The sequence below is a fragment of the Cupressus sempervirens genome, chromosome 5 (assembly GCF_028749045.1).
Source record: "Cupressus sempervirens isolate cs-2001-9-10 chromosome 5, ASM2874904v1, whole genome shotgun sequence".
Taxonomy (NCBI): Eukaryota; Viridiplantae; Streptophyta; class Pinopsida; order Cupressales; family Cupressaceae; genus Cupressus; species Cupressus sempervirens.
The window spans coordinates 584,461,220-584,533,308 of record NC_143122.1 but is presented as its reverse complement, the minus strand read 5'-3'; the positions used below and the strand labels follow the sequence as shown (position 1 = coordinate 584,533,308).

The 72,089-nt window shown below is 33.8% G+C and overlaps 2 protein-coding genes and 3 pseudogenes across 4 annotated transcripts; 4 read left to right on the top strand and 1 right to left on the bottom strand.

Annotated features, from left to right (window-relative positions):
• The first annotated feature begins 5,918 nt into the window (after positions 1 to 5,918).
• On the top strand, positions 5,919 to 7,117 carry LOC149557282 (tuliposide A-converting enzyme 1, chloroplastic-like). Its single transcript, XM_089831978.1, has one exon. It carries the CDS (start codon positions 6,070 to 6,072, stop codon positions 7,021 to 7,023), a length of 954 nt encoding a protein of 317 aa, XP_089688104.1. The 5' UTR covers positions 5,919 to 6,069; the 3' UTR covers positions 7,024 to 7,117.
• Positions 7,118 to 15,047: 7,930 nt separating this feature from the next.
• Positions 15,048 to 69,335, top strand: LOC149557279 (tuliposide A-converting enzyme 1, chloroplastic pseudogene; annotated as a pseudogene). The gene is made up of 3 exons (XR_016364864.1): positions 15,048 to 16,507; positions 16,619 to 16,775; positions 69,227 to 69,335. The product of XR_016364864.1 is annotated as a tuliposide A-converting enzyme 1, chloroplastic pseudogene (transcript).
• Positions 48,622 to 50,398, bottom strand: LOC149557281 (ruBisCO large subunit-binding protein subunit beta, chloroplastic pseudogene; annotated as a pseudogene).
• LOC149557280 (aspartyl protease family protein 2-like) lies at positions 52,350 to 53,398 on the top strand. Its single transcript, XM_089830183.1, has 2 exons — positions 52,350 to 52,426; positions 52,519 to 53,398. Exons 1-2 carry the CDS (start codon positions 52,350 to 52,352, stop codon positions 53,396 to 53,398), a joined length of 957 nt encoding a protein of 318 aa, XP_089686309.1.
• On the top strand, positions 67,933 to 69,335 carry LOC149557278 (tuliposide A-converting enzyme 1, chloroplastic pseudogene; annotated as a pseudogene). Its single transcript, XR_016364863.1, has one exon. The product of XR_016364863.1 is annotated as a tuliposide A-converting enzyme 1, chloroplastic pseudogene (transcript).
• Positions 69,336 to 72,089: the final 2,754 nt, after the last annotated feature.

Genomic DNA, 72,089 nt, shown 5'->3' with positions numbered 1-72,089 from the left:
AAAAAATCACCATGGGTTTTGGCTAAAACCCTTTGGGCTGAAACCGTTTATGTAGAATCCTATGTGGCAGCCACACAAACAAAAAATAGAGTATTTTAAAAATTCTCACTTCTAAGGCTAATTTCTATATAAAAAATGAAGTTTCTTCAAAAACTAAAAATATCCTTTTGTAGATCTCAGAGTCAAGATTATACTTATATAAATTTTATAGTGTTTTGAGTGGTATAATATGTAATACTTTTAAAATATTACAAGTATGTGTTTTGAGATTCAAGAAGATGTGACTTCAAAAAAGGAAAAACTTAGTAAATCATGTTCAAAAAATTAAAACTTTACATGTACCTCTGGAGGAGAGAATCATCTTCAATAATATGTAACTTGTTTTCAAAAATATGTAGATTTGATAGGAAATGTTCGGCAGGAATTTTTATTATCAATTTCTCATAAGTTTGACTTTGAATGCTTACTATTAAAAAATATCCATCGAAAATAAAAAAATATTTTTGTGTCCACTAGATATACATGTCAACTATAAACTAATGCAAAATTAGAGAAAAAGATAATCATTTGCATAAATTTCTTTGGCAGGAACGAAATTCTATATCTTCGACATTTTTTTTTAAATTAAAAAATGGACTTTAAATTTTTTTAAATGCAAGAACATTTCCCTATTTTTTTAAAAAAATTATATAAATAAACTTCATCCAATTTTACACATTTTATAAGTTTACACTATTTTCAAATTCTAAACACAAATTCCACTTTTATGTCATTAAAGTTGAACAATTTCAATTTTGAGTTCTTTTTTCTTTATAAAAGGTGACACGAGTTTGTTCTTTTACCCAAAAGGAAGTTCCTTAGTTCATAAGAGAGAGCTACCTAGTGTTGTATGGAAGAATGAAGCTCTATCTCAAAGGAATGGGTGAGTAGTATTCGAATCCCATGGTTACAAGATATGTTTTTTTTTTGTAGGAAGTCTTAGTGAAGATCAATTGAGGATACAAGAATAACATACTAATTGTCTGCTTTGAAAGCCATTTCAAGTATTATTTCTAATGTATAATTCATTAATATTGGAGATCTAAAAACTACTTATGACATCTGAGAAAAGTTGAAGACTTCCTATGGTGGTGATTGGCATATGTAGTCTAAGTAAAGATGGATAGCTTGAAATGAAAATTTGATAACATGAGGATGATGGAGAATGAGAATATTGAGTAGTATTGTTAAGGATTAAAGATGTGGGTGCTTTTATCAGAGAACATGGACGTACTCTTGAAGAAGAAGATGTGGATTTTGGTAACTTTATTACCTTGGTATGCTTTTATGGTTTTAGCATTTCTTGGAGCAAGATCTTTAAGAACAAGTATTTTTACACTTGATGCTTTAATAGGAACATTGATGCATTTGAGTTGAGCAATTTTTATAGTACCATGCAAAAGGTTAAAGCTACATTTATGTCATCCTTGACTTTTTTCCCATCAAAGAAAGGAAAAGACATTTTTAGTTATTTTGACCTAGCCAATTATTGTAATGGCTATCAACCTATCATGGCTAAACTAATAGAACATGAAGAGATGGAAACACTACTAGGTAGGAGACTACCTAGAGGAAATAGTAAGTATAAAGGTAGATTTCCCTTGAAATGTTTTCCATGCAAGAATATCAATCATACTTCCCCAAAATGTCTTCGCAAAGACAACAATGATAGGCTAAGGAAGTGCAAAGAGAAGGTGAAGTGGGTGTGTCATCTAGCTAAGGAAGGTGTTAATGATGAAGAGTCTAATAGAAGGGATGAATATGAGATTGTGTTTGTTGCAGTTGACAAGAATCATCTATATTTGGTGAGAAGGCACTTATTTCTATCATGAACCATAGTGGAAATTGGATTAATGACACTAGTTCTTCTCATCATATGATCGGTAACATAGGAAAGTTCATTGAATGGAACAATGTCATGGTAGATCAACAAGATGAGGTGACGATTGTCCCTATTTGGGGATAGATAAAGGTTATATTGCATTGAGAAGTATAAAAAATTGTGATGATGTCTATTGGGATGAACATTTGAAATACAATTTTCTAAGTGTTGCACAATTGAATAAAAAGGGATATATTTTAGAGCTCAACAAAGGTGTGTGCATGACTCTTGGTAAATCATGAGACCTTGTTTTTGCCATTGAACTAAAAAAATATAACTTGTCCCATATAGCTATACTATTAGAAGTTATCTATTTTCTAAGGTTGAGGATAGTTGACTATAGAATACAATTAATTATAATATGCATGTACCTTCACATCTAAAATCTAACATTAAAATGTTCTCAACTAACAAATCAAATTAATTACAACTAGCGCTTGCACCAAGGAAGGGTGCAAGTGTATAGTCGATAGATTTAGTAGGCTTTGATTGCTAAATAGAAGTTAAAGTTAAAGAATATTTGTTAGTAAAACCATGCTATAACACTCCACTTCTTAGACAATTACAAAATCTCTCTCAACAAAAATGAGCCAAGAAAGGTAACAAGAGATATAACTAAATTTTTTACTAATTATTATGTGGATGTAGGTGTAACGATCACATTTGCACATTTTTATTAGAGGATAAAGGCCAAACATGATTATGGACTTCTAATCTTCAATATAACTTTTAGTTTCATGACAATTTCTACATATTGTCTAGACAATAACCATAATTCTAGGATGTGTTTTATGTATTCTCATCAGTTTAGTTATTTTTTCTATCTGGGTTGAAGAAGATCTTCACAAATTGATCATTCACAATATGGAAGGGCTTTCTCAATTATGTGAAGGTGAAAAAGAATTACTTACCTTCTATACTACAAATAGTTATAAATGGTATTATACTTAATGTTTTTTTTTTTTTTTTTGAATTTGACTATGTAGTTTTTATGTTCAATATTTCAAATAAAATTCTATTATCTATCATCAAAAGTAAAAATATAGTTTCATGCTAAAGAACAATTGATAAACTTCTATGAGTTGTAGAAGTTTCATATTAATTAGTGATATGTGTTTTTTGTTTATCAGAACTCATATTTGTTTTGTTACAAGATGTGTTACTGAATTCATTTGAGGAGAAAACAACAAAGATAAAAGTCTCCAAGGGTTATAAATGTGATCTCAATTCCACATCTTTAGAAGAATACCTTGTATTTATTTCATCATAGTTTTACTGCCACGTAATTTCCAATTTGCTTAGTGTTCATTCTAATATATTGTTGCTTGTAAAATAAAAACTATTAATCATAATGTTTTGCTCGAATTGAATGTGAACTTGTCCATCAAAATTTCATTCTTTTGGGAAAACTATTGATTCCCTTATCATAATTTTGGCATTGTAACTTACAAAGAAAAACCCAAATGTAAGATTTGAGTAGACAACAACAAAGATAAAAGTCTCCAAGGGTTATAAATGTGATCTCAATTCCACATCTTTAGAAGAATATCTTGTATTTATTTCATCATATTTTTAGTGCCACATAATTTCCCATTTGCTCAGTGTTAATTCTAATATATTGTTGCTTGTAAAATGAAAACTATTAATCATAATGTTATGCTCGAATTGAATGTGAACTTGTCCATCAAAATTTCATTCTTTTGGAAAAACTATTGATTCCCTTATCATAATGTTGGCATTGTAACTTACAAAGAAAAACCCAAATGTAAGATTTGAGTAGACAACAACAAATATAAAAGTCTCTGAGGGCTATAAATGTGATCTCAATTCCACATCTTTAGAAGAATACCTTGTATTTATTTCATCATATTTTTACTACCACATAATTTCCAATTCGCTCATTGTTCATTCTAATATATTGTTGCTTGTAAAATGAAAACTATTAATCATAATGTTTTGCTCGAATTGAATGTGAACTTGTCCATCAAAATTTCATTCTTTTGGAAAAACTATTGATTCCCTTATCATAATGTTGGCATTGTAACTTACAAAGAAAAACCCAAATGTAAGATTTGACATTAGTAAGGTCATACAACCTACCCTTATTGCTTTCTCTAATCATTTTTAAGCTATAAGTAACCTATATTTTAGCTCATATAAAATGATATTAAATGAAAATGGATGAGAAATTAGAGAATAACACTAATTTCATCAAAACTTATACCATTTTTCATTATGCAATTATAATACATTAAATCATTCTTTGAATATGTATCTAATTTAAATTATACTTGATAAGTTGATAAAAGTGTAAGACTTGCAATTACATTGTTAATCTACATATTGAAAAAATTAAAATTAAAATTCTTATACATTGATATGATATAAACAAATATATTAATAATTTATTAAATTTTAGTGTATCTTTTTTAAAAATAAATACTAAATTGCTTTTTTTTTAATAAAAAAAATTGACAAATCTGTTCCATTGAGTTTATATTAATACATGATAAATTTCAAACAAATATATTATTTATATCTGTTACTAATTTATTTTATTTAAATAGAAAAATTCTAAATATCTCTACAAGTGTTTTTTAACATAAGCATAACATATTTTAGACTGTGATATGAATATTTTAGACTATCAGTAAGACGAAGTTTTGTGTGCTGGTAATATGTTGGTGCTTACCAGTTTGAATGTAAGTGCCAGCCCCCTTCTTTTGTTGCTTTTTAATTTAAAGTATGATTGAATGCATACCCTGCAAAATCCTACTTGAAAATTGCAAACTGATTAAAAACTCTTTGGATACTGAAAAAATAAAATGTAGCCAACAAAGCACAACCAGAGGAAAATTGTACTCACCCCATTCGTAACAGGGATGAAAAGGTACCTATGCCCAATCTTTTATCTCCACCTACCGCACACATTCACGATAGATGTTTTCGAGACTCCGCAACACCCATAACTCCCACGATACTCGGTGCAAAAAATAATATACTTACAAAATCTTTGGCAAAGAAACATTGATAAGGAGCTTGAGTTGCAATAAAAATAGATGTTATGAAGTAAACTGACACTCAATTTGAATTTATTTCGGTAGATGGAAGATAATGGGAGATTTTATTCCAAAAGAGTCATTTATTCTTGTAGAGGTAATAGTGTACTCAAACGCTAGTACATTGGAAAAATAATGTAATAGAAGAATGTAGAAAAAACGAGGAAAATCACTGGACCAGTCATTAACATCCAAATATCAGCCATATTTGTTTTTTGAATTTATATGAACATTAAAAGACAAATTAATTATGGACCAAAGAGCATAGCATAGTGTTAATGTTTTGCTTTGATACAATTCATTACCGTTCTTGGTTTTCATTTATCGTACTGTGATGATTACTTATCTCATTTTGCACTCGTTCCACAAAAACTGAAAATGCTATTATAAAATTATTGGTAAGATTCATGCGCAATTTTATTTTTTTGTGCGGAATATGTAGAGTAGTTAAGATGAATTACATTTAAATAATTATGCTTGCATTAGCTGCAACATTACTTGGTACCATGGGAGTAAGTAGTTTGAGGGTTTTACATCGTCTAGGTCAGGAATTTTCTATTCTGGTGAGTTGTGTTAATTTTAGTGTAGACCCATTTTTACCATAATTTGGAGTGAACTAATTGCGTAAGATAGGAAAAATTAAGACATTTATGATTTAATGTTTCCACTAAAGGTGTTGTGTTAATTTTATCTGACCATGTTGAATCCTTCTCCAGTAGTTGTGTACCCCTTTTCTGCAAAAGACCTACTGATCTTGTCCCCTCGACACCTAATCCGGCTGGCTCTCGCCAAGGTGAAAGCCTATCGACTAATAAGTACCTTCACATCTAGATCTTTTCCCATATGAATGGACATAAATTCATTTCTTATGGATGATGGGCCCTCCTCATTGGAAAGCCAAAGCAATATGACAAGACTGGTAGAAATGAAGCGAAGGCAAATTCATTACGACTTAAAGCCTCTAGACTGGTGGTTGGGTTATGCTGGGACGAAGGGCACAAGAGAGGCATCAAGCATTCTGACAACGCAGAGCAACAAAAATATCAAGAGCACCGTGTTGAAGAGGGTTGTTCAGAAACCTCAAGGAATATGGGCTCACAAACGATAGTCGATTTCTTCCCATTCTTCCGAATCCTCAACGATGGGACCATCCAACGCTTCATGGGCACCGATACTCTGCCCCCTCAGAACAGCGGCGTGCCTGTGGCCTCACACGACATAACACTGGACGCAACAAAGGGAGTTTACGTCAGGGTATATGTCCCAATTACCACCTTCCAATTAGGAGAAAAGCTACCGGTGGTTGTTTACATTCACGGCGGGGGCTTCTGCATTGAATCGGCCGCTTCCCCCACATACCACAACTATCTCAATCTCTTGGCAACAGAGGCCAAAGTCATATGCGTCTCTGTGGACTACAGGCGTGTGCCAGAGCACCGTCTCCCCGTACCCTACAAAGACTGCTTCAGCGCTCTCGAATGGCTCGACTCGGAAACCCTAATTCCTTGTATTGCTAACAAAGCAGACTTTGGAAGGTGCTTTGTGGCCGGGGACAGCGCGGGGGGGAATATTGTACACCAACTGGGGATTATGGCTTCACAGAAAAGCTGGAAGCGGTTGTGCATCGAGGGAGCGGTGTTTATTCACCCCTTCTTCGACGGGGAAGATAAGATCGACGTTGAATTGGGGCCTGAGTCCCAAGCCATGCTTGATTTTGGTGATGGTCTGTGGAAGCTGTCGTTGCCCGATGGGGCGGATAAAGACCACCCTTTCAGTAACCCCATCGCTCCAAACTCCCCTGCCCTGTCTTCGCTTCTTTACCGGCGTCTGCTGATTGTTGTTGCGGGTAAGGATTTTCTCAAGCACAGGGCGAAATTGTACTACGAAGCGCTCAGGAAGGCAGGAAAAGAGGCGGAATTTATGAATGCTGAGGAGGAAATGCACGTGTTTCATCTCAAGGATCTTCAGTGCCCTAATGCTTTGACGATGATGAAGCGAATTTCTGACTTCATTGCAGCCTCCACTCCCCCGCCCACTTCTTAATTAGGGGATTTTGAGACTACAGTCCCAGGTTTTCTTCTTTTGTTATAAGTTCAGTTTGTAATGAGATCAATATGCGTTCTGGCGTTTTCATTTTGCTCTGAGTATTATTCTTTTGTAGGGGTTATTTGCATAATTCAGGTTCTGTACATCCTATGGCGTTTGTTTGAATTTCGGAGTTTTTAGCGCCCATGTGTATAAGTGGTTATAAATCTGAGGTTATCATATTCGATGTTGCTGGAGTGGGAATATCACAATTTACTTGGGGCATTGATAATAGTGCACCTTTCTGGAGATACTGAATTTGACCTTCGGGGTTTCAGGCACAATCCTTCACTTGATTATATTTTAATATTTTACAAAGCACATAGACAATGCTTTCCGTGAGGTTTCTTTGAAAGCATGGGTTTCGTGCTCGAATGGGTTGGTGTATAAATTGTCGGTTTCTTAAAATCACATTGAATTAATGTAGATATTTTAAATATAGCAGCCTATTAAATCGATATATAAATTGACAATTTTTTGAAATTATATTAGATTCATTTAGAGTCCTTTTGGCAGCTATGAGTGGAATAGGGATATGTAAATTCTTAAAATTTTGAATCTTTCTATTTAGGTGCACCAAATCAAAATTGCTAATAGGAATATGTATTCTAATTTTGGTCCAAAAATGAGCATTTACAATTCCACCTAAATAGGTGGAATTGGACTACGTATTCATATTCTAGTTTTATTTATTTTAGAAAACATAATCTTTTAGGTCTGTCGCATAATGACGTATTCCTATTCAAGCTTTCATATCTAACTTAATGACACATGCTAGGATGATGTGCTCTTTAATTGAGTGAAGTACCTAATAAGAAACAATTGCTCCATTTGTTGTTTCCCTTCCCTTCTCGACACAAATCCCCCTTCTCGAGTTGAAATAATGTTGGGATCAAAGCTTGCACTCTAAGATACATTGCTTTAGAGAAAATATTATAAATCACATTGCAAAATGAGATTGGCTTGAAGTGAGGAAATGTATCTCAACATTTAGATTTAGACATATTTTTTTGTGTGATGTTTATATTAAAAAATAATCTATTATTTTTTATGAATAAAGTCTTTTGTATTAGTTAATAATATAAAAGTAAATATTCACAAAAACGATACACAAATAATTGAGGGAAGTGGCTCATGAAATATATGTAAAAATATAATTTCATAATATGTAATATACAATGTTTTTAAAATAATAATATAATATACATTTTTAAAAAAAGTTGATTATTGTATTATTTATTGAATTTAAAATTTGGACTTTGTGAATATCTTTAATTGATAGCATACTATGTTTTTCTAAAATTTGTGATTTTACTAAATGTTATGAATCTTTCACAAAAAGACTATATAATCTAAGCAGGGGTCATTGAATAGACATAGGAAATTACATTTGACCTATAATTAATAGAACTGAAATCTATAAAAAAATTATAATAGTTATATATATTTATTTTATAACCTTCTAAATATAGTACTTAGACTTTCTATTTGTCGAAATTATAAATATATCTAAACCATCTATTTAACTCATTAAGTTGGAGAATGCTAACTATAGAACACGTCTACTATTGATATATTCTATTTCAAACAAATGTTCTATAAAAAAAAAAAAATCTTCTATCAAAATCTGCAATAATTGCTCTTTTGATGTCAGCATAGACTTGACCAATTAGTATAGTATCTGGTGTAGATGCCGCAAATTCAATTCTTTGTTGTAAAAAGAATATTATTAATATTGATAGAGGTTGCCAACTTCTAGAAGTTCAACTATACGTAAGAAAATGAAGAAAACTTTAGTGGGGCAGAAATTGATGCTATCGCTCTACAAACACAATTAGTCTGATAAACGTGCGTTTGACCTTGAACATGCAATCACAAGCGTTAAATAAAGAATATGCCTTTTTCAAAATACCTCCACGCCTCCATTTTCCCTTATAATACAAGAATTTGAAGAAATTGGTGCCTAAATTTGCATGGGAAATAACTTGATGGCTTTTAGATCGTTTGACATGAAAATTCATCCATTTCACATGTTAATTTGAAGAATTTTACCTGTTCAAATCTGGTGGGTGTGGATCTTCATAGTTTTTACTATAGAGTATAAATCATCATTTTAGTAATGGATATATGCTCATCTTAAAAAAAATTAAAATTATATAAAAAAATTACTTTATGTCAAATAATAATTTCAAATGATTTAAATCATTTTTTAAATTTGTAAGTGAGACTATTTTAAGAGTTCCTTTTAAGCTTTAAGAATCATATTCTTTTAGGTTAAATCATGTATCTTTTAAAATGATTCTTTTAGGTTAAATCATGCATTTTTAAAATGATTTCAAAAACAAGAGATTTGAAAGAAAGATGTGTTCATACACTGTCACATATTTGAAATTTATCAATAATTTTATGTATAAAAAATTATTAATTTTTTAGTTAAATTTTATTAATTGTAGATTTCTATAATTAAAAAAAATTTAGATTTTTTGTTGAGAAGCTTTTTACATTTAAATTAGTAGATTTTTAATGGAAGAGATTTTCAGATTTCTAGAATTTTATTATACAAGATTTGAATTTAGAAATTAAAAGAAAAAAAATATTTATAAAATTATGTCAATATATAGAAAAGTTTATATATGTGATAGTATATATAATTTCACCTTTTCATCTTCAATAAAAATTGTATATCTATATAAACAATCAAATTTAACAATTTATAATAATTATTAATTTATATTAAAATAATTTTGAATATATTAATATTTTTATTATTTTAACTATTTTAAAATTGAAATTTCTTTAAAATGTAGCAATTCCATTACATCAATTTATTTTTAAAGTAAATTGAAATATTGATATTTAAAAAAGAAAATTAATCTACACTAAATTCTATACATTTTAACAATGACTACTATTTTGTAAAATTATTTTTTGAAATATTGATTAAACCAAACTAAAACATAGTGGCAAATGTGACGGCACAACTAAGTAATTTTTAGGCTAATTATTCGATTCAAACTCTTATTGAATGCCTCTCAAAAATCATATTCTAAATATTAGGAAACAAACTTTTATTAGAGCTGCCAGATTCTTAATATAAGAATCTAACAATGTCCCCACTACAAGGGGAAGAGTAAGCATACCGTAGCTAATTTTCAAGCTATAAATAAATAAATAAATATACTTTTAACAAGTTTAAAATTTAAAAATATATATAAATAAATATACTTAACAAATTTTAAATTTTAAAAAATGAATTAATTACGTGTACATAGTGGAGAGGGATCTTATTAATATATTGATGTGTAAATAACATAACAATAAATGTCCAAAAATTTAGATTTCCATGTCCTTTTCAATTTTCAATTTTAGTTATTTGTCATCATGAGAGCATTTTAATTTTAAAAATATAATTTACTATATTTCTAATTGCCGATAGGCTTTCACTTGTGGGCGAGAGCCAGCGGAATTTCCTCACGCTGCAGGTTCCGAACGGGAACTTTGTCATCGGAATGTTTCTTGCCGATCATTTGTGTCGTGCTGGCAGATGCTCTGACTGACAACATCCAAACACTCGATGTGCATGGGAGCTATTGTGGTGGCTTTGCTAGTGTGTTACTCGCTGCAGGAATGGTGCCACTAAGCTTCTACAGTGAGCTTCTTCTCATCTGTCCAGACTGCTAGATAAGCATGCCACCGAACACCCTGCTTCGAACTCGCATCAAACACGGATGTGCTCACTATGAATTACCGCCCCAGCTAACATATATAAAGGATGCACAAGACATGCTATTTACAGTATTAGAGTTATTTAGAGAGAAGATCTCATATCAAAGAAGCTGTGAATGTAGGGGTGCTTCTTATCTTACTCTGAGTTGTTTTATTATATGAACGTTTTCTTTGTTGTTATTTCCAATTCACTTGTTGATCTTGTAATTAAGAAAAAGATATTCGAATTGTAGGAGGGAGAGTTTCAGGGGTTGGCTGATGCACTAGCACTCCATAAGTAGATATTCCATTAAAAAGCTCATTAAATTTCTCATTTACTTCAACAATTCAGAATCTGTATTGTCACATAGTCACTGTACTTGAGCCTGCCGATGGCTTTCTAACCGTCAGCACTGCCTTCGATATGTGGCCTAATGCTTGGAAGGTGCTCAATGCTTTGGGCATACTAGATTCTCTTTGCCCATTTTACACTCAATTTGATGGACCCTGTTGTAGCCGATATGGCTCTAAAGGACACTGTCCATCTCAGCAAATGTTTAGAACAAGCCATCAAATCTATTAATATGGCAGATTGTGGAGTAGTTGAGGTGGATAAAAAAAGGGTATGATTTCAAATGAAAAGAAAAGCCAAAACTGGGCGAAGCCCAGTCTGACTGTCACGCGGTCGACGACCCATACTCTGGAGCTTCGGCCAGCGAGGTACTTACCATTGTTTATTCATAGTTGAAAGTTTAAAGCATATTAGTAGAATGGTGACATTGTTTATTCCATTCTTGATCGGTCCTGCCTATCAGCATGAGATATTGATCACACAAATGAATGATAACATAACACTAATGTAATTGCTTTATGAATTTACCATTTCAAAAGTGAAGTCGGAAAAAAATTAAACAGATCTTCCACTTTAAAATTGTTATGGAAAATCACTATTACAGAATTGATGTTGAGTTGTTACTCGGGCCACTGGGCCGTAACCCATCATCCCAAAATCTGTCAAGGCTGTATAAAATTCCTGTAACATTGCCTCAAAAAAATAGAGATTAGTTAAGCTTGTATACATTGTTTACATGTTTGCATTTAAAACAAAATAAAATCATTAGAGCAACAAGAAATAAGATTAGTTTGAGATTGGAGCGGAAAAATCACAACATTGCCACCAAAATCAATCCAAAAATTCATATGCTTGGTTCCACATTTCATCAAGAACTACAAAAATGCAAAAGAATTATCCACAGCTACATGATTCTTTGTTTGATTGAGATAAGAGACAAAATTATTATATATCTATGAGTGACCATACCTTCTAGGAAATTTTCTTTTTCTTCTGTTGCGTGTCTCAGAGATTACTCCGGTAAGATGAAAAAAATTGTGGCACCGTACCCTCTACTAACATCCAGCAGAGTCATCAATTCATTACCTAATCCATTATCATAAGCTTCGAAAATGCCTTTGGCCGGCGGGATCTTTGAATATTTTCCCATTGCCTCATTCCACAACCTGCCAAGCTCAGGATTACCCTCGGCGAAGAAGTGGAACATGTTTTCGTGAACCAATTGAAATGAAAAACTCTTGTCCAAATATTACCAGTGTAATTAGGGGCTTCTATGTCATGATTGCAGGTATACTCTGACCAAATTGGTTGCGAAGACATAGAAATCTTCAGGCAAATGTAATGTAATGGGAAGGTTCAATGCCACGTTTTATAATAATCCCAAAGTGCATGCTACTTGTGTAGTAATGGAATGGGCATCTTGTTCGAAATTCACAAAGTCTTGGCTCGGACATAGATATTGTAGGTATTTTATTGTTGGACTTATTTTTTTAATAACCCTTCCTTATGAAGTTCAAAAAAAAATTTAAATTAATTAATTTACTCTTTATTGGTAAGTTGATTTGAAGCTTATTATTGATGATAAAGCTACAATTATAAATTCATAAACATTAAAAAAACTCTCATTTATAGTTTCTATTTCAAAGATCGTATTAATCCATATTAAAGTATTGATTGTTTGTATTTCAAAGATTGTATTAATCTATATTAAATTATTGATTGGAATGGTGGAGGCATGCAAGGTATGAAATGTTTGATGATTGGAATGGTGGAGGCATGCAAGGTATGAAATGTTTGAAAGGATGGCCTTTTATTTTTGTAGTGCTGATTTACCATTTGATGATGATTAATAAATTTTAAACTAATTCTTTTGTCATTCCAATTATGAATTAAATGAAAATAATGATTCTTGAAGTGTATTATTGGTACATTAAACAACTTTTCCTGGCATAGCATGACAGATTCTTGTGTTAAAATTAGATTCGAAGAATCTAAAACTAGTTTTATTTTGTTAATCCTTAAGCTATGATAATTGGGTATCAAATTAGAAATGTTTTATAAATCATAGTTACAATACTTTGAAGGCAAAAAGTGTTGTTGAATGATTAAGGTAATCATGATTGTTGTTTCTTTGCATTTATCCTTTAATTTATTTGTAATTTATTGTGTGTTTTAGATGTAATTTGAAATAAAAGATTTAGTTATTTAATGAAGATAGATATGTATAGGTTCATTTTAATAAGTGTGGATATCTAAATTATTTTCATTAGATTAAGTGAAGATTGAGGTTGAGAGTATGGTATCAAGATGATTATTGTATTCGAGCCCTAGTTAATACATACGAGCCCCAATTAATACATACTTTTAGATCATACTATAAATACACTTGCAAATGTAATCTAGTCTCTTTCTCAACCTACTTGATTCACCAAGGTAAGGGCCACATGGGTGAGTTTGACATGCTAGTCCCAATTTGACAAAACTTGTATGCTACTTCAATGTCTGATTTCATTTAATCATGCAACTTGAATTTGTTTGTGTGATGGTAGTTCAATGATTTTCCAAACACGGCCTTCAATTCAACATAGACAATTGCACTAATAATTGCAGTATTCCTAGACAATACACTACAAGTTCACAAAGCAAAGAAGGATAGGGGAATGCCTTGGTGGCTTAAATTTTGAACATTCAAAGAGGATAGCCATAGAGAGGAGTTCTACGCACTTCCATTCAATCTCAATACATTCCTCCCTCCTACATGTAAAAATGTTTGTGATCTTTTATATATCTGAGTGTACAGAGAAAACTGGAATGATTTCATCTCAAACATGAGAGTAGCTATGAGGTTGATATGAATTTTGGTAGCTCATTGATCAGTGCTTGTGCTATTGGCAAGTAAAATGCATCTTTCCTCAATTGTACTTATGAGATGGGCTTGAATTTCCTATTGATTGTTTTGTTCATCAAACTTGCATCCATTTTTAATCAAAATGAGTATCTCATTCAAAAGTGAATTACAATTGCAATATGTCTAGGATATTGAATCATTTTATGCAATTCTTTTTGTCTATAGTATCTCAGTAGTAAAGCATGGAAAGCTTTCTTGGCATGCTTGCTTTAGTAAGTACAAAATGTTTTTTTCCAGCTCCTCTTACTGCTTCATTTGTCATCACCCAATCGTCTATCCCTGAAACCGAACCAGTACTTTACCTTAACCCAATCAATAACCCCACTCTCTTAGTAGCAAAGAAAGCATAGGAATAATGAGACGGTTATTATAAGAACTCGAGGAACATGGTTGTTGATGTGTTGATAGAGAAACAGATGGAGGACTGCTCCTGCTGATTTTTACAAAATAAAATTGCCTCAAAGTTGCTGTAATTTTTTATTTATTTATTTATTTATTTGCCAATTTTCTATTGTTTGTTACAATTCATGTTGATTTAGATTCTAGATATGAACGCCTATCAGCTGTACTCTTGAACCGTCTTGAGGTACAAACGCTAGTTATTATTTCTTTCCTATAAAACAATGCTACCAGCCGGCACATTTCTAAAATGATGAACTGTGTGCTATTATCCGCTATACTCTTGCATGCTCGGTGCAAGCGGTAGTGAATTAACCTTTTACGAGTATGTTCACAATTATATATTCTCCTATATTGAATGGACATAAGTTCATTTATATTTAATAAATTCAGACAAACTACCTAATATTACATGATTAACCCAATAAAAACTAAGCACTTCTAGAAAAGTTCTCTGTTGACCAGTCAAATTAATCGCAATAAGCAATTTCACATCTAGAACTTCTTTCTATATGAATGGACATAAATCCATTTCCGACGGATGAGAGGGCCCTCCTGTATGGAAAGGCAAAGCAATCTGATAAGACCGGCAGATGTGAGGCAAGGCAAATTCGCGTCCGGACTGGTAGTTGGTTTGCGCCGGGACGAAGAGCACAGAAGAGACATAAAGCAGTATTCTGACAACGCCCAGGACCAAAGATATAAACAGCCCAGTAGTTGGTTTGGTTGCTGGAAGATGAGGGCCAAAACCGGGTTATCAGGAGTAAAATCAGGTTTTGCAAAAAAACTTTGGTGTTTGGTTGGTTAAAATCATAACCTGGTTTTCAATTTCATCTTCCAATTTTGGTCAAAAATTGGAAGAAGTTTCTTCCAACAAAAAGGTGAAATTCGAAATTAAAACCAGGTTTTGAATTTTATGACAGTTTTTTTAATAATATTGTGAGGTCCACGGTATATTCATCTTCCGTGTCAACCAAACGGACCATTGGCTTTCCAAACTACAAAACCAGGTTTTCGAAAACCTGATTATAAGATAACCTGGTTATGGCACAAATTTGTCTTCCCCAACCAAACGGGGCCTCAAGGAATATTATCATGGGCTCAGAAACGAGAGCGGATTTCTTCCCATTCTTCCGAATCCTCAACGATGGATCCATACAACGCTTCATGGGCACCGACACTGTGCCTCCTGAGAACAGCGGAGTGCACGTGGCCTCACACGACATAACGCTGGACGAAACGACGGGGGTTTACGTCAGGGTGTATGTTCCAACTACTACCTGCCAATTAGGAGAAAAGCTACCAGTGCTTGTGTACATTCACGGCGGGGGCTTCTGCATTCAATCGGCCGCTTCGCCCACACACCACAACTATCTCAATCTCTTCGCAAAGGAGGCCAAAGTGATATGCGTGTCCGTGGACTACAGGCGTGTGCCGGAGCACCGTCTCTCTGTACTCTACGAAGACTGCTTCAGCGCTCTGCAATGGCTCGATTCGGAAACCCTAATTCCTTTAATTGACACCAAAGCAGACTTTGGCAGGTGCTTTGTGGCCGGGGACAGTGCGGGGGGCAATATTGTGCACCAACTGGGGGTTGTGGCTTCTCAAAAGAGGTGGAAGCGTTTGTGCATCCTGGGCGCCGTGTTAATTCATCCCTTCTTTGACGGGGAAGACAAGATCGACGTTGAGTTGGGGTCCGAGTCCAAAGCCATGCTTGATCTTGCGGATCGTCTGTGGAAGTTGTCGTTGCCCGATGGGGCGGATAAAGACCACCCTTTCGCCAACCCCATCGCTCCAAACTCCCCGGCGCTTTCTTCGCTTGTTTACAGCCGTCTGCTGGTTGTGGTCGCTGGCAAGGATTTTCTCAAGCACAGGGGAAAATTGTACTACGAAGCGCTGAAGGAGGCAGGGAAAGAGGCGGAGTTTATGATTGCGGAGGAGAAAGCGCATGTGTTTCATCTCATGGATCTTCAGTGTCCCAATGCTCTGTTGATGATGAAGCGCATTTCTGACTTCATTGCAGCCTCTGCTCCTGCGGCCCTTTCTTAATTAGGAGATTTTTTGCGACTAGATCCCAGGTTTTCTTCTTTTTCTATAACCTCAGTTCGTACAAAGATCATTGTTTGTTATGGCGTTTTCATTTTCTTCTGAATTTTTTCTTTTTTTGAGGAGTTATTTGCATAATTCAGGTTCTGAAGATGCATGTCTGCAGTGGGAAGATCAAAATTCGCCTGGGACAACTTAAATTATATAGTGCGGCTTCCTGTGATACTGAAATCGAGATTCAGGTCTCAGGCACGACCCTTTTCATATTTTACATAGCATAGAGACAATGCCTTCCACGAGGTTTCCTTTTCAAGCATTCATATGGTTTGTTCCCCACTGAATTAATGTATAAATTGACGGTTTCCTAAAAGCACATTGAATTAGTGAATATATTTTTAATATATCGGGTGGTCTTTTAAAATTGATTTTGAGATGAGATTTTATTGTACAAACTTTATCTTGTATTCTTATAATATATAAAACTATAATCTGATAATATGTGATATAAATAATGTTTTGAATCAATAATATAATATTCGTGTTTTCAAAAAGTTGATTGTTATATTATTATTATTTTTAAATTTTTTTTTTAATATGTAGTGGTTCAAAAAGTTGATTGTTATATTATTTAGTGTTTGAAATTTTTAATCACTGAATAATTTCAGCATATAGCATATCATATTATTCTAAAATCTATGATTTTACTAGATGGGGTGGACCTTTCACAAAAAGATGTACTCTAGACACGTTATTAAGTAGATCTAAGAAATCACATTTCACATATAATTGATATAGAAAAATCAATAAAAAGAACAATAACTAATTATATGTATTTCACAATTACATTCATACTAATACTAGTTTGTATACAAATAGAAAGACTATATTTATTTTTTAATTGACATAAAAATTATAGAAAAAAAATAGAAACTAGAATTATGAAATATATTATATTGACTTGCATCTACATTATGTAATCTATATATAAAGCATATATATTCTTAATAATATCTTATAAAATATTTATATTTAATCATACTTACAATTATTTAAAAAGTAATTACAAATATTTTTAATTAATCAATAAAAATGTAAGTATATGTTGATTATTTATGTATAAGCTCCTAATAATAGTTCGCTAAGCATATCTTAGCTAACTATTTAGCTCATTAAGTTGGAAGAGTGCTATCTGTAAGGTTGATAACATCTATTTCAAACCAAGGTTATATAAAAATTATCTTCTCTACAATATGTATGCTCTGTAGTGGAGATGGTAATAGTGGACAACAAGAAATTCAATTATTTGTTGGGGGAAAAGTAATATTAATATTGAGTTGATAGAGGTTGCCAATGTCTAGAAGTTCAAATTATACATAGGGAAATGAAGAAAGCTTTCATGGGGGTAGAAGTTGATGCTATTGTGATGCAGATTGTCAAAAGAAATTGTGAAACAAGAGATGCAAGTGTTAAAGTTCCTGCCAATTGTCTATTGTACTTATGATTTAGATTAGGTAGCATAGAAAAGTTAGTGCAATTGTATATTGTATTTATGACTTAGATTTGGTTGCCTAAAAAATTTAGATTAGGTAGCGAAAAAGAATAATAGTGTAGGTATAAAGAGGCATAGATATAGATAATTGGGACAAGGAAGAGGGACATAGGGGAATGGATGGAGGGAGATACCAAATTGTGTTTAGAAAGATAGAAAGAGAAATATATTAGAAAGCTAGAGAGTGGTAGAACTGGATGTTATATGTATATGTATATGTATATGTATATGTATATGTATATGTATATGTATATATACATATACATATACATATATACATATATATATATGTAGAGATATATATATATATATATAAATATACATATACATATACATATATATATATATGTATGTATATATATATGTATATATATACATATATATATACATAGATATATATACATATACATACATACATACATACATACATACATACATACATACATACATACATACATATATATATATATATATATATATATATATATATATATATATATATATATAATCAAATTCTTAATATTTTTAAGTCTTTTGATATATTTATTTTACAAATTCTACATTAAAAAAATATATGGACAAAATATTATTATACATATTTTGATATGTATTAAATTAACACATTTTTAGAGAAAAATTTAAATTTAATTTTTCATATTTATGATGTCAATTGTATTTATTTCTAAAATTTTAAGACAATCATGACATGATACAATTTTAAAAAATAAAATAAAAAATTAAAACTAATTTTATATCAAGAATAAAAATTGTTTAATAGTTATAATTATTTTTCTCTTTTTTAACTCACTATCTCATAGTTATAAATTAATCAAAATTAGGAGAGAAATGTTGTATCAAATTTAAAAGAAAGCATGCTTAAAAATTACTTTTGTCAACATGAACATAATAACAACATATATTTATTACATTATCATCCATTTTTGTATTTCTCTTTTTAACATCAAAAGCCTTTGGATATCAAGCTTTAGTTTCTCAATTTTTAACAAATGGTAAATTACAGATGTTAACACATGTCAATTGTGCATGAAATTTATCTTTTTCGACAAGTGTAGTGCATGTCAATGGTATGTGGGAGCAAAAAGATGTAAAAAACTATCATTTTCAATGAGAAACATGTAGAGCTTTGCAAGTCAAGTTAGGCTCTCTATGATGGAATGTGTGTTGCTAGTGTTTTTTCTATTTTATTTTGGGATTGTTTTATGGTAGTAGATAAATTATTTGTTCTAGATTTTTTTCCACCAGGGTTATCATGTTTCAGGAGATTCAGATATCATTGGCCCTTGATGTCTTTGGATGACATGTGTAGATTGTAGCATATTTAAGAACTCAACTACCCTATTGATTGTTTAAAGTGTCCATGTTGGCTTTAAGCACTTTGCAATTTTATAGCCCATGTCCACTGCAATGCAAGGTGCATTGTTTAATTTTATTGATTGATAAAACTTGTGTGCTATTACCCTCACTACAAAAGCTATCAGGGGATCTATGATTGTATGAATTATCATTCTCCTTTTTTTCCACACAACCCCTATGTTCTTTTCAATAACTTATTTTGACTCACTTCTCATAGTCTTTGGCTAGTCTAGGGTTGGATACCTAATACCCTATGAATAATTTTCATTGTGATTTTAACCGGCCCATTATCTAACCATATTGAGCTATCATGAATTCTGCTTAAGACAATCTTTATCCACTCAGTTTTGAAGACATTCAAAAAATCTAGGGCATGAGTTAACCCTTTCTTCTCAACAATGTTGTATTCTGCCTTCAATGCTCCATTAACACATAATATTCCATACTCTTCTCTAATTTCCATGTCATCTATGCTACCAATCTTGCCAGTATAACAATTCTTGACATCTTGTATCATTAAGACTCACGTTGGTATCATAGAAAATGTACCAGGGGGATCTTGTTTATACATTATGTTTGGAATAGTCTTGAAAATAGGTTGTTTAATCTCATTGCTAATCAACTAAACATTCAAAACCTCTTTTCCCTCTACACCTTTTGTTTTCGAAGAACTAGATGCCATCACATAAATCTAGGGTTTTTGAAATTTGAGACTACATAACTTGGCACACAATAAATGCCTTACAAATCTTGATGAAATGATGTTGAATAGCAGTTTGAATCTCCTAAAAATGTTGCAAATGATATTCTTTGGATCTCCTTTATCTCTTCATCTTCTTTCTAGTTGAATGATTCCTCGATCCACCATATCTCTAATGTAGTGGTAAAGAATTTAAATATGTTTAGAACATTTATGAAAAACTAGATTAGCTAAAAGCTTGATTCAATTTTTATTATCATAATGAATCACAATGGGCTTCAAAGGTCTTTTGAACAAATATACTAACAACTTCCATAGCCAAACCCCTTCTCTAGCACCTAAGGAAGAGGCAATGTATTATGCTTTGGTAGAACTTAAAGCAACTGAAGATTATTTTCTGCTAAACCAAAAAACCATTCTAGATCCTAGACTAAAGCAACATCCAAAAGTACTCTTATGTTCAATAGGACTACCTACCCAATCAGAATCAGAATGTCCATGAAGCTTGATGTTGACTTGATCATATTTGATTCTCATGCCAATAGCGCCCTTTTGGTATTTTAAAATGTATTTAGCTGCATGTAGAACTATCTTCTTTGGTGCACACATAAACTAACTCAAGGTATTTGTAACATAACATATGCCAGGACGAGTATTCACCAAATATATTAAAGATAAAATGATATGCATGTAGTAAGTAGAATCTGTAGGTTCTGATTTGATCATATCATCCTTCAACTTGTGTAGATTGACTTCCATAGGAGTAGAAGTTGGTTAACATTCCATCATTCCAAATTTTGTTAAAATATCCACTATATATTTTCCTTGATTTAGAAAATTGTAGTTATCCTATTGTCAAACTTCCAATCCAATAAAGTAGTGTAGAAGACATAAATCTTTCATTTCAAACTCTATTGTAAGTTCTTGTTTGTATTTCTTTATGAGACGTTCTTCACCTGTTATTAATAAATCATCAACATATAACACAAGAATAATCATATCATCACCATCTATTTTGAAGTGTAAGTTAGGATCAACTTCATTTTTTTATTATCCTAACTTCATTAGATAGTTGTCTATTCTTTCATACCATGCTCTAGGAGTCTATTTGAGACCATATAGAGCTTTCTATAATTTATAAATGTGATTTTTTCTTTCATGAGTGTTGAATCCTTTTGGTTTCTTGATATAAACTTCTTCTTCAATTTTTCCATTTAGGAATGTTGTTTTAACATCCATTTGATGAACCTTCCATCCTTTGGATGTTGCGATAGCTAAAGATGGCTCTAACTAAAGTATATCTAGCAATTGGTGCAAATATTTCTTCATAATTAATGCCTTCCTTTTGTGAGAAACCCCGTGCTACAAATTTTTCTTTGTACTTTTCAATGCAGCCACCAAATGCATGCTTAATTTTAAACAACTATTTAGAAGAAAAAACTAATTTGTTTTTGGGCCTTGGTACAACATACCATACATCATTTTTTAGTATGGAATTATATTCTTCAATCATTGCTTCTTTCCAAGATTTACTTGATAGTGCTTCTTTAATATTTGAAGGTTCTATTTTTATAGGTTCAATTAATAATGCAACATAACATGATTGATTTCTCATTCTTTTACTTTCTTGAATCACTTCATTAGGTTCAACCTGATTTTTCTCTTTTATTTTCCTAGCCCAAAGTGGCCTCTTTTTATTATTGACATTTTCAGAATCTTCATGATTAGATGTAGTGGTAGAGGATGGTTCAATATCATTCTCCCTCTCAATTTCTACTTAGTGATTTTCATCTACTTCAGGAATAGATTCAATAATAGATTCATCACTATTTCTAACAAAAAGGAGATATCTTCTTCAAATTTCACATCTCTACTAATCTCAATTATTTTTTGGCTTGGAATACCGAGTGTGGACATTTTTTTTGAATTTAGACTACAATATTAGATGCTTCAGCCTAGAATGAAGTATGAAGGTTTTGATCATGCATCATTGCTCTAGCTGATTCAACAATTGATCTATTTTTACATTCAACAACACCATTTTGTTGAGGATTATATGGTATAGAAAACTCCCTCTTAATCCCAACAACAATGTAAAAGTTTTTTCAAAATTTAGAGATTTATTCACCTCCATTGTCTAACCTTAGAATTTTTATTTTCTGTCTTGATTGATTTTCAACTAAGGCTTTGAATTCTTTGAATTTTTATAATATTTCAGCTAATTCTTTTTGTTTTAGAAAGTAAATCTAAGTTCTTTTAGAGTAATCATCAGTAAAAATGACATAAAAGAGGCACCCATTAAGAGAAGGTACATACATAAGATCGCAAAGGTTAGTGTGAATTAGTTCAAGAATGGATTTTGAATTGTGAACACTTTTAGGAAATGATTGTTTAGTGTTTTTGCCTAAAGCACATCCTTTGCAAATACTTAAGTGATCAGTTTTGAGACTAGGTAAACCTTTTACAATTTTTCCTATAGATGATAATGCATGATAGTGAAGGTGACCTAGCCTCCTATGCCAAATTTTGGTTGAATTTGATGTTGCATGACTAAGAGCTAGGTTTTGATTACTACAAAGTTTATATAGACTTTCATCTCTAAATCTAATGGAAATAGCTTTCTTGATACTAGAGCTCTTTGGCCAAGATAGAACTTTGTCCGCTTGGAAAATGATTTTGAATCCTTGATCAGAAAGACTAGAAATAGAGACTAGGTTTCTTTTTATTCCAAGTACATATAAAACATTTTTGAGTTGGAGAGTGATTCTTGAATTTAGGTAAATTGAATAGGAACCAATGCCTTTGATAAGATAAGTAGAGTTATCTCCAATGATAACTTCTTCTGAGGAATACTTTGAGAAAGTTTCAAATTTATCTCTAAAACTAGTGATGTGCCGAGATGCTCCACTATCTATGATCTAAGTGTTGTTGTTTGAGTTTAATTCACTTGAAAGGGCTAAGTAAAAAACATAGTTTTCTTTTTCTTCTTTCTCTACTTCCTCTTCTTTGATTTCTACTAAGGTTGCTTGAATTCTCTTCTTTTCAGGGTAGAAGTTATGAGAGTGACCAATTTTATCACATTTGAAACATCTAACTTTGGACCAATTACATTTCTTATATGATTTGTTAGTTTCCATTTGTAGTGCCTACCCCTAAGTCGCATTTCTGTTATCATTGCCAAACTCTTTTAGGCCAATTTATGTTTGATGATTAGTATTATTATTTTAGAGATTATCAGATATTGTTTTACACTCAGTTTATTATATGATGAGATTACTTGGTACTCTATATTTCATGCATGTATAATGATTACTCAATGGTTTCAGTTATCGATGATGATTAGTTAGATGGTTTATTATTCCATGTGCTTTCTTATGGATACTTACCCGATACTGCATGTGTATGGTGTGCGTGTTTATTTTATTTATGTATGGTGTTTCTGATGTGGTTAAGGAAGGGAGTCGTAGTCACCTGCTAGTCGGGATCTACACGATGCACCACTTCCTGCCATTGTTTGTTTAGTTTATAATATTGTGTTTGTACATGCGTGGATTTTATGCAGGTTGCAAGTACCGGGTATCGACTTCCCTGAATTGCTAGGATAAGCATACCCTATCGCATTGTCTCAATGGTAAGAGAGAGGAGATAAACTCTTAAGTCCAAATCCTAAACCCTTTAGCCAATTGTCCTAATTGATAATTAGGACAAGTATCTGAGTTAAGTACCCTCTGAATGCATCAAATGATGTAATTTCGAAATTATAACCCTTTTTGTTTGATTTAGTATGTGTTTTTCTATGATGGGTTTTCATATGTTGCTTTATGAGTCCTTGATGTATTTTCTATTAATTAAGTTTAATTAAAACGATTAATTAATGATTTAATTTAATAGAAGATTATTATGATAATTTAATATTTGATTATATTTAATTAATTGAGAAATTAATTAAATAAAAAGAATTAAATTTGGAGATAAAAGTTTAAGGATAATTTAGAACGTGATAATATTTAGTTAATTTAATAATAATATATTTAGAGTTCATTTTTAAATAAATGCTAAATATTATTATTATTTGAGTTAATAAATATTTTTATCAATTTAGTTTCTAAAATAATTTAAAAAGTGAAAATATAAATTATTTAATAAAAGATTCTAGTTCGCATGGCTTATGCATAAGATTAAATAAAAGAAATTTATTAAAAGATTAAATAATAGAAATTAATAATGTTATTTTAATTTCATGAAGTGCACATGAGATTAAAGTAATAAATTAATCTAAAATAGAAGTCAAGTAGATTATTAAATAAAGTTATTTAATAAATCAACTTAATGTGCATGAAAGATGAATGCAAAATAAAAGAAAAAGATAATAAAGGTTAATTGGGAGTTAACTGAGTTATGCAATGAGTCTTCTCGGGTGAACGCACAATTAGTGCCCCGATTTGAGGAGAATTTGCTTATCACAACTTTGGGGGTTCATTTTTGAGGGAGACGAATTGGGACACAAATTTGGACAAGGAATTTGGGAAGACAGAAATTTTGGGAGACAACTTTTGGAAGCAAATTTCAGAAGAGGAATTCTAGGAAAGATTTTTAGAGAAAAGTAATTGAAGAGGAGCAAATCCTCTCACAGTTTTTCGGGGGTTCATGTTAGCATCAGGACCAGGTAGGGTCTTGTGCTTTGATTGTTGATTAAATACGTAATTTCTCTTTACTGTCTTCTTCGTGTTTGTGGATTGTACATTTGAATTCTTTGTGATGAAAGCTTCAATATTTCAATATTGTAAATTATTAAATGCTTGTCAATATATTCGACATACGTAGAGATTAAAAGAGTGATCAGGAATCCTCGTTCGATAGATTAAAGAAATTTAGATTTGAACGGGGAAGGGTTGAATTTTAAATTTAAAAAAATTAAAATTATAGATTGAAAATTTGAATGGTTAATATTGTTTTCTCTATTAGATTACATATGTGAATGTTTATAAAAAAATTAAAAATTAAAAAAAAAAATAAATAAATAAAAATAAATAAATAAATAAATAAATAATAATAATTTTTTTTAATATTAATGGGAGGGGGCGGGAATACCCACACCCCCCCCCCCCCCCGTACCTTTTTGGCAACTCTGCCGTCCCTGCCCGCAGAGTACTGCGGCAGCGGCAGTACAGAGTACTACCGGCAGCCGCAGGCCTCTGCGGCAGGCCGTAGGCGGCCTTTGTGTATAAGTTGGCGGGCTTAAAAAAATTACGCAACTTTTTTTTATATATTCGATTTTTAATTAAATTAATGTTATTCAAAAAGCTTTTTATTAATATTTAAAACTTTTATTAATAAATTTTAATATGTTTTTTATTTAATAATGTTTTAATAATAATCTTTATTAATATTTAATAATTAAATATTAATGCATTTAATATAGTTTTTTTTGTGTAAGTATTAATTTATTAATTAATTTTTGGATAAATATTAATAAATTAGTAATTAATGGAGATATTAAAATAAGTAATTAAGAACAGTAATTATTGATTAAATTAATTGAAATTAGTTTAATTAAATTTAATTAATAATGAAAATTGTTAATAGAACTGTAGATTTATATAGGATTGATTTTTAGTTAAATTGAAATTTCTTATTTAAAATAATAGGTCATCATTTCAATAATTAAATAAATAATTTTCTTCTAATTATATTGATTAATTGACTTAGAATCAAAAGTAAAGTAATTGTTCAATTTTATTCGAATATCTATATGGGTTATATTTATATGTTAATTATGAGACGAATGGGTTAAACGAGTAGGTCAAACTGTGAACTTATTTTCATGAAAACATACATTAAACTAGAAACAAAAATATTACACTTAACCTGATTACATACGTTCAAATCAATCTAGCAGTGAGAATATGAACTATATTGTTTTGTTATATTGTCTATGTTTTGAGGTTTTGGGGTTTGTTCTAGTATTGACCAGTTTAGGTTGTTACCAGAGGCTCGGTGATTGTGAATGTGATGTTATGATTATTTGGTCTCGATCTTTCTTAACCTGACCATGGTAGTGTGATGGAGTGCTCTATGACATGATTGTATTTACTAGTTGTTATTGCTTTCAGTCTTCTTGTGTGAAGCTGAGGTGTATGTTTATGAGATACCTGACTTAACCATTTTCGAGTCTCGATTAGTTATATTTGATGACCATTTTTGAGTCTCGATCAGTTATACTTGAATTTCTTTTCAGTCGCTTGAGAGGACTGAAGTGTTTGTTATGTTCTTAATGATGTCATGTTTTGACTTGACCATTTTGGAGTCTTCGATCAGTATTGTAATTTACTATTGGGATACTTTCTGGTTGCTCGTTGGAGAACCATTGGATTTTGTGATTTATCATTGATGCCTTCAGTTGCTGATAGAGAACTGTCGTGATCATATGATTATTATTGGATGCTTATCTGTTGCTCATGAAGAAATGATGTAATTTTGTGGCTTATCTTTTATGATGTTTTTCAGTTGCTTGTATAGGACTGAGGTGATTTTATTATGATTGTTGATTTGTGATTTCATGAGCCTAGGGTAGGTTATCTATGTGTAGAGTCGGGAAGTGGCTTGCAATGGGGATCGGGGCCCTAAGAGGCTGCCTGGAGTAACCCATTGTAAGTTGTTTTAATAAGTGAAAACATTTACACTAAATAAGGGAAAATGAACCTAATAAGATAATTGTATGTTCTCTCCCATGCCTTGAGTGCTAGTACAGACTAGGATGGGGTAGAGAGAACGTTTGGTTACGACCTTGCATTCCATAGTATGCCTCGTTAGTATGAGAGGATACTAATGGCCACAGGGATCAGTAGGGACCTGGGATTCCTAAGGGATTGCTCGGGTAACTTCTACGTGACTTTTGCGATGACACTTTTCCGCTTGCATATTAGGTTTCCTACGTGTCTTGTGGTACCTCTGGGATTTAGATGTCGATCTTTTTAGGAACCCTTGAGTTAGCATACTTATAGGATTTCCTGAACTTAGAGAGTATTTATGATTATAGGTTTTGTTATCCTATTTGGTACTTGAGACTATCTCCTCAGCGCAGTGGGAGTGGACCATTTAGGTTCCACGCGGTCGGGTGGTAGTGCTTTTTACTCTTACCATTGAGATCCGTTTCGTGGTCACCATGGCTGGAGTTTTCGTGTTTGGCATTTACCTTCACTATGTTCTTGGATTATTATGATGGATGGTTAGATTTTATGATAGATGTTTTATCATTATGGATGTATGGATGTATCATGTATGGGAATAGTTTCATATATTTTTACTGTACTTTGTATCATGGATTTGAGGATGTTGTATCTTTATCTTTACATATGTATATTCTTTTAAGCCTTTCATACCCTGTGACTTGTACAATGGATGATTGAGCATTCCGAATTAATTTGTTGAGAGGCATTCAGAACAAATGTATATTATGGACATGAGACTTTCTAATTATTCTTTCATATGTATGTGATAGTTGTTAGACTTAGATTTAATTAAATTTAAACGTGACTCAACGTCTTGGGATCTTTAAGAAATGTATCTTGCAATGTATGTTTGTCGATGATTACATGTTATTGCTTCCGCTACTATGTGTTTGATGTGTATGTCATACTTTCTTACTTTAAGAAAAAAAAAAAAAATGTTTAGCAAACTTAGTGAAACTTTAGGTTAATTCTTTTGGATCCCTTGGCGGGGCGTTACACCATTCTATTATGTTTGAATTTGCATGAAGTGCTTGAATGTCTCCCTCTTGATTTGTACTTAGTCCTCTTGAGACTAATCTTGATTCTTCTTGTGTGCATTCATTTTTTAGTAAATCAAATTTAGGAAGTTTACGTTGAGAACTTAATCCTCAAATAAATATTTCCCAAGATAGAAGAAGACCTCTTAATGATATCATGCTAAGTTCTTTGTCATCAACTTGATTTTCCATTTCTGCAAGTTGATCTTTTAATTCAGAAATTCTTAGAAAGTAGGATGCAATAGATTCTCCATTTTTCATTTTTATATATAATAGATCTTGTTTTAGGGTTAATAATCTACTAGTATTGTTGATTTCAAATACATATCTTTGATGGTAGAGAACATCTCAAATGCAGTCTTGAGACTGGATATGGATGGAAGAATATGATCTTTTACAAAATCTATTATAATTTTCATTGCTTTGTTATTGTGTCTTTTCCATGTTACTTTCTCTGGATCATTTTCTGGCATGGATATGTTTTTTTCTATATACTCCTCTAATTCCATTTCTCTTAATATTATCATGACTCGAATTTTCCATGATGAAAAATTTGATGCGCCCTCAAACCTATCTTCTAGCCTTACACAATTCACCATTTTGATTTAAGAGTATAGCTTAACTTACATAAATCTAAGACTTTAGATTCTAATTTTGAGTAATAGATTTTCTTATTAGAATGGCTCTGATACCATGTTAGTTTTGGTGATCTTTGATAGACAAAACTATTACAGTAGATATGAATAAAAATAGATATTCTTACTTGAATAATTGTAGAACAATATTGTTCTTCAAATGGTAAATATTCTTGAATTGTTGAGATGTAGAATATCTTCCAATAAATATTGTTGATAATACGAATAGATGACAAAATATAGTGTAGAGAAGAATGCTGAGAATTTATCCTACAAAATTAATGTGTAGATTGTTGGGACTGTAATGCCCTGTATTGATTATCTTACCCATCAATCTACACTTATATTTATAAGTGTGAAATGGCATGGCCCCATAGAGACATGACTCTACATGGCCTTTGGCCACATAGGGTCATACCTCTACGGAGTCATAACTAATCATAATTTAGTTAAGACAAACAAAAATGCAATGAATCATGTAATCAATGGTAAACACAAGAGCCCTGATAATACATTCTGTCATGTCTGCCAATAGTAGAGACATTTCAATGTCTCCTGATGATGTTCATATTACAATGTCTGGCATTATAATATCTGTCGATAATTATGATAATCATATGTTACGTTAATTATATAGACATATATATATATATATATATATATATATATATATATATATATGTATGTATGTATGTATGTATGTATGTATGTATGTATGTATGTATGTATGTATGTATGTATGTATGTATGTATGTATGTATGTATGTATGTATGTATGTATGTATGTATGTATGTATGTATGTATGTATGTATGTATGTATGTATGTATGTATGTATGCATGTATGTATGTATGCACGTATGTGCGTATGTACATACATGCGTATGTACATACATACGTATGTAAGCATAAGCCTGATGAACAAATTTCACGTAACATAGTTTTCTCATTACCTCTACTAATGCTATACATCAACACTCTATACCCTGTAATGTGAGAGGAAGATGAAGTGTAAGAAAATATGCATCCATCCATCTCATCACTAAGTAGGACATCCAAAGATCTTATGTTTCCATGGCTGAGTTTGCTCAAGGATTCTTCGTGGATATAAGCCATACCTCTTGCTGCATCCACTACTATCATCACCCTTGTCACCCAATCCAATGGAACCCTTCCTGCACCACCTCTCCCACCTTCAATCAATTCATATGCACATTGCACATTCAAACCACCAAAAACATACACATTCCACATCAATTCAAACCTATCTTCTATTAATTGTGGAAAATAACAAGTAAACATAGTTATGACATACATCGTTCTCACAATTCAACTATGTATGTATAACTTTTAGATCAAAATCCTTGACCCATGTTTTGTAAACCCGTCTCTCATCAAGAAAAGAAAACCCAAAATTTATAAGTTTAAAAATCAAAATTTGCACCATTCAGGTATCCGATGAAGGTATGCTAGGAAATAATGTATCAGAATTATAATGTGCACACACAAACTCTGTATTCTAATGCTCACATTGGTGCATGAAATGTAGTTTCTTATTATGAAATGTATTTAAAATAGGAAACCAAGATGTTTCTCATAGTAACTTATTACATCTACAAATATCTAAAATCAACTTCACATTATGTTGTAACTCTGGCATAGGTGTTTGATCATCAATATCTTTCATTTCAACATTCATGTTTTCAAGATTGGCTAACACCCTCACTTGCAGACCTCTCATGTCAAGCACTTTCTATACTGTTTCAACACCAATGTTCTTTCTTTTGAGCTAATAGTTCTTAAGGTGCATTTTCTTGTAAAATATTAATTTTGTTGAACAATTCACTGAGAGGCATAAATGTTATCACAAATACAATGACTCTAAATTCTAGACAATGTCAGACCATGTTTAAATTTGATGGTCATCGATATGCTATTTCCAATACTATGTTAATGTTATGCTTGGCCTAGACTTTGATTTTTTGTGAAGTTTGTATCATTTTAACACTCAATCATGCTTGATTCCAAGCTTTTCTAATATTAAGCTCATCATGATTATATGAAGAATATATGTCAAGCGAGTAGTTATTATTGTCATGACTCTTATAATTCTAATTGCGAAGCTTCTAAAATTGAGTTGTGTTTGAGACTCTTTCAATTGAAGAATAGTTGAATACTTAGAATTATATCATATTTGTAGTGATACTAGAAGTAGAGAGATGAATGAGAAGTATGGGAGAGTATTTGCATTATCTTCTAAGTGTTTATGGATACACACAAGAAATCATTTAAATATTGTAATCTGTATGGTATCTTATTGCTTGGTTCTCATTTCAACAATGAAAGGACTATGGAAAACTATGCTTATTTTGTAGGGTTGTGCTTATGTTTTATATATGCTATTGGATCTAGAATTCTTAAGATCATTTTGATTTTTACCAAAGTTCTAAGGGCATTTCCTTAGTGTTAAAGTTCAATCCAGTGTTTCCTTCCTCTTCCTAAAGTTCATGAAGAGTTATCTTCTTTCAAAGGTTCTTCAGTGGTTTGAAATTAGGTCTCATAGCCAATAAACTTCCCATGTACTCTATAAATTTCTAAGCCACAAAACTTATGATCAACATGCTCCAAAATAAGAAACCCAAGTAGGACCTAGCTAAGAAAAGCTGGTAGACAAGCATGCCCCCTCAAATAGGTCCACTTGCAATGCCAATCAGCTCTTGAGTGACCAAAAGAGCTAACCACAAGTTATAATTGAGTCTGGCTAAAGAGAAGGCATGATAGGCATCATTATGTGTTCTCATTAAATACTTTAACATCCAATTAAGATACAATTATACCCCTAGACTTGAGCCTACAATGGTCTTTCCAACTACAAACTACTATGTAAACTTCAAGTTCATAGAAACTTTGGATACTTAACAAATATGTTTGAAACAAATTTAGAACCTTTCTTCATTGTCCCAGATTAAACCAAAATGAAGCATATTATTGAGCTAACAAGACTAAAAACCTCCAATTTTGTTCAGTAAGTTTTAGTTCAAGAAAATTAAACTCAAATAATTTTAAAGGGTCATAAATGCATTAGAGGCCAACAAAATCGAGTGATCTTTGCTCTTAAATAATCTATGTTGTAGTCTGAATTCATAAACAATGATGAAATTACATAAACAAACTCTAGCATTATGAATTGTTGAACAACTGATTTAGATAATTATGTATAAATATTGGTGTTGTTTTAAAGTACCTGACTTGGTATTTCCTAAAAATCAGAGCAACTACTACCACATATTAGCAATAAAATTATGTTTTTGAAATAAAAGAAACCAAATAAAGGGGGTTGGCCCATTACAAACAAGTTGGATGACTACCAGCAGATAACCATCAGAACATAACCACCTCTAAAGCTCTCTAAAACAAGAACAAAAGTCCATACTATAATTATAATAGTAACTATAGGCTTAAAAAAAAATGCCTATTAACAAGCAACATAAGTTTATACTATAATTATAAAAGTAATTACATGCTTTAAACAAAATGCCTGTTAACAAGCTAAGTCACTTAACAAAAACAAAGGCATGATAGCCTTAAAACCGAAAAAGTCAATAAACTAACGAATTAACAGCATGCAAAAAATAAAAGAAGAGGGGAGCCCTTATAATTTCTTGACCTCCTTCTTCCCTAGAAGGACATTCGCCCAGTCTTCTGCTAGGAAGTCAAAAAGAAGCTTGGAGTCCTCCTTGAGTAGGTCCCCTTTGGCATCCTTCAGTAGGCATAGATTGGTAGCCACCGCATGAGTGACTTTAACTGTAAACTTGTTTAACAGTCCCATTCTTTCCTCCAGCACCTGGATTCTCTCTCATAGCTCATTACAAACCTTATCTTAATTGCCCAAATGTTCGTCCCTGCCAGCCTGAGTATCCTACACAATAAGGGGGTTAGTGGCCTTTTTGGAACCTGCCTTAATAGGGGAGGAGATCATAACGAGGGAAGGCACAATGTCCACCATTTCGGGGAATTGATCTTTAGTTAGGTCCACACACCTAGGAACAACCATCACCAAGACATGCAACACCTCCTTATTCTCCTTGTCATTACCCGAGTTCAACCTAGAGGAATCAAAAATCTCCTCTTCAACCTCCTACGTACCTCCCACTCCAAAGTTAATAGTTTTCTCCTTCATTCTTCTTTTGTGGCAGCCTGAATCCTTAGAATCTGACTCCTCCTGCGAGGCTCCCTCCCTTAACTTCCTCTTAGCCTAAGACTTGGCCAACCTCCCTGACCTCCTCCTTCTCCTTCTCCCATCATCCTTTGACTCTGTCTACATTTTCTCCTTACCTTTTCATTTTTTCCCTCTAGGGGAGGGATTCACTGGGGACCCACTAGGATAGGGCTGAGGGGTAGGGGCTCTAAGACCTATAATCCTAAGAGGGACCATTTAGGGCTTGGGGTTTGGGTGAACAGGGATATCAACTTCCACAATCCTAGGGGAGACTAGGGCAAGGTGAAACTGATACAACCTAAAAATTAAACCCTGGTGTAGAATAGTAAAATTAACCCCCCTACTCATTTTATCTTTCATATCAACAATAGTATCCTCAAGACCATGCAACAAGAAGAAGGAAAGTGAAAGAAAATCACAGTGTCAGAAATGATTAAGAAGAGGAAAATGGTAGTAGTAGAAAACTCCATACATTCCTTCTAGGGTAAGATATTTCATCAGAATCAGACAAACCTCATTCAACAGGTCAGGCAGTTTCTCCCTCACGAAACCCCCACTATGCCGAACTAGTTCCTCGCTCTCCACAAAGAAACATTGCAGACTTGTTTCATTAGTCACCCATGTCACCTTTTGCCATTTTCTTCCCCTCATTGCCAAGCCTTTCGCCATAGAAATCACCTCCTCTGGAACATGAAATGAGACACCATTAATTGTCACTTTGTGATTCTCCCATGAGTTAGCAAATTGCATAGAACAATTCTCATCGTGACCATTAAGACCCTCCATGAATGAGAAAAAATTGCCTCCTTCAGTAAGTACCAAACCACGAGCTTTCTCACACTATCATCGATCATAGCTAGTTCAATGCGCATCAAGTTACCTCCCATCTCTATAATTGTTTTCTCTCCTCTCTCTCTATTCAAAGCCCAGCCCCTAAAAAATACTTCACTCTTAGAAAGATAAAACCTTAAAAAGAGATGATAATTATAATTAATAGTAATAATGAATCCTGCCAAATTGGTGGAAAGATCGTGTGTCGATCACCACGATCTTTCCTCCAATCATTTCCATCATTCCCAACATGCCACAAATCTATAAAAAAAGAACTTTCTTCTACATGGCTTACAATGATCCATAAAGGGAAATGAATAAAAAATCCCCCATTTCAAACTTCCAATTTTCGGGCCATGAGTTATAATTATTGCTTATACCCAAGCCTTTTCTCCTTACCACATAAGCATCAAGTACATATCATCCCTGTCAGGTCAACAACATTAGACAAATTAACTAGCTAGGATTCATCATTATTTATTTCTTTATTCACTAACTCCCTAAAAAATTTGGCAGAGAGTTCAAATTCCTCCAACCTTTTAGCCCTTCTAGCTTTAAGCCAATCACCGCCATATCATTAGCTGCACTATTTCCCTCTCAAAAAATGTGATTCAAATCAAACCTATTAAGGGTGGATAATAGGTACTTGATATCATCAATAACACTTTTGATAGCTCATCCCTCCCGCATATTGTCTTTAACAGTCTCAATAATGACTTTAGAATCACCTTCAACTTGCACATCTCACCATCCCACACTCAAGACAAACTTTATACCCTAGTACAGAGCCATCACTTCCACAAAATTATTTGAAACTTTCCCTAATGGACCAGCATAAGACAACAACATCCTTCCCTTATAGTCCCTGATAATCCCTCTCCTTGTTGATCCCTCCTTTCTGGCAGCAGTATTGAAATTAAGTTTGACCCAGTTAGCAGGCGGGGGTTTCCATCAAGTTCTCTTTCTAGCCATAAGATTAGAGTTGTCAATCTCCATAATCCCATCCATCAATGACCAACACTTCACAATTCTAACCTCTAGGGTAGAGGGGGGCACCACTGGTTTTCTCCAATTGTTCCATCTAATGTTATCAACTATCAATTTGAAGACCATATCAACAGTGACCTTCACCTCCCTTTCCTCATTTCTAAACACCCTATTATTTTGTTCCTTCCAAATACCCCAACACACTTGGGGGGAAATAATCTTCCACAGATTGATAAGAAGGGGTGGGTGAAGGGGCCTTGCTAGTTCACCAAATGCCCCATATCCTTGTTGAACACCCAATTCACCTCTAACATCTGAAGAATTTTCCCCCACACCTTAGACATAGAGCTGCAATGTAGAAATAGGTGGTTGATTCTCTCTTTCTCCCTCTTACACATACATCATCTATTAGGTATTTGGAACCCCCTCTTCCTCAAGTTGTCAATAGTGAGAATTTTCCCATGGATAGTGGTCCACCAGAAAATGCTGATTTTTGGGATTAAATGGTTAAACCAAACATTTCCCCAGTCATTAGATTCAAGAGATTTATCAAACATTAGCTTGTAGGAAAATTTAACCAAAAATTCCCCAGCTGAGGTGGCCCTCCAAATGAACTCATAAGTCCTATCTCTTCCTAGGATCCTATACTCTTCTAGCAAAGAATTCAGCTCATTAGTCAAGGCCCTTCTTATCAAATCATTCTATTGCAACCTCATCTTCTTCCATTTTCTTCTTAGGCCAATATAGTTTGCAACCATACTATCCCCCATGTCTTGGAGGTTATATCAGAGAGACCCAAACTTTTTTTTTGACAAAGGTTTATCTATAAGCCATGGATCCTCCTAGAAATTGATCTAGTTACCATTCCCCACAAGCCACCTTACTCCCTAATTCAAAAGGGTTCTATTTCTCATGATTGTACCCCAAATTTTAGAGCCCATAGGAAGATATTTCTCCACATACAATGACAGAAATTAAGATTACCAAGGTACTTAGCTCTCATAATATTACACCAATTAGAATCTCCCTTCATTAGATTCCACCCCATCTTTTGGAGAAACACATTATTCTGATCAGTCATCTTCCTCACTCCCAGTCCTTCCCTATACTTAGGTTTATAGACTATATCCCAATTGACCAAGTTTAATCTTATCTTCTCGCTTCCCTTAGACCAAAGCAAGTTATGTTGAATTTTCTCCAATTTATTAGCCATACATTGAGTAATTTTAAATAGGGATAGGAAGTACACTGGTAATCCTTGGAGAGAGGAGATCAAAAGTTGTAGTTTACCTACACTACTCAAAGTTTTGCCTTTCCATCAAATCAGCTTTTTCTCCATTCTTTCCAAAATGTTATTCTAGAAGTTAATACTAACCTCTTTCATAGTTAAAGGAAGACCCAAATAAGTATCTGGTAACTCGGCAACATTACAAGCTAGAATATTAACAGTCCTTTGTTGTAGGTCTAGAGGGGTATTAAAGAAGAACACTTTACTTTTGTCAAAATTGATCTTCTATCCTACATTCATAGCATATATCTCTAGCACCAACTTCCAAGTTCTTTCTTAACACACTGAGGACTCCCCACTAAGGAAGGTGTCATCCATGAATTGTTGGATCACTTTAGGAGGTAAAGTGGATGCAAGTTTAATCCCTTTGATTATTTCCCCCCCCCCCCTCCCACTTTCTCATGAATGCTCTCCCCATAACTTCAACCACCATAATAAATAGGTAGGGAGAGATAGGGTCACCTTGCCTAAGACCTCTTCTCCCCCCCCCCAAGTTTCCCCAAGATGAACCATTAACCATCAAAGAATAGTTAATAGTTTCCACCATTGATTTTACCATTCTAATAACCTTCTAACTTAGGCCAATCCTTTCCATAACTTTATACATGAATGTCCAATTAATCCTATCATAAGCTTTAAATATGTCCAGTTTCAAGGCCATACTAGGATTACCACTTTTCTCCATATAGTGCAAAACTTCATTCGTCGTTATAGCCACATCTAGGATTTTTCGTCCTAGGACAAACCCATTCTGGGTTTTCCCACTAAAATTATGTAGCATTGACTTCAACATATTCCAAATAATTTTAGAGAAAATCCTATAGTTGGTGTTACAAAGGATTCTTGGTCTAAAGTCAGAGAGAACTTCCAAGTCTTTCACTTTGGGAATTAGAGCAATGAAATTTTTATTGAGCTATTTGAGAAGCTTCCCAGTCCTAAAGAAGTCACAGGCCACCCAAAGGAGATCTAGCTTGATAATCTCCCAAAAGTTCTGAAAGAACGCCAACAGGAAACCATTAGGAGCCAGGGATTTATAAGCTTTCATGGAAAACACAACTCTATGGACTTCCTCCTCAGTCACCATCTGCACAAGCTCTTCATTCTCCTTAGTTGAGATCACCGAGGGCATAGTCTTAATCAACCACCATCAATCCTCCTCTCTAAAGTCCCTCTATTCTTCCTTCAAATAATTACTAAAGTAAGTCATCACCCAGTTCCGTATCTCTTCAAGTTTGTTTAGCTTCACATTATTGCCATCTTTAATGCTATCAATAATGTTTCTCCATCTATTGATTGAAGTAGATCTATGAAAAAATGAAGTGTTCCTATACCCCACTTTAAGCCATAACTCCCTTCATCTCTATTTCTAGTAAATCTCCTCTCTACTTAAAGTTTCCTTCCAAACTTTCCTATATTTCCCCTCTTCCTGGTTCATGTTATCCATTGGTATGCCTTCCCCCATAGCTTTTGGGAGTTCAACTAACTTCCCTTCCACCTCCACCTTGGTCTTAAAAATGTTCTGAAATACCTTTTTTTCTAGGGTACAACATTTCTCCTTACATTGTCTAGTTTAACAGAGATTCTATATATTTTTGTCCCTTCTATTCTTATCCCCCACCACTCAGCCACTCTAGAGATGAAATTAGGATGAGATTTCCATATAATTTCATATCTAAAAGGTCTTGGGCCCCCCAAGGAATCTTCTTTCCAATTAAAAGGGATTGGGGTGTGATCCGAAACCATCTTGGGTAGTCCTGTAAGAGAGGATGAAGTTAATCCTTCCCACCCTGTTAGGACCAAAAGTCTATCTAGTTTGACTTGGTTCAAGTCAACCCCTTTTCTATTATTTGACCATGTAAACTTCACACCATGCATCTCCATATCCAAAAGATCATTATTATTTATAAATTCAACCAGATCCTTCATACTATTAGCAAAATCAATCATTCCTCCAATTTTCTTGGAAGGGTACATGGGCGAGTTGAAATCTCCCATACAAAAGGTATTCTTGTTTTGAGAGATAAAAACTGACAGCTCCTCCCATAAGCTATGTCTAGCATTTCTTGTGTTAGGGGCATAAACATTATTAATATTCCATTTCTTATCACCTATCCTATGCTTAGTAATAAGATAGAACTTTGAGCTATAGATTAGACTACCATTACCAGCATCTGGGTTCCAAAAGGTAGTCACCCCTCCTAAAGCACATTTTGCTTCACTATAACAAAAATTTTCCCTAGGCCAAACAAAACTTTCCATATTCACCAAGTTAACCATAGACATTTTAACCTCCTAAACGAGCTGAATATCGATTTTCTAGTTTGCTAGTTAATGTTTGAGGACAAACTACTTATGAGGGTTGTTCAACCCCCTCATATTCCAAGATAGAAAAATCATTTCCCACCTTTTTTTAAGGATTCCAAAGTGGCCTGCTTGCCACTTGCCACCTCCCTAGCCAACTACTTGGCTTTCTTAGTTTGTTTACCTAACTTTCCTAGATCCAACTTCAAATCCACAATCACTTCAGGTTTCCTTGAAACCCTTTTCTATCTTCTCTATGCTAACCACTTCTCTTCTTTATCTTCCAATGAGGCTAGATCCACCATCTTATTTGGAAACTCCTCCTCATTCCAATGAAGTACTCTTGCAACCTCTCCCTTCTCCATAGCCTTGTCGATGCCCCCTCGAAAGACCTCCTCAATTACTAGGTTCCTTGAAGGGGTACTAAGAAGCTCCTCAATACCTTGTAAAAAGGGGAAATAATCAATTTCTTCTTCCTCAAAACCCTTCGTCTCCCCTCCCTGTGTGCAAAGTAACTCTGACCCCCGGAGTGAACCAAACATCCCCTCCAGCTCCTCCATTCTTACCTTCCCTATCCCATTTTGAGGGTTATCACTCTGCACCCTCCTAGAGGGGGGAGTCAACTCCTTATCCTTATCCTTCTGAGGATTCATTTCTTCAAGTTCCCTCCTTAGAGAGAGAGAGTCACCTCCTTGTCACCCTTAAGAGGCTTGTCCACTTCCCTTAAGTCCTTAGCAAGAGCATCTCCCTTAATTTTCTTCTCAGCCATCCTATCTAACTTCTTATAGTCGACAAAAAAATTCCTAAAAGACAAGCATTTCTAACAAAACACACTTGCATTCTCATAAAAAATGGGTTGAATCTTGTTACCCCACTTCAAGCTCAGAATGATAGACTCTGGTAATGAAGTACCCATTGCCACATTATCATTGAACCTTGCAAAGACCAATCGAGATCTCTACAAAGTAACCAAATCTGCTACCACAAAGTGCCCAAAGGAATCCCCAATGGATTTCAAGATCCTTTCATCCTAGAACTCAAGAGGAAGGCCTAGTAACTTGACCTAGATCAGAGCCATCTTATTTAGTTCTTTTTCCAAATCTAGTGTCAGATTCCATTTAGCCACCACCAAGCTATGCTTTCCATATGACCAGAAGCCTACCATCACTATTGTCATATCCTTTGCTGCCTTGAATTTAAAATAGAATAGGCCTCCTGACATGGTCGAGACCATAACACTTCCCTTCAGCTTCCATCTTTGACTCACCCACTTTTGGACCATCTCAATCGATGGGCGGAAGGAAACAAATCTATCAATGAGACAAAGTTGCAGATTGGCAGACACATTGTCGACCAAGTTATCCTAAACTACAATTTCCACTCCCTCATCACTACTAATCACTTTGGGAGCTTCCACCAGGATGAGAGCCTCCTTCTCACCAAGGGCCACTTCCTTCCAACCCAGAGCCTTGGTTTGGCTCGTTTGAATCTCTTGGCCGACTAGCAAAGCCATTGACTCCACCAACATCCCCCAATAGGATGAACGATGTTGACATTCCCTTGGGTAAACCCAGTCATAGTCAAAATGAGAAGCAGGTCTGGGCAAGGATCTAAGGCCAAACCCGATCCCTCGAGAGCATCCACACTCATCCAAAATTCAAAATATCTCTCAAATGGGAAAAATGGAAAAAAGTTATAGAAGAAGAAATTTTTTTTATCCTAAAGAAGAAAAATAATGCAATAAAATTATGTTACATGGATTGTAGTAAGAATGACTTTGTAATTCAAAATTGAAAGAGATGCCACAACATTGAATGTGGATTCAAAACACAAGCTCTCAAGATATTTCAGTATTAACATAACGTATATCTCTCGTATGTAGGTATCTACTCTTGTCCAAAACCAGTAGCTTTCAGATAGCTGAAGTAGTTGATTTTACATCTTCATATGGCACATCACACATCCTATGTAGAAGGACAAGTACTCTTGCAATTATTTTTTTGATAATAAGAGCTTGTGGGAAAAACTTATTTGGTTTCATCATATGAATAGTTTGGATTACATTACTAGGCTACATCAAATCCAATGATTACATATAGGCTAAAGATAAAGTTCATAAAATATACATCTCAATTAGTATGAAAAAGTAAAGCTAGGGTGAAGCTGACCAGTATGAAGATTGATTTAAAACCTATTATATATTGCAGATGCTTTTGATAAGGATTTGGGGAATGCTACTGCTACTGATTCTCCTATTGCCATCAAAAATTCTCTGTTGTTTATGGTTCTGATGGTCCAGTTCCCAAGAATCATTCTAAAAATTGGAGGAGGGGAGAGGTTCTACTGCTCATCAGATTTGAGGGGTGAGGTAGATGATTGCTCTGTTTGACAGGAAATGGTGTAGTGACAAATGGGACAATCTTATATTATAAGGATGTCATAGATGGGAAAAGAGAAGAAGGTGGTCTTTCCTATTTTATGGAGCTAGTATTTTGACTTCGAAGATTTTAAATTACAGCAAGAATTATCATTGAGCCAAGGCTGATTTTAAGAAAATCGATACATGAAGTCATCTAGTTTGATTTCTTCATTCTTCTATGTGAATTTATGGTTTGATCATGCACACCTTCAAAATTCTTATCGTAGACTCGAGGGGTGAAAGAGTGAGAATTCACTGAAGAGATAAAATCATGTTGTCTTGTACTTGGAGATAGAACTATTAACCTAGGGCAAATTGATAAAATTCACTATCAAGGAAGGCCATACCAAGACTCCAATGTCATTGGTTATTGGCTATAATGGAGTGTATGTTGAGAGTAGTAGTGATGGCGGCACTAGCAATGTGATGGATGCAGGGAAGGAAGCTTCCCGATGCTTCTCATTTGGTGCATAGTTTTTACTAATTTTTGTTAATAAATTTTAATTTTCTACTTGCCTTTTTCCCAACGACTAATAGAAAAATAGATAACTATCTATTTTAAACTTTTAAAATGCATATAAATTTATAAACTATAGAAGAAATCTTTATGTTTGAAAAATTCTCAAATACTATTGGCACTGAACAAAAGCAATAGTATCCTGTCGGAGGCAGGAACTAATAAATTTTTGGGACAATTAACTGAGCAAACATGCTTTTGACCTTGAACATGCATGACAAGTAATAAATAATATGATATTTCAAAAATATCCTCATGTCTAGATTTTTCCTTAAGATACGGGAGTTTGAAGGAAAAAAAATTGGTGCGCAAATTTGAATGGGAAAAAACTTGAAGATGGATTTTGGATCGTTTGATTTGAACATTCATTCATTTCACAATTTAATTTGCATTATTTTAAGTGTCCAAATTTGGTGGGTATGGATAATCATAGTTTTTATTATAGAGTAAAAATTAGTCAAATGACAAAAAATTTAAAATTAATATATAAAAATATTTTCAAAAATTTTACATTAAGAGTTATATACATGTTAAATAGTAATTTTAAATGATTTTATTTGATTTGCAAATTAGCTTTTGTTAAAAGTTCATTTTAAATTTTTAGATTTTATCAAAAGTTCATACATCTTTTTAAATGAGTTTTAGAAAAAAAGTAGACACAAAAGAAAAACTTATTTATATACTTTCATCTATTTGAAATTTAGAAATAATTGTATATATAAAAGTTAATGGTTTTTTAAAATTAAAATTAATAATGAAAATTAATGAAATTCTCTTCCAATAAGTTTGGTTTCAGGCTTTCAATATCCTCTAAACAATAAAAATAACATATTATTGAAAACTTATTCAATTTGTTAAAGAGACAATATAAATTCATAATATTTTAGATAATAATAGTTTTAGTATTTAGCAAGAAAATATAGCCATAATTTGCAACTACTTTATTCTTTCAAGATTAACATTGCAAGCTTTATTTTTTAATTTTTTTTTAAATGGACAGAGCCACTATATATATTATTAAAATAAAAATAGGTTCAAGGGTTCATTCGGGAAAGAAGCTGAAAGAAAACCCAAAATCCTCACAGAATACAAAAATGCCAGGAGATTCCATACAAAATGTCAAACTCATCATAAGACCTTAGACTCCTAAATCATTCAGCCAGCCAAAAACCTCGCCATTTTGAGAATTTTCTTCGCCTTTCCAACTAGAACTCTTTGATTTTCCAATGCCTACTTCCCTCTCTACCACCATCTGTAGAAGTCCCCCTAGCACCAGAAGACTGCCTTGTCAATTGCAAAGGCCCTTGAGGTGAGCTTAATGATTGTGAAGGAGTGTGAAGTTGTTCACAAAAGATTTTTGAACATACTTGAGAAGCAAACATAAAGCAAGAGCACTGCCACATCAACAAGCACTAGATTATGTGTTTCACAAAAGGAGAAATATGTCGTCGATAGAGATCAACAAAATGATGATCAGTAATTGAAGCAACACATTCTGTACACACATTAGATGTCAAGTAGTCCTCAACTGGGATATCTAATTTGTTCTTGCACTATTAATCTCTTTGCCCTTTGTAACCATCAAGTCTCATCTTCCAGAATAGCTTGGTAGACCTAGCCAATATGTAAAGCCCAACTTACCAAAAAATAACATTTCATAATTGCATTATTCAACAACCAGTTTATACATGCTCTCTTCCACAAGAAAATATCCTGCCAAATAATTGCAAATGTCACTATAATTCTTGTCTTCAGAAAAAGCCAAACTTCTAGCCAAATTTGAACACTTTTTGGCTGAGACAATAAAGCTATGAAACTTTTGTGTACATTTAATTAGCCTCTGCAATTAACAAGCCTCCACCAGTGCTTATCTCCAAGCAAGAGCAAAAACTTGGTTTGTCTTATTCAAATTTCTCCCTAGTAACCATAACCTAAATTATCCATAGGATTTCTAATAGGCATAGCTGATGTTGGCTCTTGATTTAAAAGTTTTGAAAATGACCAGGAAACTAGATGAATGCATCTAAGGCTAGCAAATTCCTATGATAGATACACTTGACTACAATCTTGGGCCAAGAATAAGGCATAACTCCTTCTTCACTTCAGGCTCTGCAAGACCTAGGCGGGTTAACTTTGAGGTTCTAATATATGGTACTAGTGCAATTAAAACATAAATCTAAACCTATTTACTATAGATGAAAACCCCTTTATCACCTAATAACTCATGCAATAACATAGATCTACAGAAGCTAGATGGAAATCTATGAACTTCATAAGCTGAGTGAGGGTTAGACTTTTCAGCTCTTCAACATGAAAGGGAAGAACATTTGATAAATGATGTTGAATTCAACAAAACCCCTAATATGCAGCAGCATGAACAAGTGATCCTATAATTGACCAGTGCCTAATCCATTGGGCAATTCTATGAATCAAATACATACATACATGTACTTGAGACATATTCGTATCTTTAGATATTTGATCTATCCATTCACCTTTTAAATAGACATCTATGTTCAATCTAAATCTCATTCTTACATGATATCCTCATCAGTAAACTTGCAACCCTGTTGATTTCTCTAAAGCATTTACATAATCCTTTGAGTTATAAACAACAATGAAACAACATACAACCTTAAGGCACTACAACTATGACCTAGGCTCTTTGTTCAAAGATCATAAAACATTAAAGATCATTGATAAAGGAGACAAGATTCAAGGTGAAACTCAACCTGCTATTCTTTGTATTAATTTCCTTGAAATAATACATTCATATGCATGCAATCAAAACATAGAAAACACGTAACAGATCTGAACTAGTTGTACTATCTTCATTACTGTTGTTCATAAAACAGAATTATGCTAAAAGAATGGTGTCATAGTATGGGAACACATCAAAACTGGAACCAAAACTTGGTATCACAGCAGTGAGTGGTTTTTCTCTCCAAAGACTAGAACCCTTACAATTGATGAAAGAAAGAAAGATATAGAAGAGGATGAATTCCCAGTTCTAATTTATGCCTGACATGTGTCCACTTGAAATTCCATCTTCTGCAACTGAATAACCTCTCTCTTCTTTCTACCCATCTGATCTGATATGGTTTTCATCATCATCCTGTAACTGATTTGAAAATATCTTTGTTGAAATGATGAAAAATTGTGTCACAAAAAATCTAAATTGCATCATGAAAATTCTAGTAAAAACTTTGGGTTAACTAATTTGAATGTGACCAAATTTGACCCCAACTATATTTTCACTATCTTTTACCCACATTCAAGTCATTGCCATGCCAGAAATCAGTTTTGAACTTCAAAACCATAATACAGTTGCAAATTATGAATCTGGAACAAAACCTCTTGTATCTTGAATAGACTGCTTCTTGTGTAAAAACTAACCTCACAATTGAAAAGTTCATCTTCTCCTGATTTTAGCAATATATAACATTGCTATGTTAGCCTACAAGAAACCCCTTGAAAGTCAATTTGAAAAAATGTACCCCCTCTGCTATATGACTCAAGTCTGCAACACTTAATTCAAAAATTTTTAAAAGTCCTTTTGGATTTAAAAATCTTTGAATGTGCATACTTTGTGAGAAAAATAATTTTAAATCATTTTTAAAAATATCTCATTTTCTCTCAACCTTGGACCTCAGGTCAAACTTGGTTTGATCGGACTGCCACATGGCAACCTTTGATTGGCTCACCAAGTCACCACATCATCACCTAAGCGCGGCCCGCTAACACGTGTTAACGTCCTTCATACCCACATTCCTTATCTGGTAAGTGTCTTTCTTTTGTGGAAATGCGCAAACCATTGGATGAGGACATGTGTCACTTGGCCCACCAAGTCACCACATCATCACCTAAGTGGGGCCCGCTAACACGTGTCAGCGTCTCGCATACTCGCACTCCTTATCTGGTGAGCATCTTTCTTTTGTGGAAATGCACAAACCATTGGATGAGGACATGTGTCACGATCCTGTTATTCGCATATGAACCTACGGTCGATTGCCACCCCACTACCACATGGCACACGCCCACATACCTGCATTATTTAATTGGTGAGCACTTCCATCTTGCGGACATACACCAACCCTCCGATCTTGACACGTGGAACCATCTCATGCCATCTTCGTCTTTGGTGCCATGTCATCACATGCATCATTTTGTCTAAAAGTTTGTCTCTAATGACCTCCAACTAGCATTCACGTCCAAATTGGTCATGAGGGCCCTACATGCAAATGGCTTTTCAAAACTCTTTGTCTTTAGACATTTTACAATCCATGTCAAATTTTATTTAAACCCCTTAAAACTCCCCACTTGGTGAATGTGGGATAAAAGGTTTGAATTGTTTCTTCTCTTCCTAATTTGTCCTTTTTGTTTTACTCCCTTTCCTTTATGATTCTTGAAAATACCTCCATCTTTGCAAATATCTTTCACACTGGACCAAGAGAGAAATTCCACATCAAAATTTTAAATGGCATTGGGTGGAATTGCAAGCGAAAAACCATATTATTCACATACAAGCTGAGACGGAACAATAAAGATTGCATTTGCACCCTTCTCATTGTTCCTGCCTCCATTTTGTTTACGTGAGCTCCTTTGATAAGTGGCCATCTTCTTTCCCATGTCATGGGCCTGGCTCCCTCTATGTTAAACTCTCCTCCTTATTCCAATGCTATCTATCCTGTGTTGGGTGTGAAGGTGAGAAATCCACATCCTTATGTGGATCTTTCTATACGTGGACGTGGGCCTCTTTATCAATGCCTGCGTAGGTACCCTTTGTCTTCTTGCAAACTATTTTTTTATAGTCTACCTCTTCCAACATTTTAAGTCCCTCATGCACATGCAGGTTCCTCTCAAGATGGGATGCTTTCCCCTGTCTACACTCTGAGTCTGTTATGGCACCATTCTCTTGGCGTGAGTCTTTGGTTTTGCCATGGGGTGTCCTTTGAAAAGCTGGGGCTTCATTGCAGGCTCCACCTTTGTCCAATGCATGGACTTCTCTCATGTGCTACCTCCTCTCAACTAAGCTCCCTTGACTCTCCTCTTACTTTTCTGCGGATTTCTCATCATTCATTTCCTTTGTGCATTGGCATCTTCTATTATATTTGCCTTACAATACCTTGGTTTTTTGGAAATGCTTATACTTTTCAATGAAGAGTTTCTTGTAGGATTATTTAGTGTAGGATTTATGTAGTTATGCTAAGCAATATTTGAAAGGAAAACACATGTAGAGTCTATCTCCCTTGCATCAATGTTAAGGTCAAGAACTTGTAGCTTCCCCTATACTTTCAATTTAGAGGCTCTTCTTGTGTTGAAAAAATCCCCCTCACATTTAATCCACCTATATTCACAACGCAATCTCTGGCAAAGCTTTATATCCTCACCCAATCTAGATGAAACAATCCACTTTTAAAATGGTTGTTTATTATTTAGAACCACATTAATATTTGTCATACTTCCTTTCAAGTATATTTTAATGGATTTTGCATAGGCCTCTGTTTAACTTTAGCTAGCACTTGTCCCATTTCAGACCTTGCATGAAAAGGAGGTTGTCATATTTCTTCTTAGTTTGTAATATAGCCACCATCATAACCATTTCCTCATTAAGCCTTCCTTCTCATTAAAACTTTGTTCCCTCCTTACAAATGGTATTTGATTTTTTTGTTAGAATAATGAGTTTGTTGACACCTAAACATTTATGAAGTTTTACATTTATTCATTAGCTACTGCCATAGATTTGTAAGTTTTCTTCCTACTGAGAAGTCCTCCATTTTATTTCCTAGATCTGGAACTAATGTATATCATTCTCCTTCATCTAATGTCCCCAAGCTATATCACATGTAATCTTTCCTTTTGGCACTTAGAAAAATGAGACTTCTCCAAGCACAATTCTTCTATTGGCTGCCATATTCTTTTTCAAGTTGAATCACCCAGCCCTCTTTTTTTTATCCCTTCAGAAGTAGTATTCAATTTGGCATTTTTTCTCGCAAATAGTTGCAATTAAACTTGTTCTACATTTAGATTCCATGCAAGTAAGTGCTCACTCACCCAATAGGCTCTTGACAAAGAAAGATTGCCCTTGAGTACTCAAGTAAGATCTGGCTTCACTTTAAACACTGATGAACACTCAAGATCATTGATATTGCCTTTGCATTGCAACATTTTAATAAATCAAAATCATTCTAACCCATTTTAGTCACTTTGAAAACTCGAGCATGCCTTATCAATCAAATGGACTTTAATCGAGCCCCAAGGTGGGTCCAGCTAAAAAAATATTATTTTCAAACACCTAAACCATCAAACTGATCCACTGGTCACCTCGTACTGTTTCAAAACACATTCAAGCGCTGAGCAATCATTCAAAACTTATTTTACCACCATTTTGTAAATTGTCAATTTAATGCCAAAGGGTCCTTTGACCGGCCTTAAAAAACTGACTAAAACACCTGATCAGGCTCTAAAAACTGGCACGTTGATTCTTTGTTCCACATAATTTTACCATGTCGAATCTCGTCTCATGAAAAATTCAGGGTCAAAAGATATTGACCGTCAAAGTGGACCTCTTAGAACTGCCTGCAAGAAAATAAGTTAGAAAACAATAAATTGGGTTCAGATTTGGCTTTGAAAACTGGGCAAATTGACACTTGGGGGCATGAAAATTGGGGCGTTAGTTCACTATCACAAGGAGAGTATAAATCCACAATTTGGGCTCATGAAAAATAACTAGACGCGTTTGGCGAGCGATCAAAGTGGGCTATGCAGATTTTGCAAACTGGAAACACTGATAGAAAATATTTTTTGCAAACGGAATTGACCTAGAAAAGTGTGCATATGGATTCACCAAGACTTAAAAACTGGCACACTTGAAATATTTTTAGAGTACAACATAGTGGTACAATCCATTCAATCTCACCTATCACAGATTTCATGTTATGACATCACAAATAGGGGTTCTGACAAATCTGCAAATGCTAACACCAGTAAAAGGCTAGAAATTGTATTTGGATTCACATTTGAAAACTGATCAAACGGATTCATCATAAGCTCAAAATTGAAATGTAATAAGTCTATGACCTCTTAAATGCAATGAAAAAGAAATTTCAACATTTTGGTCAATTCGGTCAAAGTTATAACAAGTCAAATAGGGCTTCCTAGAATTCTGAACATTGTGCATCAACATGACAACAATGAATGGCCAACTTTGAGGGATTCAAAACTAGTCAAACAGATTCAAAACAACTTGAAATATGAAACATAGGCTCTCTAGTATGGACACTAAATACTCCCAAAGAGGTGAGTCATGAAATGTTATTGGGTGCGAGATATTCAATGACAAACACAGCCTCTTGTCACTGTTTGACACTTAGGTGAAAATGAAGATTTGACAATTACTCAAAACAAGACTTCACAAAATGGCTCAGAACAACAACTTAACTACATGGACTGAGTGGATATACTAAATGAATGGTGTTAGAAACATTAAACACCTCATGGGCCTCAAAAGTACAATCGGGTACATATGCATTAAAGAGCGCTTATAGGGCTTAATTTTCTTAATGGTGCTCAAAATCGAGGCTTAAATTTTGAGTCCCAATAGCCGGCTCTGGTTCGTTGATGTCAGCAACCACAACATCAGATGTTTAAAATGTCTTTGCCACTGATGTTGCATGCTCCAAGCAACATCTCACCACCTTAGTTGGATCAATTATTCCTGCAGCCATCAAATCTTCATAATTTCCAATAGTAGCATTGCATCCATATTTGGGATTATCATTGGAAAGAACCTTTTCAACCACAACACTTCCATTTACCCCAGCATTCTTTGCAATTAATTTCACAAGGTAGGTCAAAGCTCGTTTGACGATGCCTGCACCAACCTTCTGCTCATCATTTTCAAGTGTCTCTCTAATAGCATCCACCTTTGAAGCAAGCCTCAAGAGAGCACACCCTCCACCAACAACAATACCTTCCTCAACAATTTCCTTTGTTGCATTCAAGGCATCCTCCACTCTTAGCTTCTTTTTCTTCAACTCTGTCTCTGTCTGTGCACCTACCTATATAACTGCAACTCCCCTGGATAGTTTAGCAATTCTTTCATTCAATTTTTTTTTCTGATAGTCTTGTTCTGCAACCTCAATCAAGTTCTTAATTTGAGCAACCCTTTTCTTAATAGCCTCCTGAGTGCTTCCATCACCAACAATTGTTGTTGTATCTTTCATCAGTACTACCTTGGCGGTAGTTCCCAAAACCTCATTCCCAACTTTGTCAAGGGTCAGTCCCAGTTCATCTCTAATGATAGTACCTCCTGTCAACATGGCAATGTAATCCAAATATTGGCTTTTCCTTTCTCCAAACCTAGGAGCCTTCAAAGCAACAATCTTTAAGCCAACTCGCAGCCTGTTCACAACAATTTTATTGTTGTTATTATTTAGTGATTCATAGAAAATTTTTACTTATCATTATATTAAAATAATAATGATATTTTTTTTCAATATTTCTATTAATTATTTTTCACTAAATGACATTTGAGTTAGGGACAACAATTGCTTATTTCACATATTGAACTATTTTAGTTAGTGAATATATTTCTATAATTTCTTAACTTGATATTATGGTCTTTAAGTTGATTTTATAATATTTCTATCTTTTAAACACTTTAAAATGTATCTTTTTTTGGGTCTTCACACTACTATTTTATGTGAGAAAAAAGAATATTGCTAAATATTTTTATAATAAGCTATGTATATATTTTTGTATTGTTACTTAACTTTCATAAGATTTTTTAAAGGATGATGTGTAACATGAAGTTAGTTCTAAGAAATTGGTTAGAAGAGGTGATAAAAGAAGATTTATAAGAATCACTAAAATCTACACACTACACATAAAAATCCTACTCCATATATTATAAGAAGCATAATGTCATCCAAAATGTCACTATAATCTAAAAACACAAAAAAAAAATTTAACATTTAAAAATAAATAAATAAATCAATGCAATCAATATAGGCATTAAAAAAAAAAATGAGAAAATAATCTAGTCAATAAAATTATTAAATCTATCTAATGTAAATTAAATTTGGCCACTAGAATATGCTTGTCTGTCATTTATTTTAACAATGTCTAGAAGCTCAAATATACGTACGAAAAAGAAGAAAGCTTTAGTGGGACTGTGATTGTAGATATTACTCTGCAGACCATCACAAGAAATGTGACTATCCAAAATAAACTAATTTTGCTAACAGGTAGGTGAACAAATATGTGTTTGACCTTGAACATACACTATCAAGTGTTCACAAATGTACATTTCTAACAAGGCCCACACTTCCTCATTTTCTCACTTGTGACTATTTAGTCATATAATAAATGAACAATTTAAACATCACATATTAAAATTTCTAGACTAAAAGTATTACATAGTCAAATTTAACTTATTTTTCAAGCTTAATTTCTTCCTTAGTGTGTGAGGTTTAAGAGTGGCCCATAATAAAGCATCTTCTAGATAAGATTTGCTAAATAATATATAAGTGCACATATGCTAGATTTAAAAAGATGGAAATTCATTCATTTAACAAGATTATTTGCCCTCTCTTTAAGGGGTGTCCAAATATCATGGAGAATGGATGGTTATAATTTTGATTTATAGAATACAAGCCTATTAGTTTTTAGTAATGGACATACCTTTAATTTAAGGTTTTAAAAAATAGTTAATATATATTTTATATTTTATATTTTAAATATCGAGAATATGTAGATCAATTAGTAATGGTAGCGTAAGACATTGATTAGATTCTACTTTTTTTATCATGTAGTAAATACCTAAAGGTGAGATTAAGATTAAATTAAAGTTTTAGGTCATTGTTACAATTTACGTGATAGTTAGCACTTGATTTAGTGACATAGTTAGGCTTAGCATCATTCTTAGATTAAAAAAATAGTTAAACTTAGGGTTATAGTTAGTGTTAGTGTTAGAATTAGGGTTATGCTTTAACTTTTGTTTTTAAGGGTTAGGGTTAGGATTATGGTTTGGATTAGCCATTATGGTTATTGTTATAATTATGATCAGGGTTATGATTTACATAAATTTAGGGCTAAGGTTAGAGTTTGGATAAGGGTTAGGATTAGGATTAGAGTTCATATTATATTTCTAGTTAGGGTTTACATAATTGTTAGTGTTAAGGTTTAGGCTATGGCTAGATGTGTGGGTTATAATTAGGGTTAGATTAATGGGTAGGGTAAGAGTTAAGGGTTATTCTTATAATTATGGTGAATGTTAGAATTTACATAAAGTTTAGGTCTATGGTGAGGATTTGGGTTAATATTAGGATCAAGGTTACAATTTTTGTTAGGAATATAGCTAGGGTTTAGGGTTAGGATTGAGATTATGGTTTACATAATGGTTAGGGAAAGGGTTTGAAGTGTGACTAGATTAAGGGTTATGATTTATTGTCAAGGTGACAATTTATATTGTGGGGAGGTTATGGGTTAGGAGTATGATTATGGTTACAATTATTGTTCACTTAATGATTAGGGCTAGGGTTTTGGGCATGGCTAAGGTGATAGTTAGGATTATGATTAGGGTTTATGGTTAAGGCCATCGTTTGCAACATTATTAGACTTTTTGTTAGTAATATAGTTAGGTGTAATGTCACCCCTAGGTTAGATAAATAGTTAGGGTTGGACTTAGTGTCATGGTCATATTTAGGCTATGACATAGTGTTAGGGTTGAGGTTAGAATGAGGATTATGATTTTATTTAGAGTTTAGGGTTATGGTTATAATCATGCTCAATGTGAGGGTTTACATAATATTTTGGGGTTAGGTTTTAGATTAGGGTGTCACTTGTATAGTTAGGATTAAGATTAGGATTAGGATTAGGATTATGTTTAGGATTGTGATTATGGTTATAGTGCGAATTTACACAATATGGGTACAATTAGGGTTCATGATATGGTTAGTCATGATACTTAGGATTAGGATTAGGTTTAAGGTGAGGGTTATAGTTATGGTTTGAATTATGGTGAGGATTTAAGGTTTGGATTATGGACCACCACAAAGAGCATATTCAAAATCTTCCTTGTTGGTGAAACTAAACGAAGGCAAAATCAACTTGCCCCTTAATCCTTCATTTTCCTTTCACTGTAGTTTGAACCATTTTAATTTTTGGTGTGTGCCCCAAAAAAAATTCTACAAGCATATGTTCCATCAAAGAAATTGAATGCTTCACCAGGGCATTAGGAATGTGGATTTCATACTTTTGATGTTGAAAATCCTTTGAGCAGGTGATGGGTGAGAAAGAAGACTTATCAGTGGGTTTGACCCCAAAAAGAGACAACCATTTTTGGGCTGGCCAAGGAGTCATGTAAAAAAATTGTCTCACCTACAATGTCAAGTTGAGGATCTTCAGGCACCATGAGGGGGTCACCTTAGTCCCATTTGCTTCTTCGTCTTCAGTTACCTCGCTTGCTCTTCCGACACGTGTCAGGCGCTCGGCAGCAGCCCAAACTGTGGGGATTACAACTGCAGCTTCACACAGACCTACGGCAACGGCTCACAGGTCATCCAGGATATCTCCACGGACACACTGGCCGTCGCTTCACAAAAGATGGCGGATTTTATTTTCGGCTGCTCGGAATCTCGGACGGGGCTTATCACCTCCGTTCCCGGTTTGGTCAGGTTCGGTAGGGACTCGCTCTCGTTTGTTTCACAGACGGCCGATCTGTTCGACAAAACCTTCGCTTATTGCCTCCCCTCGTCTGCATCCACGAGCTACCTTCAACTCGGCAAATTGGCCCTTTCTTCCCCTGGCTTGTACTTGACGTCCCTGCTGACAAACGCAGAAAACCCTTCGTTCTATTACGTGGGATTGAATGGAGTCTCCGTTGGAGAAGACCTCCGCGTGAGCTTGCCTGCGATGGACGAGTCGACCGGAGAAGGGACAATTATAGACTCGGGAACTTTCATCACTTGGCTGGTGGAGCTCGCATACGCTTCTGTGAGAGACTCTTTCGTCCGCCAACTGTCCAATGTCACTCGAGCTACGCGGTACTCGATATTCGATGCGTGCTTCAACATTCCTTCTGAAGGAATCGCGGTGCCGCAGATCACGTTGCATTTTGATAACAATGTGGACGTGCCTCTTCCCGCTGATAATTATTTGTTTCCCGCAAACGAGGAGGGGTCGGTGGCATGCCTGGCTTTCGCTTCACCTCCGACCTCCTCCGATTCGGGATTATCCATTTTTGGGAGTTATCAGCAGCGCAACTTCCGAGTGGTCTATGACATTGCTGCTTCTCGACTTGGTATCGTTCCTGAGACCTGTAAAGCTCGTTAGATCATGAGGTTACATCCGTAACTAAGGCTGCGGTTTTCTTAATAAAGTACTATTATTATTTCAATGTTGCGAGTACTTATTACATAATAGAGTTTGTTGTTCTAATTGTTTTAGAGTTACTGTAGTAACGATTTCATATTAATCTGTTTAAGGTAAATCATTCAAATTTTATAAGATTGGTAATATTACAGTTGTAAATTTGATCTAAAATGTGATGTATATTTGTAAGTTTGGTTGATTTTGATGTGTATGTTTCAATTAAGTTTCATTCTTATAATAAATCTTAAATTGGTTAATCAACTTTAAATTTAATATTTTGATAAATTTTATAATAATGAGAATTGTCATAATTTCTAATTTTCATTAATATACAAATTCTATTTTTAAGCCAAGAGGCTTTTACAGTGGGCTTTTTTGGATAAATTTGACAGGCATATGACAGTTCTAATTTAAATAACAATATTGTTGGTAAACATATTTGTCACGGTAGAATTTGCCCAATGGAATGTGTGTGGCAAACCGTTCACAACAGTTGGATAGGCCCTTGATATCCGGCCTTCCTCTGCGTTTAGAGGGGCAGCTCCCTTGTAAGATGAAATTTTGAATTTTTCAATAAAGATAAGAAGAACTTAGAAAATAGGAAGGAAAACCATTGATAGCGAATGCACCACATGCCTTCAACATTTTCATAACAATGATGTAACTATTAATGAGAGCAATCAAGGACTATGCTTGAGAACTTTCACCAACACAATGCTAATTCGACCATTCATGAATACTCACACCATACCATGAAAATACTCATAAATGAATCAACACCTCAACAATTTAGACTCTTAGAAAGAGAATGCCCAAATGTACTTCTTTTATTTCTTTGCACCAAGAAAGTAAGAAATAATTGATTACAAAAACAACAATTGTACACACTTTCCAAAAATTGCTTTGTTATCAGAGCATAAGTGTTCCCTGTATCCAAGTCCAAAAAAAAAAGTCCCTTTTTACATTGATTTTAAGGAATTTATAGCCAATCTAGAATAACCAACTTTTTGGGTTCATAACTACCCAAAAAGTTAGAGTTTGGACTACTTGAAGATGGTTTGTAACCAACTCTAACCCTTGAAGCTTAACTACAATTAGAAAAACCAAAACCAGAGATAACTCTAAAGTTGACCTTTTTTACAAAATATATAAATAAAATTTTAAGACAACTTTAGACAAATATACTTCTAACTTTTAACTATGCCCATTGATATTCCCTGAACTTGTCCTTTGATCTGTAGGTTATGCCAGCAACTAAGCTTTCTTCTCCTTCGACCTTTCATCACTTCATCACCTGAATAGTTGAATGCGATACGAGGTAGTCATGCCATGAATGAGCTTGGCTTCGTTTCTCTATCCATGAGCTTTGAAAAAGATTTGAATCTAGCATGTGCTTTATTCTCAATTTTAACCTTCTCATTTACACGGCCATAGATGTATCACCCCAAATTCTTGGTTAAAGTTTATGTAGATTAGATGAGCTTCATCACTTTATGAGATCTTGGAAAAAAATCTCCCTAATCAACAAACCATATGTCTCGATCATTCTTCCATAGAACCAATCATTTTTACAAAACTCTATCATGCCTTCTCTCCATTATTGCCTCTAGAAACTTCTCAAACATTGAAAACCACAAGTCATCATTCTTAGAAGGAGTCAGAAACAGGTTTGAATCTAGAAGGTCGAGTGAAAAAGCCTCCACCACAAGAGGTAAATTAGGACCCTCTTCTTGTGTATCAAAATGTATAAGCTTCTATAATTTATTTGTATCTATTATAGAGAGGCATCCCGTTGAGACAACAGACTGAATATTTCTCCTTATAATCTCTACTAAAAAGCCCACATGCTTACTATCAGTGCGAGACCAATCTTTGGTTAAGCTCTGCTAATAGTACTCAGATCTATTGTAAGGAGCCAGAGCATCAATCTTTGAATAGCTTATTATCCTTCATGAGTAGACTAGTCATGCTCTAAAAGTGGCTAAAAGAATACTCTATGTCCTTATCAAAATGAGAAATCCTCTTTGTTGAAAATGGTGATGTTTCTCCCTACCGCATTGAGAATAGACATATAAGCATATCCTCTTGCTCACTTCGCTCATTACATCCAAGACCTTCAAAGTCTAAGAGCACGTATAGGCACATGTTGTGTCTGGGAACATTTTTTGCATCATTGGCGATAAGAGTTCATCCAGATACCATCTATGCACCTACCCCCTACAACATCAAACAAAGATCCTGACAAATGGTTCAATAGATAAGATTTGTTGCTGCTCTTTTTCCCCATTGATGATATAACCTTAATTTGGCCCTTTGTGAACTTTGACATCTTCTTGATCAAATGTAGCACAGTTTACATGGGAATTTCTTCAAACACTTGATACGCATACATGTTCAAACATCATCTAATGATTATGAGCTATGAGTTTTTGCAAGTGCGGTATCAAGTAAATCACACACTCCCTCCATTTTATTATTTTTGCAGCCATGTCGTGCTTACAATGATAATAAGATTCTTCTGGTAGCCCACTGCATATTATTTGTGCATTTCCCATTGCGAGACCTACTTGTCCGCTCCGTAGGAGCACCCCCAAATGGTCCTATTGATGTCATTGGCGCCCTCCTTGCTCCCAGCTCGCACCATCTCCTTAGATATTTCTCATATTAAGAGACTATGAGCTCTGCGTAACCTACACTGATCTCAATGAAATTGGAAGCAAATAATATTTTTAACATAATCATTTCCTCCAAGAATTATTGAAACAAGACCCTCCTCAACAAGTCTGCTTGCTTCATGACTTCCAACGATCTATGCCACCTTCTTTTGGTGCTCTACAAAATACTTGAACTCCTGAGGAAGCTGAGCAACATGGATTTTTGAGCTAGCCTATCAAAAGTTGATGCCTTTTGAAAACATAGTTTGTGTTCCTATAACTTAGGCTTGCTTTCAAACCGACCTCCATTGAAACAACGCACTTGTTACTACTTCAAACATCTATGAACTTCATTTTTAGCCAGCAGTTGTTTTAATGTTGAGTTTGGGTTGGAATTTCTCGGGTTAAGATTAGGTTAAAAAGTTGGAGTATAGGGAGAGAGACTATTTTGGTACATGGAGAGAGAAAAATTGGAAGAGAGAGTGAAAACTCAAACCCAAAATGAAAACTTGTACTTCTCTGTAAAGGTTGGAGTATGTGTAGAGAGAAAAGTACAAGGAGAGAGAAAGTTTGATTTTTCTTGAGGACTAATCTCTCTCTTTCTAATTAATTAATATAATTAAAAATCTCTGTAAAATGTTTGGGTAACTGCTGGCTCTATCTGGGGACAAGGACTGCACAGGACGTTGAATGAACCCAGAGTTAAGAAATGGCAGTGCTTTATCACAAGGGCTATAGAGTCATACCAAAGGGGGTAAATCTAGGAAAAAGGGACAAAACACAACAAAAATAGGAACACAATCAAATTGAAAAGGAAGGAAGGCACAACAAAAACTCCTAGCTAAGATATGTACAAGGTGGCAGACTGGACACCTTATTGATGATAATGTTTCAAATGTTGCCCATTGTAAGGCAAGGGCAATTGAGTACCACTTAGGTATGACAAAATGAAGGAATTCTTTCCACATACCTCTTTGATCTGGAATTCTCCATAAGGAGTCAAATTTTTCATGTAGGCCCTTTGGTTCTCGACGTTTATCCCAAAGCAAGACAAGATCACCTTCTTGAAACACCCTCTGCTTAGCCCTCTTGTCAAATAATTTCTTAACACAAGATTGATGTTCTCGAATTTTGTCTAAACCACCTCTCTCTCTTCTTCCAACTTTGTCAAATACAACATTCATCTTTCAAGAGCATCTTTGAATTCATAATTCTCAATAGTATTTTGCAATTTCAAGGCAGATAATTCCAGAGGAAGTGGGAGAGTTGGTTTAGTTCCATACAAGATCTCAAAGGGAGACAACCCTGTTGCTCTCTTTTTAGTGGTTCAATATGCCCAAAGTGCATCATACAGATGTTTATGCCAAGATCTCTGATTGACATCTATCAATTTTCGCACAATGGTCATAATATTTTTATTGCTCAATTCTGCCTAACCATTGCCTTGGGCGAAATAATCTAAGGAGTAAGAGAGAATGATTCCATATTGATAGCAAAAGGAGGAGATCTCCTGGGAGGAGAAGTTGGTAGCATTGTCAGTAACGATTTGGTTAGGAACTCCAAACCTAACCAAAATATTTTGCTTGATAAAATTGCACACCACTTCTGAAGTCGTTTGCTTGACTGGAATAGCTTCAACCCACTTTGTAAAATAGTGCCATCAAAATGTGAGTGTGTTCGGTAGTGGACGAAGGATGGATAGGACCGATGAAATCTAAACCCCATTGTCGAAAGGGTTTTTCAATCACTATCGGCTTTAAGGGCAATGCTGCTAATTGGACTCTTCCTTTGAAATATTGACAAGAGTCACACTTCTTAACCCATTCTTCTGCATCCTTGAACATCCCGAGCCAATAAAAACAATTTCTCAAGATTTGTAAGCTATTACTGATGCTGAATAATGACCTCCACATGCTTCATTATGGAACAATTGAAGCAACTCCTTTCTTTGTTCAGATCTACACACCTCAAAAGGGTACCGTCTATCCCTTTCTTGTATAAAGCATCACCCCAGAGAATATATTTTGTAGATTTCAATTTCAAGGTCCTCTTCTCTTTAGGTGATAAATGAGCAGGACATTCTCCATATGTTAGAAAATAGGCAATATTTGAAAACTAGTCATCATCATTGTTAATGAATAAAACTAAAAGCATTTCTTCCTCTGCTTCTTCTCCACCTTTAGAAGATCCTTCTGCAATTGCCTTACACAAACCTTTTCCTCTGACGAGCTTTGTAGGTTTAATATCAAGATCGTATTCTTGTAATTTAGCTATCCAGGAGGCCCTTTTGTTCACAACGATCTCTTGTTGTGTCAGAAGCATTTTCACTGCCGAATTAGGAACAAATACCTTGGAGTGAGAGTTTAGGATGTAGAACCTAAATTGTTTCACTACTCTGACCAAAGCATATGCATTCTTCTCAATCAAAGAATATTTCAATTCATGTTTCTTAAGAGGGATGCTCATGAATGCTATCAGGGACTCAATATTATCTTTGTTAGGTTGTGTAAGTATAGCAAATAAAGTGTTCTCAGATGCATAGCAATACAAATGAAAATCTTTAGAAAAATCTGGATAAGAAAGGGTAGGAGCATTAGCAATCACAGATTTGATTTGTTTGAAAGAAGCTTTACCTTCCTTTGTCCACTTAAAATTTTTATTCCCTTTCATCACATCCACAATTGACTTTTTAATCTCAAAGAAGTTTGGTACGCACCTCCTTATGAAGTTTATCTTCCCAAAGAAAGACTTGACTCCTGGTTTACTCATGGGAAGTGACAACTGTTGGATAGCTTTCACCCATTCGGGATCTATTCGAATACCCTCTTTAGAGACAATATGCCCCAATAGTTTACCTTCTAACACCCCAAATATAGACTTCTTAGGATTCAGTGAGATGCCTTGAGTTTGACATCGATGCAAGATAGCTTCTAGATGGTGCACATCATCTCTTCTCTATTTTGAAAAGATTGTAAGATCATCAAGGTACATCACAATAATCTTATTCTTGAAATCCTCAAATGAATGATCTATGGCCCATTGAAAGGTGGCTCCGACATTTATCAAACCAAAAGGCATTCGATTGTAGGAAAATGTGCCCCATGGAGTGGTAAAAGTTGTTTTATGTTGATCTTCTGGTGCGACAGTGATCTGATTATAACCGGAGAAGCCATCTAGCATTGACATGAGTTCTGAGCCAGATACCAACTGTAGAATATGATCCATGACAGGGAGTCCATAATTATCCTTAAGTGACGCCTGATTCAAATGGCAAAAGTCAAGACATATTCTTATCTCACCATTCTTCTTCCTGACAGAAACGATATTGGCTACCCATGTTGAATGGTGAATGGGATAGATAATCTTTTCTTTAAGCATCTTGTCAACCTCATTGAAAATAGCATCAGCTACCTTGGGATTGAATTGTCTTTGCTTTTGCCAAAAGGGAGTTGAACTAGGTTTCAAAGGAATCTAATGTTTAAATTTCCCATTCATGAATTCCTTAAGATCTTCATAACCCCAAGAAAAAATGTCTTGGTAGGCTCTCAATAACTTCATGAATTTTTCTTTCTCTTTTGATGTCAAATCTTTCCCTATTAGGACCATCTTGGGATTTTCCTCAGAACCAATATTTACTTTCTCATAACTTGAACAATTACAGGGTTTAGTGTCTTCAACTTTCTCTTTCCTTTTATCTTCTTTATCAAAAAGACTTTCTAGGGTGACTAATCCTCTCAGGATAACATTACCTTCCAGTTGAATAACTTCAGGATCGTCTCCTAGGGTTCCATTATGATTACACAATCCTTCAAATTTCAAGTCTAAAAATGGAGTCTTTCCCTCAAGAAATGCAATGATTTTCCCATCATCATCAAAAACTTGCCAGTGTCGATCATTATCAGGCACACTGGGTCTATGAATCATCTCTATTGTGTAAACATCTTTGTTGAACTCAGGGTGAGGAATAAGGAGAGAGGAAGAGACTACAAGAAAATCTGCTTCAGAATTTTGTTCGCGAGGAATAGAAAATAAAGAAAAAGCATCAAAATGCTCAATCTCATCCCACACTCTATTCCTATATGCCTTCAATTTTGCATTCTTTATTTGATATTGTCTACGTACCTGGTTGACAACTAATTCTGAATCTCTTGATACCTTGAGTTGTTTGATTCCTTTTTCTCTTGCATACTCGAGACCAAGTAGGAGAGCTTCATATTCCATGGTATTATTGGTGGTTTCAAAGGCCAACTTATAAGCTTTTGGGAACTTCTCTCCTTTTGGTGATATCAAAACAATCCCAGTAACTGAACCAGAGGAAGAAGAACTTCCATCAAACTCCATTGACCATAATTCATTAGTTATATTAGGCATAAGAAGCTCAACTACATCTTCTTCAGCAAATGTAATCATATATGTCCCATGCCCAGTATCAACATACAATATTTCTGCTCTTGGATCATCTAATTTCAAGACTGTATATTTGGATTTAGGTTCAGGATTAAGCTTAACCTTTTTATCTCCAATTGGGATAAGGGCATGAGAAATGTCCATCTTGATCTTGCCACCAAGATCTTTGCAAAAACTTCTACTCAAAAGCATCCCGTCACTAGCGAGAATATCAGCAACCAGGATGTTCAATTTTAACTTCTTCTTAGGATGCGCTGCAAGTGCTACTTGAGCATCCTTTAACTGGCCAACTAGTGGGACTTGTTTCACCTCCATAGAGTACACTTTTCCAGATGGTTTATTCAGAGAAAGTCCTAAGGCATGGGCTACCTTTAAAGGCATAACATTATCAGATGCACCAGAATCAATGATACAATTACTTAACTTGCATCTAGCTATATAAAGAGAAACATAGAAAGGGTCAAGTTTATTTGACAAGGACGCTGCAACAAAAGATTCTTTCTCAGTCATGGGACCTTCCAAATTATCTTCTGCTTCTAGAGAGACTTCTGACTCATGGTTGATAATGATCTTAGGCGAACCTTTTCCTTTACTAACACATTGAATCGACCTTTATAATTGATGAGGGTTTTCGTTAAGGTAGTCCAACTGAGAAATTTGTACTTTGGTCTTTTTACAATGATCAATAAAATCAAAAGAATCTTCAACAATGGGAGAGGTTTTATAATTATCTATTTTCTTCACTTGTGAAGGCTCTTCTAGAGAATGCTTCCAAGATAGAATTCGCTTAGTCATCTCATCAAAAGCTTTTTCCTTTGCTTGTTTACTCCACTTTTCTTCCAATCTCTGTCTCCAATTTGGTGTAGCTACATTGCAAGAATGATTTTTGATATCTTCGGCTTTCTCATCATTAGATTCATACTCTAGATAGTTTATGGAGGAAGTCCTAGTAGTAGTTTTTGTTACATCTTCAGGAGCTACATATTCTTCCATTTTCTTTGTTGTCAAATGCATTTGCATGAATCTAGCCATCTTGGGACAATTTGCACCATCATGATCTGTTGTTAGGTGAAAATCACACATAGAAGCCTGTTTACCAGATGATGAGGGATGTTCGATGGCTAATCTTGGTGTTGATTGGGGTAGCTATTTAGTTTTTCTATTTTGTTGATATGGCATATAATTCCTCCTTGGAATATCTTGATACAGAGGTGGGGGATTATAGGGCAACTACTTTTTGAGTTGTAGCACATCTTTAGCCAATTTTTGATATAAAGGATAAATGGTAGTGATAGGAGCTTGTTGACCTTTTCCCTTTTGTAGATCATGACTCCATTTTCCTCAACTAAGTAAGTCATCTTCCACCTCGATAGCCAAAGTTTGTGTGGCTGCTAGATTAGGAGGTCTTGCCCTTTGTATTTGAAAGCTTACGTCAGAAGGTTGAGCATTGATAAAGAAAGTCATTTGATTTTCTTCAGTGGGTATTTTGTTGACAGGAATTTGATTCACTGTCTGATTAAAATGAGCAATGAATTCTCGCATTGGCTCATGAATTTCCTTCTTCATCTGAGTCAACTTGGAAAGGAGAAAGTGTTCATCTTTAGCAGTCTTAAATCTCCTCTCAAAAGCTTGAATCAAAGTTACCCATGAAGTAATTGATCCAGCTGGTAGCTGTCCAAACCATTCAGTTACGGCTTTAGTGAGGGTTTCAACAAAAAGACGGACAGAAACATCTTCATGTTGAATTGCAAGAACACCACTTGCTGTAAAGAATGCACTTATATACTAATTAGTAGTGACTTTTTCATCACCAAAAAACTTGGAAAGAATTTTATGAGAACCAATAGGCATGTCATGTAATTGGTTCCCTAAAGCTAGAGGACCAATAGCAGCTCCCCATGGGACTGGTGGCTGTGGTGCTTGATGTGCCATATTCGGAAGAATGATATTCAAGGGCTACAAATTTATAGTTAAAGGTACAAGAGTATGTGGTATAATCAAAGCTTGAAAAGCCGCAGGAGAAATAGTAGCCTTAGTTGGTGAAGAAGACCTACTAACAGACTCGACCTTTTTCTTCTTCTTAGGAGTAACTGGCTTGAAATCTAACTTTTGAAGGGCTTCAAAATCTTTGTCTACTAGAGCCTTTTGTCTATCTACCCAGGTGTATGGTTTGTCAGCCAACTTAGTGGTTATTATTTATTTGCCCTTGAATATGACCAAGATTCTATCTGTTTCTTCTTGGAATGACCACTATTCTTTCAACAACTACAATGTTCTGACCAATAGGGGCTCTTCACTAGATTTCTCCGAACTCTTCTTCTTCTTTAAGAACTTGATTCACTTGATGATATTGTTGTGCACTTTGTCTACACCTCTAGGCTAGAGTGTTCAAGTCCAAGATGATATCTTCCTAGGTGTCTTGAAAGCTGAGGTTTAGTTGGAGAACAAGAAAAATGTTCTCATGCGGAAGCACCATTGTGCTTCATTACAGGCAACTGTCAATCTTTCTTGTTTAGTCTCCCCAACGGAGTTGCCAAAAATCTGTTGGCAAATAGATTTGTCATAGTAGAATTTTCCCAATGGCATTTGTATGGCAAACCATTCACAACGGTTGGATAAGCCCTTGATATCCGACCTTCCTCTACGTTTAGAGGGGCAGCTCCCTCGTAAGATGAAATTTTGGATTTTTCAATAAAGATAAGAAGAACTTAGAAAATAGGAAGGAAAACCATTGATATCGAATGCACCACATGCCTTCAACATTTTCATAACAATGATGTAACTACTAATGAGAGCAATCAAGGACTATGCTTGAGAACTTTCACCAACACAATGCTAATTCGACCATTCATGAATACTCACACCATACCATGAAAATACTCATAAATGAATCAACACCTCAACAATTTAGACTCTTAGAAAGAGAACGCCCAAATGTACTTTCTTTATTTATTTGTACCAAGAAAGTAAGAAATAACTGATTACAAAAACAACAATTGTACACACTTTCAAAAAATTGCTTTGTTATTAGAGCATAAGTGTTCCCTATATCCAAGTCGAAAAAAAAAAGTCCCTTATTACATTGATTTTCAAGAATTTATAGCCAATCTAGAATAACCAAATTTTCAGGTTCATAACTACCCAAAAAGTTAGAGTTTGGACTACTTGAAGATGGTTCGTAACCAACTCTAACCCCTAAAGCTTAACTATAGTTAGAAAAACAAAAACCAAAGATAACTCTAAAGTTGACCTTTTTTATGAAATATATAAATAAAATTTTAAGACAACTTTAGACAAATATACTTCTAACTTTTAACTGTGCCCACTGATATTCCCTGAACTTGTCCTTTGATCTGTAGGTGCTGCAACTAGTCGAGTTTTCTTCTCCTTTGACCTTATCTTCTTCTTATGTTTATCATCACTTCATCACCTGAATAATTGAATGCGCTACGAGGTAGTCATGCCATGAAAATGAGCTTGACTTCTTTTCTCTATCGATGAGCTTTGAAGAAGATTTGAATCTAGCGCGTGCTTTATTATCAATTTTAACCTTCTCATTTACATGGCCATAGATGTATCACCCCAAATTCTTGATTAAAGTTTATGTAGATTAGATGAGCTTCATCACTTTATGAGATCTTGGACAAAAATCTCCCTAATCAACAAAACATATGTCTTGATCATTCTTCCATAGAACCAATCATTTTTACAAAACTCTATCATGCCTTCTCTCCATTATTGCCTCTAGAAACTTCTCAAACATTGAAAACCACAAGTCATCATTCTTAGAAGGAGTCAGAAATAGGTTTGAATCTAGAAGGTCGAGTGAAAAAGCCTCCACCACAAGATTTAAATTAGGAACCTCTTCTTGCGTATCAAAATGTATAAGTTTCTATACTTTATTTGTATCTATTATAGAGAGGCATCTCGTTGAGATAGTAGGCTGAATATTTCTCCTTATAATCTCTACTAAAAAGCCGACACACTTACTATCAGTGTGAGACCAATCTTTGGTTAAGCTCCCCTGATAGTACTCAGATCTATTGTAATGAGCCATAGCATCAATCTTTGAATAGCTTATTATCCTTCATGAGTAGACTAGTCCTACTCTGAAAGTGGCTAAAAGAATACTCTATGTCCTTATCAAAATGAGAAATCCTCTTTGTTGAAAATGGTGATGTTTCTCACTACCACGTTGAGAATAGACATATAAGCATATCCTCCTGCTCACTTCACTCATTACATCCAAGACCTTCAAAGTCTAAGAGCATGTACAGGCACATGTTGTATCTGGGAACATTTTTTGCATCACTAGTGATAAGAGTTCATCCAGACACCATCTATGCACCTACCCCCTACAACATCAAACAAAGATCCTGACAAAATGGTTCAATAGATAAGATTTGCTACTGCTCTTTTTCCCCATTGATGATATAACCTTAATTTGGCCCTTTGTGAACTTCGACATCTTGTTGATCAAATGTGGCACACTTTACATGGGAATTTCTTCAAACACTTGATACACATACGTGTTCAAACATCATCTAATAATTATGAGCTGTGAGTTTTTGCAGGTGCAGTATCAAGAAAATTACACACTCCCTCCATTTCATTATTTTTACAGCCATGTTGCGCTTACAATGATAATAAGATTCTTCTAGTGGCCCCTTGCATATTATTTGTGTATTTCCCATTGTGAGACCTGCTTGTGTGCTCCATAGGAGCACCCCTAAATGGCCCTGTTGATGTCATTGGCGCCCTCCTTGCTCCTAGCTTGTACCATCTCCTTAGATATTTCTTATATTAAGAGGCTATGAGCTCTACGTAATCTGCACTGATCTCAATGAAACTGGAAGCAAATAATATTGTTAACATAATCATTTCCTCCAAGAATTATTGAAACAAGACCCTCCTCAACAAGTCTTCTCGCTTCATTACTTCCAACGATCTGTGCCACCTTCTTTTCGCACTCTACAAAATACTCGAACTGCTGAGGAAGTTGAGCAACATGGATTTCTAAGCTAGCCTATCAAAAGTTGACGCCTTTTGAAAACACAATTTGTGTTCCTATAACTCGGGCTTCCTTTCAAACCGTCCTCCAATGAAACAATGCACTTGTTACTACTTCAAACATCTATGAACTTTATTTTTAGCCAGCAGTTATTTTAATGTTGAGTTTGGGTTGGAACTGCTCGGGTTAGGATTAGGTTAAAAAGTTGGAGTACGGGGAGAGAGAGTATTTTGGTATGTGGAGAGAGAAAAATTGAGTGTGAAAACTCAAACCCAAACTCAAACCATATACTTCTCTCTAAAAGGTTTTAGTACATGGAGAGAGAAAAGTATGTGGAGAGAGAAAAATTGGAAGAGACAGAGTGAAAACCCAAACCGAAAACCAAAATCCATACTTCTCTCCAAAGGTTGGAGTATGTGGAGAGAGAAAAGTATAGGGAGAGAGAAAGTTTGATTTTTCTTGAGGACTAATCTCTCTCTTGCTGATTAATTAATATAATTAAAAATCTTTGTAAAATGTTTGGGTAACAAATATTTAATAAAAATAGACTCTCAAACTGATGGTTGTTGTGGTAGCAATTCATTATCCCTATCACAATAAACCACAATAGACTTTTATTGAGTTAGAAGTATAATTGAAGAATTGATGAATGATTAAAAATATTTAATATAAAATAAAGAGAAAGTGGTCGTTACAAAGTAAAATTTTAAAGAAACTAGATAACTTAAAAACACTTTAGATGTTTTAGTTGATTTTAAAAAAAATATAGTAGAAACATATCTTAACAAATTAGTAAAATATTTTTTAAGTAAGAAAATCTTAGATTTTTTAAATTATAGTGAAAATATTTGTTTGAAAATTAGAAAGTATGTGAAGAACTAAATTGAAAATAAATTCTAACAATTTTAAAAGTTGATTTTAGAAAAAAGTTGAAAAACAAGCATAACTATAGAAAAATATTTTATATATATTTTAATTGGTGAATTGTGATTTAAATAGAATAAATATATACACACAATTTATTTTGGATTTTCATAGGTTCATATCAAATTGATTAACTAAAAATTAATTGTAATTTAATTTCAGCTTATGTTTTTATTATACTATTATCTATATTATAATTTTATTTTTAGAATGTATGTTTTAAACCATAATTCAATCTTTACCATATTATCTAAATATATATGCATAGTTTTACTATTAGTTATACATAAATAAAATGTGAAAAATTAATATTATCATTTCTCATCAAGTATTCTATAGTTATTTTATTAAAATTAATTAATTAATCAATTTCAAATATTTTAATTATTTTATGATAATTGATTAAATGATGCAATTGACAAAAAAATTCATCTGTCCATAAAGATTTTATTATAAAACATATTTTTAGTGTGATGAAGTACACAACACAAATATCCAAAATAGAAAGGACACAATTTTTTGTTTTTACTTATTTAATATAATTAATATATTAAATTATAAGATACTGAATGCAATTCATTAAGATTTTTCAATTTAAAGAAACCTAAACGATATAAAATTATAAAAATATATATATAAATATTCAAAACAATGCAATATTTAATAGTGGGCTATAACTCAGAAGTACTATAAAGACAATTATGATTTTTTTTATTAATAATATTTTATAAATGATATAAAACCTTTAAAAAAAGTTTTAAAAATGAAAAATATATCATTTACATACTTCACCAAAACTCTAGATGAAATGAGTTACTCAAATATGTCCCTGTTCTATAAGAATGCTAACAATAACTAGAGCATCGCTATTCAACACAGTGAGATCATTTGTATTTTCCTTAACCTTGGAAACCAAAGTTGCAGTAGCATTGCTTTCCTTCAAACTACTCAGACAGCTATCTTGGTAACTCTCTACCGCACTCAGCCATTTCTGGACATCTGATACATATTTCATGAAATTCACATTATTTGTCAATATTTTCCATCTGTTGAAGTGTGATCTTCAATTTTAGTTATTTTTCATCAAGAAAAGCATTTTAATCTTAAATATATGATTTACTATGTTTCTAATTATCGTCCCACTGAATAATAGTAGAGGGCTTTCCTATAAAACAATGCTAGCAGAAGGTACATTTCTAAAATAATCAACTGTATGCCACTATCGGCTATACTCTTGCACCTGTGCTTGGTGCAAGCACTAGTGAATTAACCTTTTACGAGTGTGTTCACAATTATATGTTGTCCTAGACTGAATGAACACAAGTTTATTTAGTATTTAATAAATTCAGACAAACTACCTCATATTACACGATTAACCCAATAAAAACTAAGAACCTATAGAAAAGTTCTCTGCTGACCAATCAAATTAATCGGAATAAGCAATTTCACATCTAGAACTTTTTTCTATATGGATGGACGTAAATCCATTTCCCGTGGATAACAGGGCCCTCCTGTATGGAAAGGCAAAGCAATCTGATAAGACCGGCAGGTGTGAGCCAAGGCAAATTCGCGTCCGGACTGGTAGTTGAGTTATGCCGGATATCAACAGCGGCTCGCTCAAGAACCCTGAAGGAATATTATCATGGGCTCAGAAACGAAAGCGGATTTCTTCCCATTCTTCCGAATCCTCAACGATGGATCCATCCAACGCTTCATGGGCACCGACACTGTGCCTCCTGAGAACGGCGGAGTGCCCGTGGCCTCACACGACATAACGCTGGACGAAACGACGGGGGTTTACGTCAGGGTGTATGTTCCGAGTACCACCTGCCAATTAGGAGAAAAGCTACCAATTGTGGTGTACATTCACGGCGGTGGCTTCTGCATTGAATCGGCCGCTTCTCCGACATACCAGAACTATCTCAATCTCTTGGCGAATGAGGCCAGAGTCATATGCGTGTCCGTGGACTACAGGCGTGTGCCGGAGCAGCGCCTCGCCGTACTCTACGAAGATTGCTTCAGCGCTCTCCAATGGCTCGATTCGGAAACCCTAATTCCTTTAATTGACACTAAAGCAGACTTTGGCAGGTGCTTTGTGGCCGGGGACAGTGCGGGGGGTAATATTGTTCACCAACTGGGGGTTCTGGGTTCTCAAAAGATGTGGAAGCGTTTGTGCATCCTGGGCGCCGTGTTAATTCATCCCTTCTTTGACGGGGAAGACAAGATCGACGTTGAGTTGGGGCCCGAGTCCAAAACCATGCTTGATCTTGCGGATCGTCTATGGAAGTTGTCGTTGCCCGATGGGGCGGATAAAGACCACCCTTTCGCCAACCCCATCGCTCCAAACTCCCCGGCGCTTTCTTCGCTTGTTTACAGCCGCCTGCTGGTTGTGGTCGCTGGCAAGGATTTTCTGAGGCACAGGGGAAAATTGTACTACGAAGCCCTCAGGAAGGCAGGGAAAGAGGCGGAGTTTTTGATTGCGGAGGAGGAAGCGCATGTGTTTCATCTCATGGATCTTCAGTGCCCCAATGCTGTGTTGATGATGAAGCGCATTTCTGACTTCATTGCAGCCTCTCCTCCTGCGGCCTCTTCTTAATTAGGGGATTTTGCGACTAGATCCCAGGTTTTCTTCTTTTGTTATAACCTCAGTTCGTACAAAGATCATTATGTGTTATGGCGTTTTCATTTTGTTCTGGATGTTTTTCTTTTTTTGAGGGGTTATTTGCATAATTCAGGTCTCAGGCACGACCCTTTTCATATTTTACATAGCATAGAGACAATGCCTTCCACGAGGTTTCCTTTTCAAGCATTCAGATCTTGGTTGTTTTACTGTCCCACTGAAGTTATGTATAAATTGACGGTTTCTTAAAAGCACATTGAATCAGTGAAGATGTTTTAAACATATCGGCCTATTAACTTGATATATAAGTTGGTGGTTTTTTAAAAAAAATTGATTTTGAAATAAGGTTTTATTGTATGATCATTAGCTTACATTCTTATAATATGTTAAAAATATAATATGATAATATGTAATATAAATATTTTTTTAAATCAATAAGATAATATACTTGTTTTTCTAAAATGTTGATTTTTATATATTATTTATTGTGTTTGAAACTTTTAATGATTGAATAATTTAAGTTGAAATTATATAGAACAACAGCTATTATTTTAGTAGACGGTATGAGGTTTTCACAAAAACTGTATAAAATCTATTTCAAATAAAGGTTATATAAAAAAATTATCTTCAGACAGTCTACAATATGCATGCTCCGTACTGTAGATGGTAGTAATGGGCAACAACAAATTGAATTCTTTGTTGTAAAAACATTTAATATTGATATTGGGTTGATAGAGGTTGCCAATGTCTATCAAACTGTGCGTAAGAAAATGTAGAAACAGCGGTGGGGCCAAAACTTGATGCTATTGCTCTGCAGATTGTCAAAAGAAATTGTGACTGGCCTAAGTAAAATAAATTTTGGTAACAATTAGTCGAGCAAACGTGCTTTTGACCTTGAACATTCATGACAAGCGACAAATAATATGTCACTTAAAAAATATCCTAGCGTCTACATTTTTCCTTAAGATAGGGAATTTGAAGAAGAAATTGGTGCACAAATTTGCGTGGGAGAAAACGTAAAGATGGCTTTTGGATCATTTGATCTTAAAATTCATTCATTTCACAAGTTAATTTGCATAATTTTAAGTGTCCAAATCTGGTGGGTATGGATCTTCATAGTTTTTACTATAGAGTTAAAAATATCGTTAGTTAAATTATAGAAATTTAAAAATTAATATACCAAAATATTTTCAAAAATTTTATATTAAGAATTATATACATATAAAATAGTAATTTTAAATGATTTTCATTTGATTTGTTAAATAATTTTTGTTAAAAGTTCATTTCAAGTTTTGAAATTTTATCAAGAGTTCATACATATTTGAAAATGATTTTTAAAAATAGTTTAAAAAAAAAGTTGTTATATACTTAATGTTTTTGAATTTGAAATTTAGAAATAAATGTATTATATTTGAAAATGATTTTTAAAAATAGTTTTAAAAAATATCCTCGCGTCTACATTTTTCCTTAAGATAGGGAATTTGAAGAAGAAATTGGTGCACAAATTTGCGTGGGAGAAAACGTAAAGATGGCTTTTGGATCATTTGATCTTAAAATTCATTCATTTCACAAGTTAATTTGCATAATTTTAAGTGTCCAAATCTGGTGGGTATGGATCTTCATAGTTTTTACTATAGAGTTAAAAATATCATTAGTTAAATTATAGAAATTTAAAAATTAATATACTAAAATATTTTCAAAAATTTTAGATTAAGAATTATATACATATAAAATAGTAATTTTAAATGATTTTCATTTGATTTGTTAAATAATTTTTGTTAAAAGTTCATTTCAAGTTTTGAAATTTTATCAAGAGTTCATACATATTTGAAAATGATTTTTAAAAATAGTTTTAAAAAAAAGTTGTTATATACTTAATGTTTTTGAATTTGAAATTTAGAAATAAATGTATTATATTTGAAAATGATTTTTAAAAATAGTTTTAAAAAAAAGCTGTTATATACTTAATATTTTTGAATTTGAAATTTAGAAATAAATGTATTTCTAAAAGTTAATGACTTTTTAAAATAAAACTTAACAATTAAAATAAATGAATTTCTCTTTTAATAAGTTTGAATTCAAACTTTCAATATCCTCTAAACAATAAACAATAAAAGATAATATATTATTGAAAGCTTATTCAATTTGTTAAAGAGACAATATGATTTCATAATATTTTGGATAATGATAATTTTAATATTTAGCAAGAAAATATAGTCATAATTTGTAGCCACTTGATTCCTTAAAGATTAATATTGCTAGCTTTATTTTTATTGTCATTACTATTTAGTAATTCATAGAAAAAAATTTAATTATCATTATATAAAAAAGTAATGACATTTAATTTCAATATTTCTATTGAGTATTTTTTCACTAAATGAGGCTTAAGTTAGTGGAAATAATTAATTATTCTAGATTTTGTACTTTTTTAGTAAGTGTATATATTTCTATTATTTCTTGACTTGATATTATGGTCTTTAAGTTGAGAACTTTTTTAGTAAGTGAATATATATCTATTTCGCTGACTTGGTATTATGGTCTTTAAGTTGATTTTATAATGTTTCTATCATTTAAACATTTTAAAATATTTATTATTTTTAGATACTGCTCTTTTAATAGTTAGCATGAAAACAAGAGAATATTGCTAAATATTTTTATAGTAGGCTTATGTTTGTATTTTTGCATAGTTACTTAACTTTCATAAGATTTGTTAAAAGGATAATGTGTAACATGAAGTAAGCTCTAAGAAATTGATTAGAAGAGGCGATAAAAAAAACTTCTAAAAATATACTAAAATCTACAAATTACATATTAAAAATATTATTCCATGTCTTATAAGAAGGATATCTCATCCAAAATGTCACACTGTAATCTAAAAACACAAAAAAAAATCATGAACTTTTTTATTTAGAAAAGCCAATTCAATCAATAAAGGCATAATAATCATTCCTCACAAAAGAAATAAGAATTATGAAAAAAAATAATCTAGTCAATAAAATGATTAAATCTTTCCAATGTAAACTAAATTTGGCCAGT

Excerpts from the sequence above, each read along its gene's own strand:
- LOC149557280 (XM_089830183.1), top strand. The coding sequence starts at position 52,350 with ATGGGTGAGAAAGAAGACTTATCAGTGGGTTTGACCCCAAAAAGAGAC. Across the intron at positions 52,427-52,518 it reads TGGGCTGGCCAAGGAGTCAT|TTACCTCGCTTGCTCTTCCG; the intron begins GTAAAAAAATTG and ends CTTCGTCTTCAG.
- LOC149557282 (XM_089831978.1), top strand. The coding sequence starts at position 6,070 with ATGGGCTCACAAACGATAGTCGATTTCTTCCCATTCTTCCGAATCCTC.